General features: G+C 44.1%; 2 protein-coding genes and 1 long non-coding RNA gene across 7 annotated transcripts; 1 reads left to right on the top strand and 2 right to left on the bottom strand.

Annotated features, from left to right (window-relative positions):
* The first annotated feature begins 5,285 nt into the window (after window positions 1-5,285).
* Window positions 5,286-12,163, top strand: LOC120933547. Of its 5 annotated transcripts, none has more exons than XR_005748107.1 (6): window positions 5,287-5,670; window positions 5,760-5,867; window positions 6,262-6,419; window positions 9,204-9,326; window positions 9,776-10,079; window positions 11,839-12,163. It is a non-coding gene; the product is annotated as an uncharacterized LOC120933547 (long non-coding RNA). The 5 variants fall into 5 exon arrangements; XR_005748106.1 differs by having other exon boundaries at window positions 5,287-5,867; window positions 9,776-9,847; window positions 9,973-10,079; XR_005748105.1 differs by having other exon boundaries at window positions 5,287-5,867.
* On the bottom strand, window positions 8,199-12,621 carry LOC120933545. Its single transcript, XM_040346805.1, has 5 exons — window positions 12,235-12,621; window positions 11,833-12,002; window positions 11,630-11,698; window positions 9,986-10,045; window positions 8,199-8,867 (listed from the first exon to the last, which is right to left on the bottom strand). The coding sequence occupies exons 1-5, from the start codon at window positions 12,474-12,476 to the stop codon at window positions 8,491-8,493; spliced, it is 918 nt and encodes a 305-aa protein (XP_040202739.1). The 5' UTR covers window positions 12,477-12,621; the 3' UTR covers window positions 8,199-8,490.
* A 21,483-nt stretch (window positions 12,622-34,104) lies between these two features.
* On the bottom strand, window positions 34,105-61,186 carry LOC120933546. The gene is made up of 3 exons (XM_040346806.1): window positions 60,797-61,186; window positions 48,572-48,961; window positions 34,105-34,447 (listed from the first exon to the last, which is right to left on the bottom strand). The coding sequence occupies exons 1-3, from the start codon at window positions 61,161-61,163 to the stop codon at window positions 34,341-34,343; spliced, it is 864 nt and encodes a 287-aa protein (XP_040202740.1). The 5' UTR covers window positions 61,164-61,186; the 3' UTR covers window positions 34,105-34,340.
* Window positions 61,187-72,089: the final 10,903 nt, after the last annotated feature.

The following is a 72,089-nucleotide window of genomic DNA, read 5'->3' as shown; positions in this document are numbered from 1 at the left end:
TGGCCCTTAATTTGCATAGTTTTTCTCTCACTTTCTGTTTGGCTATGGGGCAGGAAGTGAAGGCAAATCTCCCCAATTGGACAGGGATGGTACAAAATAAACTGACAGGTAGACATGTGCAGTTTTTTAAGTTACGAATACGTTTTCCGTTATTTTTCGTTGATTCGGTAACCAACGAATGAACGAACGGCTTAGCTAAAATTATAACGAATAACGATATTTCCCTAGTTAACGAATATGGAAAACAACGAATATACGAAACTGTTAAATGTAAAAAAGCAGAAACAACGAAAGAAAAAATGAACGAAAACACAGAATTAACGAAAACACCGAACACCCCCCATAAAATCATAATTACGAAAAAATAAACGAAAATGCAAACTTACTATTACTAATAGTCGAATAACGAAATGAAAACAACTAAAATGCCGAACAAAGAATAAAATACGAAAATCGAATCTAACGAAAAATAACTTACGAATCTTCGTAAAACGTAAATGAAAACAACGAATTTTAATAAATAAGGTAATTTCAGTTTCGTTTCTCCTAAAATACTTCTGGACATTGACCAATAGCCACTAAGCCCTGTCCCTTCCCCTGAAGAGGTTTGTTCCTTCCCCCAATGAGCTTCTTTCTCATTATCTAGTGGCTCCTTGACCTTGTGTCTTTTTCTAGGCTAGACTGCATTTCATTCCATCCAGAGTCCAGATAGGGTGTCTTTGGGTAGGTTGCACCGGTTTTGTGGATCTTAGAGCTAATTTGTAGTTGTTATAGAGAACTTCTTAAGCATACTCTAGATTCTCATTCCTAGATTTGTAATTGTAAATATCTCTGACATATTTTAGTTTTCTCCTACGTCAGACTGCATTCTAGACAGGGTGTGTGTGGTGTTGGATTTGTGACTCAGTGACTCACTCATTGGTGACACTTAGAAATTATACATTTATACTTATTATGCAGTGCTCACTGATTACTATTCATTTTTTCTCATATTTTCTGCAGTTATTTTTTCCCCTTTTGTGAGACAGTGTAGGACTGTGTTTTATTATCTTGCCTATATATTTTTTTTACTTTAGCATAGCCACCAGTGCCATTATAGTCTAGTACTAGGCCAGCCCAGGCAGCAGCCAGTACTCTACTAAGATATAAATGGTGGTGGTAGAAGTTGATTAGTAGAGCTTTGTTGCATTTTAATCCTGACCAATTGTGTAAGGCCTGATAAATCAACAATCATACTCCGTCCTCAATACCTTTATTTTTCAGAATACATTATCATTTGTATTTTTTTCTGAAAAAAAACACAATAATAATATTTCTAATATAAAAAATTTTTGTACTTTTCCCACTTATTCTCACATTCTCACCATGAGGAAAGCAACAGAGGAAAAAGTTGAGTGTGACACAGCAACAACAACTTCTGAATATAGGCCAACTGTAACCCCAGATGTTTTTTACAAGACATGCCGGTCACGGGCAGTTCCTGCAAAGGTTGTTGCTAGTGTCCATAATTTTAGGCAGCCAAAACTTGAAATTTTACAGCTTGAGGAGGAGCAAATTGCTCAGCCTCCAGATGTAAAAACAGCACACAATATATTGGAAACAGATAATAGCAGCATCTTTTTTCATTCTCATAGTTCAGTATCTAATCCTAATCCAAGTAGGCACCTGGCAGAACAGGATGCTGCTAAAGTAGAATTACCTGAGAGTCTGACCCTTGAAGGCCTTGACCTTGAAGGAATTGATTTAGATTTTAATATAGAGGATAATGCACAACTTGTAAACCAAATTCATGAGGATATTATATCTATGAGTCCTTACTCCTCTGCCCCTGAGTCCCCTCTGTTATTTCCCGACTCCTCACCTTCAAAAAAAAAATTGCCTGCACCATTACAAACCTCTTCAGGCTTAGTTGTTTTGCCTAAATGTCTTTCATATCCAAGTAGTGCAACTGCCACCATTGTTAGTCCACCAAATTCCTCCAAAGACACGGAAGCTGCACATACCCATCAGCCAGAGGCAATTGTAAAACAATCCTCACCGGCCACTGGGAACCGCAGATCAAAAATATGGGAACATTTTGTTACTGTTGGTGACGGGCGCATGGTGAAATGCAAATTATGTGGCAGGGAAGTGAGCCGTGGGAGAGACATAGCCCATTTAACCAATGCCGGGATGAATTACCATTTCCGTGCACACCATACACCGGTGCTGCTGAGAGAAGAAAGTGGAGTTGCAGCTCCACCTAGTAAAAAGAGAGGAAGCAGCAACACTACTGCTGCCATTAACCCCAAAAGGCTCAACAAGGGGCAGGAAGATGAAGGGACTTCTTGTGTAGTTGACACATGTCGCCCCATTCCTTTACAGCAGCCCACGCTGCAACAATTTCCCAGTTTCCAATCAAGGGGTATGTCTCGTCAACAGTCCCTTAAAATCACCCGTCTGATAGGGGAACTTATAGCAGTTGGGGGAGCACCCTTTAATATAGTTGAAGGACATACATTTAAAAACCTCATGAAGGTGGTTGCACCTCACTATGTTCTCCCCTGCCGTACTACCTTTAGTAGGAAAATTGTACCCTCTTTATATAATTCCTGTGTTGGATTACTGAAAGAGGAGCTGGGCAGAGCAGCTGGCCAGTCTGTCCATTTTACTACAGACTTGTGGAGCGCTCCCAGTGGGCAACATGCCTTTTTGTCATTGACGGCTCACTGGTGGCAGCCCAAGGAGTCACAACCAAACAAACCAAAAGCAGGAATGAGAAGCACAGGTGCTAAGGCAGCAGAACCTCCTGAGCATGGGCAACGCACATTCTTGTTGCATGCTGAAGTCATGGACGACCAGCACACTGCTGTAAATATTTTACGTGCACTTCAGAAAATGGTGGCGCAGTGGCTTGGGGAGGAGTCAGGCACACGGGCAAAGATGGGCTTTATAGTCACTGATGCTGCAGCAAACATGCTCAAGGCAGTGCGAGATGGCAGATTTGTTGGCATTCGTTGCTCTGCACACGCCCTGCATCTCGTTGTGAAGTCTGCTTTGGACGATGAAAGTGAAACATCAAAATTGTCTGCTATCTTAGACAGTTGTAGAAAAATAGCAGCCCATTTTCATCGTAGTGTGAAAGACAGTCACATACTCAGACTTGAGCAGAGTAAGGCTTGCGTTCCACAGCACCGCTTGAAGGTAGATGTAGCCACCCGTTGGAACTCCACTTTGGAGATGCTCGAACGTATCATGGAACAGCAAAAGCCAATACACGCCATGTCAAATGAACATGTTATTGGTGTAGCAAGGCCAATAAGCAGGTAGGAGTGGAAAATAATTAGTCAGGTGGTGGCTGTGCTTAGCCACTTCCGAGATGTAACAGAAAAATTGAGCCTAGAGAATGCAAGTCTGGCTCAAGTAATCCCTCTCTACATCTATCTTATCACTAAGATGGATGGCTTTCTAAACAAAAGCGAGCCCTTGCCTGGCGGCATAGTTCAAGATGTAGCTGCAATTATAAAGAGACTGAGGGGACAATTGAATAGAAGGATGAACGAGCTCATAGAGGCATGCCCTGAGCTAATGCTTGCCTCTATGTGCGATCCACGCATTAAAGGAAAAATGGCAATAATTCAGAGTTCCCTTACCACCTATAGGGATCTATTAATTCAGAGGGTTTTTGACAGTCACCGAAAATTGTTTAGGCCGGCAGAGGGTGAAGAGGAAGAAGATCAGGAGGAGCCTGATAGTGACATTGTGCCACCATCACCTACTGTTATTAGTACAACCACTGCTGAGCATTCCACTAGAAGACCTGACGTTTGGAGTTTGGCATTACATACTTTAGTTGGACCCACAAAAATGCCCACCATGAAAAGAAGCATTGTGTCAGATCATGTTAAATTATACTTGTCTGAACCCCATTTGGCCTCCACTACAGATCCATTAGAGTATTGGGATGAGAAAAGGGGTATTTGGCCTGCTCTTTCTGTGGTGGCACAAGAGCTACTTTCTTGCCCCCCGACCTCTGTGCAAAGTGAGCGTGTATTTTCTATCACAGGAAATATTCTGTGCCCACAGAGGTCCCAGCTGGCCCCACAGCTGATGGAGCAGATGGCATTTCTGAAAGTCAATCTTCCAAAGCTGGGCTACCCAGAACTAAGCTTTACAACAGAATAATTCTAATTATACTACTTCTTAAGTTCTTATGTTTATCAAATCGATAAAGATATTGTTAATAATTTACCTGTTCCAAGTATAGATGGCGATGCCAAAAAATAAATACAACAAAACCAAATATAGTGCATGTCATGATATACTGTATGTACCAAAAGTAATGTTACATGAATACAATATACGATAAAGTATCAATCACAATGTAGATACAGCAAGCATGAGAAGCTGTGATCAGCCACAGTCTATATAATTCAAAGATTTATTTTTTGTTGGGTGGGCAACATTGATTACCTCAACATTTTATTTACTATTTTTTTTTATAATTTCCTGACCCCAGGCCCCCCCCCAAATAATTCAGAGGTTGTAAACATGAAAAAAGAGTTTATACTGTAAGGGTGATCCTAGCTTGTTAGGCTCTCAATCTCTAACTTTGAGATTTTAGCTTTTGAAATACAAATATTTAATAATGTGGTTGCAAGCCCACTTTAAATAAAATACAAAAATAAAATACGTGCAAGACAAAGGCAAATACCTGCATACTATATCATAATGAGCTAGTATGCATAGCATACTAGCTCATTATGTAATACCACTGATCGGCGAAAACCTCGCTGCGGTGGCCGACACAACGGCTGGCGACATGTAATCCCGCTGTTAAACGTGCAGGTTTAGCGTCTCTGGGCAATCACAGCGCAAAACCCGGAAGTAACTCCGGGCCTACATGCTGCTGCCCGATGATGTGTCGGCCACTGCAGCGGGGGCTTTGATCGCAGGTGAGTATTACATAATCAGCTTCTATGCTATGCACGCAGGTCTGCCAGTCCTGGCATGACCACCTTAAGAAAATGCACGATCGTTCTAAATTATCCCCTAAACCATGAATGGAGGTATTTCAAGCACCTACATACAGGTAAGCATTAATATAGTCTTCCAGGTAGCTAAAAGTACTATATATTTATTCATTTCTGTTGATATATCTATTTTGAATCCTGACATGCACTATGTTTGTTTTTGTTGATTTTATTATTTCCCATCACATCTTACAACTTGCAAACGTTTGAATTGAAGTAGATCTATGCATAAGGGTAATAATAATAATAATAATAATAATAATAATAATAATAATAATTAATAAATAATAATAGTTTTTGTTTACATTCACAAATCCAATATCTACTACCACCGTTTGCAAGAATGTTATCAACCCAAGCTGGGGTTAGTTTGTTTATTTTTCATTCGTTTTTGGAGTAATGTTTTGACTCCTTGGCTCTGAAATTAAGCCACAAAAAAAAAAAGCTACCATTCCATAAAGAAACCTACTCCACAATTCCACGGCTCGCAATACTCCCACAAACACTGGGGCTCTCCTCCTACTGTGCTCTTGCTGCAGTGCAGACTGCTGCCACCTGCCCTCAAAGAAGAAATATTACAGTTCACGTTTGGAAGACATCTCACCACACTATGGATTTAATCCTGGTTAAGTATGTTGCCTGTGGCACCCTTAAACACGTGAGTGGCTTATCAATTTTCCCCTACTCACCTTCCATCATTCCATTAATTATTTCTTCTAATTTATATCCCTCTCTCTTTTTTTGCAGTTGCAATTTACTGACGTCATGTCTCACATGCATGCCTAACATTGGACCTGGATGTGGATGAGGAGGAAGCAAATAGAAAAACACATGAGGTTTTTTCAGCACTTCATAGTAAATATTAAGACTAAGAGTAAACCCCACTTAGGATGTTATAATGATATACTTGTATGACTTTTTTTTTTAAATAAATCACATTTATTTGTCATTGTGTGTGAGTGAGTATGGGGTTAGTCTGTGTGTTTAAGGGTCAATGTGAGTATGTCTGTGTTTTTCTGTGATTAAGTGTCTGGGTCAGTCTGGCTTTGTTTACAAGGCACTTCATTTATTGGCCAGTGTGTCTGTCAGTTAAAGTGTGTGTCGTCTTTATGGGTCAGTGTGTGTCACTGTGTATATGTATATTTTAAGTGGGTGTGAGTAAGTATATTGGTGTGTGTCATGGAATGCATAATGTGCAAAAATGTTATTTTGATGTATATATGGAATACAGTTGTGTTACTTATTTTAGGTTTTTTGACATCGAAATAATTTCTTCTATGCCATTGTCAGTGTATCACCTCCACACTTCCCAGAGCTACAAATCTAAACTCATGCTTTATCTTGGCCCTGGTATTTTGATTCCATTCTGACCACCAGGGATCTGAATGCTGCTCAGCTCCATGCAAGGTAAGAACAGGGAGACTGGGAACTGTATTATCTTTTGGAATAGTGATTAAAATTCCATTGCAGCGAAAGCAGATATTTTCTCATTAGTTTACCGATCGGCAGGGATGGACTGGCCATTGGGACTACAGGGAGTTTCCCGGTGGACCGATGGCTCAGTGGGCCGGCTTCAGTGACAGCAGACCGCCGCCCCCCTCAGCTCCTCTGTCTCTCCCTACCCACAGCGCTCACCTGGGGGGGAACAAAGAAGCAGAGGGAGGACCAGAGGAGCAAGGGGGGACGACAGAGGAGCATGGGGGAGGGGACGGACAGCTGATTTAACAGCTATGGCCTGGGAGTTTCTCACTTCTGCCTAATCTTGTCCCATAAGGGGGGGGGCACCAAACTGATTCTTTGCCCCGGGTGAAATAATGTCTAGCTTCCCCAGTGGTACTGCCTAATAAAGTAGAACGGCTAGGGGCTAGTGAAGGGGGAGAGGGGGCTTGGGTGGCCGGGGGGGGGGGGGTTGCGGGAGTTGTCCTGTCAAAGTGGGCCAGTCTGGATGAAGTCCAGGGCCAAATTTTTGTCCCAGTCCATCCCTGCCGATCGGGTACATTCTCTGCCTAACTCAGCTCTGCTGCATACCATTTGAAGATACAAAATTGCAAAATGCCTCCACGTGTCTTTACAAGATGTGATAGTGGGATACATGTTTTTCCCTAATGTCTACTTATATTGTCCTCCGCTACCTCCCTAGCCCCTCGGTCTATAATTTTTCACCCTGGCTATCTTATTCCAGTATCCACACTCCCACTGCTGTTAGTATCCCCCCCCCCCTGCTTCCTGTGTTGTTTTACTGTCCAGTGTCCACTAACAGTGGGGAAACATTAAAATATAAATGAATAGTTTAAGGTAGACTGTGTGGGCCAGATTCACATAGAAGAGCGGCGGCGTAACGTATCATAGATACGTTACACCGCCGCAATTTTTCATCGCAAGTACTTGCACTTGCGATGCAAACCTACGCCGGCGGCCTCCGGCGCAAGGCGGGACAATTTAAATGGGCGTGTGCCATTTAAATTAGGCGCGCTCCCGCGCCGGACCTACCGCGCATGCTCCGTTTCCGAACTCCCGTCGTGCATTGCGCGCCGTGACGTAATTTTTTCGAACGGCGACGCGCGTAGCGTAATTCCGTATTACTGGACGGCTTACGCAAACGACGTTATTTTTAAAATTTCAACTCGGGAACGACGGCCATACTTTTAGACAGCAATACGCTTGCTGACTAAAGTTAGGGCACCAAAAAAAAAAGACTAACTTTGCGACGTGAAACTGTGGGAATGGAGTTGGGTGTATAGGATTTTACTGTGTTTTTTATTTTTGTTTTTTTATTTTTTGTGGTTGAACTGGATGGACTTGTGTCTTTTTTCAACCTGACTAACTATGTAACTATGTAACTATGTAACGCGAAAAACCGCCGTCGATCGCCGTAACTCCTAATTTGCATACCCGGCGCTGGTTTACGACGCAAACTCCCCCCCAGCGGCGGCCGCGGTATTGCATCTTAAGATCCGACAGTGTAAAACAATTACAGCTGTCGGATCTTATGGCTATCTATAGCATAGATAGAACAACAGATACAACGGCGAATCAGCAGATACGCCGTCGTATCTACTCTGTGAATCTGGCCCTTAGAGTTTGAAGTTCGGAATAAAATACTATTGTGTGTGGGAAATGAATACATAATAATTTAGCAGATAATGTGATGATGTATATAAATAAATAATAATAATAATAATAATATTAGACCAAAAATAGTTTTATATTCACAAAAAAAAAAATATTTTCATAGAAATTACAAACACACATGCTGGGTAGGTGTAACTTGGCAGCATAAGAAAACGTTTCTACCAAAATCAAGGAACAGTAAAAAGATCGATTCTGCATAATAATTTGCGATGAGATGGGCAGAGGAAGGTCTAGCCTTCATTTTTCAAAACGTCTTTGTTGGTTATATGTTCATCGTAGCTCCCAGGCATTGGAGCAATGTGTCTGGAAATATCTTCAAGTAAACAAAATATACTCTGTCCAATGCCTAATTGTGTTGTTGGCTTGCCCGGGCCAAAATTATTTCAAAACTCTCAGTTTGCTGCCTGCTCAACTGATGGGTAAGCCGGGTAAGCCTTTTGACCTTTCGTTGTAGTTTTCGGTTGTCACACCTTAATTCTATAAGCTCCCTCAGAATGATCTCCTGCACAGTTGGGAAAGGCGGTACAGCAGTAGGTGGCATCAGGGCATGGGGTGGCTGAATGAATGAACCTTGTCCTCTGTGCTCCTCCTCTGGGCCGGGGGAGAAATCAGGAGTCTGGGGAATGATAGGGGTAATCTCTGGCTGAATCTCCAGCCTCTCCAAAAGAAGAACAGGAGAGTGCGGGCTGCACTGTACTCTCCTCTCAGGGTGGTATTGCTGATCTGAAATAGATAAGATAGGCAAAGTTTGATGAATGATGAAAGCGTTCATAGTAATGAATTTATTCAGATTAGACTTTTATGTAGTAGTAATATTGAATAATGGAGCAAATGAAAGATTGAGTTGGGGAGGGGGGATAAGTTGTATTAATGATTGAGAGAAAACAAAAAATCAATTTAAACTTATTTAGGTAAATCTACACATTGCATTTATATCCTAAAGTTAAAAAAATTTAAAAGGTTATTTAATAAAATAACCTTTATAGAAGTAAATAAATACAATATAAAAATTGCAGAAACAGAAAATGCCTTAAACAGAAAATCTTTTTTCTTTATTAGATAACATATTTATCAGCATATGACACGCACATTTAACTCCTGAAAAGCTTTCTGTTAAAGACGGAAGAAAGAGTGAAGATAATGTTGAAGATAAAGTTCTTAAAGGGTCCCAGTAGGTTGCAGGTAAAAAGGGCATATGTCTTCTAAATTTATTATCGTAGTATTTTTGATATCCTACTGCAAAAACCTTTGTAGCGCTTTTATACCCACTAAAAGATAAAAAAATACCTGTAAAGCAAAGGCATAATGAGCTAGTATGCACAGCATACTAGCTCATTATGAGCTAATAACCTTGTAAGTAATTTAGTGTGCCGTGCTAGGTTTGCAGGGCGAATATCTTCTAAACCATACAGGTTATAGAGATATTATGTATAGATATTATAGGCTTAACGGTAGTTTAAAAAAAAAGCGCAAAAGAGCTGTTGAACACCTTTCAATAAGGGCTACTAAATTCAAAATCATTAAAAGAACCAAAGGCAGAAAAAAAATTTCAACACGGTGGAGTTCAGCAAAAAATCTTTGTGATAGGAATGAATCTCTGACATCACAGCCACTCTCATTTATTTCCACAGTTTGCGCAGTCCTCCTTGATATATCAATCCCCCTTCAAATCACAGTGTCCCTTTCACTTTCACGTTCTAAAGGTATGAGGTGTCATTTTTGTACGAATTTTTAAATTGAACTTTTAGGTGTATTACATGAAAATGCCTATGTGTAAATAGGGTACATGATGATAATGGAGTTAGTGCTGTGTCCTGTTTCTTCCCAGATCATGCACTTACCCTGAGGAGGAGCAATGGTCCTGCCAGAAGCCGATGCTGGAGGGTCTTGAATGCAGCTTTCTGTTAAAGACGGAAGAAAGAGTGAAGAGTCAAGGTAATGTTCATGAAAAAGTCAACAGCTGTATTTACAATTTTTGCCTGAGATATGTCGTATAACTACAATATTTTCTACTATGAAATCAAATATTCAACCAAAAATGGACTGAGGAAATGTAAAATATAATCAGAAGTTGCTGATGTGTTAAAACAGATGTTACATTTCTGGCAATTTTTAAGATTAACAAAATATATGTAAAATATGCTATCAAGTATCTACATATCATTTACTACAACCCCCATATACATAGTACCAGGGCTAAATTAGCTACTAGCCAGGCCTCAAGGGTTACTAGCCAACAGTTAGTTGCCACACCCAACCCTTAGCTTGCCCCACCCCTAATTCAACCCCTAAACACGCCCTCATAAATTATCTCATTAAATGACACAAAATTGTTTTATGCAGAATAAAATATTAAAAAAAAATATTAACACCAACTTTATCCAAAACCACCAATGAAGCCTGCCTGTGCCCACCTATGTAGCCTGTGCCCACCAATGCACCCTGTGCCCACCATGCAGCCTACATGTGCTGCAGGTAAAGAGCGATAAACGCTTTCATTTCAATTGATGTTTTCCCGCTACTAAACAGCCCTGCCCCATGGCCAGGAAACTTTAATTTACAGATCGCCCGTCCTGGGATTGGACAGGATAAAAGTCCCGGAGGAGGGGATGTATGTGGCAGCAAGCGGCGGGGAACACGGCAATGTCAAATCAAAGCTGTTATCGATGTGTTCTCCTCTCTCTTCCCCCCCTGTGATCGATGAGAGAAGGACTCCCTTTCAAACTATGCTGTTGGCGGAGCTCTCACCCCTTTCTCGGCATCCCTCAAAATCTAGTCACAAAATGAAAGCAGGCAAGTTTGAATTTGGAAGGGTGCATACATACTACTACTATACCCACCTTTTGATTTAAAAATCACATTTCTTACATCAGCTTCCTCAGAAGCTGATGTAACCTTCAGAACCTTCAGAACCTGATCAGAACCTTCACATGACAGTTTCCCCTTCACAATTATGTTCTGATCTGAACCCCCTTCACAGTGGTAAATTTCACCCACCTTCACAGCACATGTGAACAGCTGTGTTCTCTGTCCCACCCTGCAACTTGACCCACCTTCACCTAACAGCCCCACGCAGCTCTGCCCCCGTCACAATTCAGCATCCACAGCTCTGACCTTGCTACCTTGCTTGGGCACACAGAACCGTAGACACAATAAATACTATAGTGGGTGGAGCAGAAGTTGCTGAAGTTATCCAGCATAATGTTGTTTGTTAGGGCCGCATAGCAACCAACCAATCACCTGCTGGTTAATTTTAAAAAGTTCTCTTCAGCTGCTCTATTGCTGCCCACTATTTTGCATTGCTATTTTTTCGGCTCACTGTGCATAACGAGCCTTCTGCTCTCGACTGTGATAGTGAAAGCTGAGTAGCCAGGGAGACAGAAACGGCACCTAATTGTCTCAACTGTGACGGTCTGCATGGCACAGTGACTTGGTCCAAGTAGTAAATAGCAGTTCATTAGATATCCTTTGTGTTGGGTACTCACCACCAGAATGTTGTTGATAGGATGTACTTGGAGTTGGAGCTGATCCTTCCAAGGATGATGTTTCTTGATCTGGAAAACATGAATGTAAAAAAATAAAAATAAAAGTCATACATGTGTAGTCATCATAAACAATAAGATAGCTTTACAAATATATTATAACTGCAATATATATAAATTATAATGATATATTTAATTTTCCTCACCACCAGCTCTATGATTTTGACCCCTGCTGCTGAATCCAGGGACATCCTCTGCCAGAAGGACATCTCTTAGCTCCGCCTCCCACTCTCGCAACTTGATAGGCTTTCCTCGGTTTTGTCCTAGTCGAAGCCTCTGCATCTTCTTTGTAACCGTTGCCCGACAATCATAGAACCTGCAAATGTACATAAACATTACAATTACATTAATAAAAAAACAAATACTTAGATTAATGTTTTTTGAAAACCACATTTCTTTTCACATTGTGATGGTTATATGTATACTGTTCAGCATGTGGCTGTGACAAATAAATTTTTTGGTTACGTTGAACTGTTACTTTTTTGTTATTGACTACAAAACTGTGTATTTTTTACACAAGAGTGAAAGAATATTTTAATATTAATTACCTGTGTCTGACGCCATTGGTGGGCCTGTGAAACTTGGAGACCGCATTCACGGAGTCCCGGACTCGTTCCCAGGCTGCTGACTTCTCAGATGCTGGCACGGATTGGCAGAAGAGTGTCACTTTTTCTTTTGATACTGCAGCAACCAATGCAGCATTCTCCTCTTTGGTATATATGGGTCCCCTTGATTTCTGTCTCTTGGTTCGCTTGTTCTGCTGCACATCTGAGTCCGCACTATCTGACATAGGAGGGGCCACATGTCTCCTTTCTTTGCCATGCTCCCGCTCCACTACACCTCCACATTCCCTTCCATGCCTCGGCTTCACTCCACACCAATCCTCCCCTCCCCGCCTCCTCTCCCCTCCATGCCTTTCCTCCACTACCCTCCTCTCCTCCCTTTCACGCCTCTTCTCTCCTCCACGCCTTTCCTCCACTACCCTCCTCTCCTCCCTTTCACGCCTCCTCTCTCCTCCACGCCTTTCCTCCACTACGCTCCTCTCCTCCACTCCACTACTCTCCTCCACGCCACTCCTCTCTTCCCCTCCATGCCTCCTCTTCTCTCCATGCCTCCTCTTCTCTCCATGCCTCCTCTTCCCTCCATGCCTACTCTCCCCTCCATGCCTCTCCTCGACTCTACTCCTCTCCTCTCCTCCACACCTGTCCTCCACTCCACTCCTCTCTTCCCCTCCACGCCTCCTCTTCCCTCCATGCCTCTTCTCCCCTCCATGCCTCTCCTCCACCACACTCATCTCATCTGCTCCACACCTCTCCTCCACTTCACTCTCAGTCACACCAACAAGTCTCACATCAACACACTGACTAACACCAACATTCTCACTCTCAGTCTCAACACTCACATGTCCATTCTCACTCCTATACATGATTTTAATTGCCCAAAAGATAGCAAACCAGTGAAACCACCACACAAAAACAAGTCGAAATTCGACAAGCCCACCTCTGCCCTGCTCTCTGTTCCTCCCTCGCCAAACCACGCACTCATACACCGTCTCAAAATGGAGTCCAGGGGCGGAGGCTATAAGCCGCGCATCGAAAACGAAAGTAAAGTATGACATTTTCGAATGGTTAAGATTTGCTGCGATGTACTTACGAAAGTACGAATGATTTACAACACACATTAGCAGCGTTAGCGGAGCAATTCTGACACATTGCGTAAAATAACGAATTAAGGCCCGATTACAAATTTACTAAAACAATCTTACGAAAGTAATAATCAGTCAGTATCAGTAAGACCGTCAAGTAGTCTATCGCAGCCAAGTTAGATTTACAAAATTACAATGAGTAGTGTGTTGAATCAACGTAAAATGTATTTTAACTGAATTACGAATGCACTAAGATCTACTAAAGCACGTTTTTACAATCGAATGAAACAAGACACGAAAATACGAATGATGATAAAACAACGAAGATCTATTTCCTACGAAAATACGAATGCGGCACGATGGTAAATATAATGTAAATACGAATCTAAAAAAACGAAAAATATACCAACGTAAAAACGAATAAACAAATAAATTCATTCAAAAAATACGAACGAAGCAGAATACAAAACATAACGAAAATACGAATCTCGATTCAACGAAAAATAAACTAACAAAAAAAAACGGAAACGGAAAAAAGAGTGTTACGAAAATACTAAAGAGTACGAATACGATAACTAACGTCTTACGAAATTACGACTCGTTACGAATCACGATAAACGAACAGAAACGAAACAGAAATAAACGAAAATTTTTGCTGTGCACATGTCTACTGACAGGGGCTATAACCCTCCCTCCAAAATGAAAGAAAAAAAGTATTGATTATAGTTCTACTTTAAGCACAAATTTCTGATAATTGTATTGACAGGACTAATGCCGCGTACACACGGTCGTTTTCTGCGATGTAAAAAAACGACGTTTTTAAAAACGTCAATTTAATTGACCGTGTGTGGGAGAAAACGACGTTTTATGTCTTCTGAAAAACGACCAAAAAAAATTGAAGCATGCTTCAATTTTATGTGTCGTTTTTCAAAACGTCGTTTTTGACTTCACAGAAATTGACCGTGTGTAGCAAAAAACGACGTTTCAAACGACGTTTTTACACCCGCGCATGCCCAGAAGCTAGTTATGAAGCGAGCTTCAATGGAAAAACGTGGTGAACGTAACCTCGCTTTGCTAGAGCACTGTGAAAAAACGATGGTGTGTAGGCAACATCGTTTTTGAAAATTGAAGTTTCAAAAACGTCGTTTTTTACTTCACAGAAAACGTTGTTTTTTAACATCGCAGAAAACGACCGTGTGTACGCGGCATAAGAAAATATAACCATGCCAATAGGCCAGGATACAGCGTTGCTAATATGTATGAATGTGTGTTAGGGCCCCCCACAAAAATATTTATTTGCAAATAAGTATCATCTGCTCATTTTTTGGGATGTCTGCACCCTTGATAGGGTGAAGACACCTCACAAATGTTGTCACTTTCTAATTCAAATTCATTCACTTCCTGTCACACAGCCAAACAGGAAGTGAGGGTAAAACCTTACTAATGTCTTTTCTTGGGGACACAGATCAATTTAAATAGTTTCCAATTATGTAAATTGCACTCTAGCATTTTGCTGTATACACCCCAAATTATTAGGGATCTTGGACTTTGGGGTCCATTTACTAAAGGCAAATCCACTCTGCACTACAAGTGGACAAGCAAGAAAACAAAACAAAAAAACTTTGCTTCTACAGGACTGGATGTTAAAACCATCAGTGCTTCCCTTCTGATTTTCAGCGACTACGCTTGTACTGCAGAGTGGCTTTGCCTTTACTAAACCCCAAACTAACTAATCATTTGGGGTGTACACAGCAGTGCTGGAGTGCAATTTGCTTAATGGGGACACTAGTTAGATTGACCTGTGTCCCCAAGAAAATACATTGGTAGGGTTTTAACCTCACTTCCTGTTCAGCTGTGTGACAGGAAGTGAAGCCAATTTTAATAAAAGGGACACAAAGCTCAACCCAAAAAAAACACTCACTTGGCTTCCCTCAAACACCCACAATTAGAATAGGATTGCCTTGCACTAGATTTAAGCACAGTGCTGTAAATCAGCACTTCAAGCCTGTCCGCCAACACCCCCCCCCCCCCAACAGGCCATGTTTGCAGGTTTTCCTTCATCTTGCACATGTGCTTTAAAAGACAGTCTGGACAGCCATCCTTGATAAGATAAATCCACAAAACATGTCCTGTCGGGGGTACTTGAGGACCACTGCAGTAAAAAGGAACAAATACTTACCGCTCTGTCTTTTTCATTTCCTGGTGATTAAACATGGAAGCAAACATTTCATGCATACACACCAGGAAAGAAGCTTACAGACAAAAATCACACCTGATTGTTTAGGCCAAAACTATTTCAGCTGCAGCTGTCAAAATCTGTAGCAAAAAAAAGTAACAAAAAACAAACAAACTTCAAAATTTGAAAGTAATTTTATTGGTCAACAAAACAAGAAAAGCAAAAAAAAAATATAAACATTAAAACACAAACAAACAAATATAAAAACTAAAAATATACATTTGAGACAGTAAACAGCATATGGTTTATGCTTTGGAAATAACAGGATAGACCCACAGACGGGATTGAAACATTCGTCAAAACATCTTGAGAAAAATTTAGCAAAATAATGCACCATAGACAAATAAATCAAAGTGAACATCATTAACCACTTAAGCTCCGGACCAATACGCTGTCTAAAGACCAGAGGTGTTTTTACAATTTGGCAATGCGCTGCTTTAACTGGTAATTGCGCGGTCATGCAATGTTGTACCGAAACGAAACTTGCGTCCTTTTCTTCCCACAAATAGAGCTTTATTTTGATGGTATTTGATCGCCTCTGCGATTTTTATTTTTTGCGATATAAACGCAAAAAGACCGTAAATTTTGAAAAAAAATGATTTTTCTTATAACAAAAAGTAAAAAAAATCGAATAAACTAAATTTTAGTCAAACATTTAGGCCAAAATGTATTCAGCCACATGTCTTTAGTAAAAAAAATCGCAATAAGCGTATATTTATTGGTTTTCGCAAAAGTTATAGCGTCTACAAACTAGGGTACATTTTCTGGAATTTACACAGCTTTTATTTTATGACTGCCTATCTCATTTCTTGAGGTGCTAAAATGGCAAGGCAGTACAAAACCCCCCCAAATGACCCCATTTTGGAAAGTAGACACCCCAAGGAAACTGCTGAGAGGCATGTTGAGTCCATTGAATATTTAATTTTTTTGTCCCAAGTGATTGAATAATGACGAAAAAAAAAAAAAAAAAAATGTTTACAAAAAGTTGTCACTAAATGATATATTTCTCACACATGCCATGGTTATATGTGGAATTGCACCCCAAAATACATTCTGCTACTTCTCCTGAGTACGGGGATACCACATGTGTGGGACTTTTTGGGAGCCTAGCCGCATACGGGGCCCCAAAACCCAAGCACCGCCTTCAGCATTTCTAAGGGCACAAATTTTTGATTTCACTCCTCACTACCTATCAAGGTTTCGAAGGCCATAAAATGCCAAAATAGCAAAAAAAAAAAACCAAATGACCCCATTTTGGAAAGTAGACACCCTAAGCTATTTGCTGAGAGGCATGTCGAGTCCATGGAATATTTTATATTTTGACACAAGTTGCGGGAATATGACAAACTGATTTTTTTTTGCACAAAGTTGTCACTAAATGATATATTGCTCACACATGCCATAGTTATATGTGGAATTGCACCCCAAAAGACATTCTGCTGCTTCTCCCGAGTACGGGGATACCACATATGTGGGACTTTTTGTGAGCCTAGCCACGTACGGGGCCCCGAAAACAAAGCACCGCCTTCAAGATTTCTAAGGGCATAAATTTTTGATTTCACTCCTCACTACCTATCACAGTTTCGAAGGCAATAAAATGCCAAAACAGCACAAAACCCCCCCAAATGACCCCATTTTGGAAAGTAGACACCCCAAGCTATTTGCTGAGAGGCATGTTGAGTCCATGGAATATTTAATTTTTTTGCCCCAAGTCACTGAATAATGACCAAAAAAAAAAAAATACAAAACGTTGTCACTAAATGATATATTTCTCACACATGCCACGGTTATATGTGGAATTGCACCCCAAAATACATTCTGCTGCTTCTCCTGAGTACGGGGATACCACATGTGTGGGACTTTTTGGGAGCCTAGCCGCGTACGGGACCCCGAAAACCAATCACCGCCTTCAGGATTTCTAAGGGCATAAATTTTTGATTTCACTCCTCACTACCTATCACAGTTTCGAAGGCAATAAAATGCCAAAACAGCACAAAACCCCCCCAAATGACCCCATTTTGGAAAGTAGACACCCCAAGCTATTTGCTGAGAGGCATGTTGAGTCCATGGAATATTTAATTTTTTTGCCCCAAGTCACTGAATAATGACCAAAAAAAAAAAAATACAAAACGTTGTCACTAAATGATATATTTCTCACACATGCCACGGTTATATGTGGAATTGCACCCCAAAATACATTCTGCTGCTTCTCCTGAGTACGGGGATACCACATGTGTGGGACTTTTTGGGAGCCTAGCCGCGTACGGGGCCCCGAAAACCAAGCACTGCCTTCAAGATTTGTGTGAGTGAAATCAAAAATTTATGTCCTTAGAAATCTTGAAGGCGGTGCTTGGTTTTCGGGGTCTCATACGCGGCTAGGCTCCCAAAAAGTCCCACACATGTGGTATCCCCGTACTCAGGAGAAGTAGCAGAATGTATTTTGGGGTGCAATTCCACATATAACCATGGCATGTGTGAGAAATATATCATTTAGTGACAATGTTTTGTACATTTTTTTATTTTAATTTTTTTTGGTCATGATTCAATCACTTGGGGCAAAAAAATTAAATATTCCATGGACTCAACATGCCTCTCAGCAAATAGCTTGGGGTGTCTACTTTCCAAAATGGGGTCATTTGGGGTTTTTTTGTGCTATTTTGGCATTTTATGGCCTTCGAAACTGTGATAGGTAGTGAGGAGTGAAATCAAAAATTTGCGCCCTTAGAAATGCTGAAGGCGGTGCTTGGTTTTCGGGGTCCCGTACGCGGCTAGGCTCCCAAAAAGTCCCAAACATGTGGTATCCCCGTACTCAGGAGAAGCAGCAGAATGTATTTTAGGGTGCAACTCCACATATAACCATGGCATGTGTGAGCAATATATCATTTAGTGACACATTTTTCTTTTTTTTTTTTTTTTCTCATTATTCAATCACTTTGGACAAAAAAAAAAAAAATCAATGGACTCAACATGCCTCTCAGCAGTTTCCTTGGGGTGTCTTCTTTCCAAAATGGGGTCATTTGGGTTTTTTTTGTGCTATTTTGGCATTTTATGGCCTTCGAAACTGTGATAGGTAGTGAGGAGTGAAATCAAAAATTTACACCCTTAGAAAGCCTGAAGGCGGTGATTGGTTTTTGGGGTCCCGTACGCGGCTAGGCTCCCAAAAAGTCTCACACATGTGGTATCCCCGTACTCAGGAGAAGCAGCAGAATGCATTTTGGGGTGTAATTCCACATATGCCCATGGCATGTTTGAGCAATATATCATTTAGTGACAACTTTGCGCAAAAAAAAATATATATATATATATATATTTATATTTCCCGCAACTTGGGTCAAAATCTAAAATATTCCATGGACTTAAGATGCCTCTCAGCAAATAGCTTGGGGTGTCTACTTTCCAAAATGGGGTCATTTGGGGGGGTTTTCAATTGTCCTGGCATTTTATGCACAACAATTAGAAGCTTATGTCACACATCACCCACTCTTCTAACCACTTGAAGAAAAAGCCCTTTCTGACACTGTTTGTTTACATAAAAACATATTATTTTTTTGCAAGAAAGTAAAGTTGAACCCCCAAACATTATATATTTTTTTAAAGCAAAGGCCCTACAGATTAAAATGGTAGGTGTTGCAAAAAAAATTTCCACACAGTATTTGCGCAGCGTTTTTTCAAACGCATTTTTTGGGGAAAAAATACACTTTTTTTTATTTTAAAGCACTAAAACACACTATATTGCCCAAATTATTGATGAAATAAAAATTATGATCTTAGGCCGAGTACATGGATACCAAACACGACATACTTTAAAATTGCGCACAAACGCGCAGTGGCGACAAACTACATACATTTTTAAAAGCCTTTAAAAGCCTTTACAGGTTACCACATTAGATTTACAGAGTAGGTCTACTGCTAAAATGACTGCCCTCAATCTGCCCTTCGCGGTGATACCTCACATGCATGGTGCAATTGCTGTTTACATATGACTCCAGACCGACGCTTGCGTTCGTCTTTGCGCAAGAGCAGGGGGGGACAGGGATGCTTTTTTTTATTTTTTTATTTTTTTATATATTTATTTCGCTTTTTTTATTTTATTTGTTAACTGTTCCTTCCATTTATTTATTTTTTTACCATTTTTATTGTTATCTCAGGGAATGTAAATATCCCTTATGATAGCAATAGTTAGTGACAGGTACTCTTTTTTTTTTTTAAATGGGGTCTATTAGACCCTAGATCTTTCCTCTGCCCTCAAAGCATCTGACCACACCAAGATCGATGTGATAAAATGCTTTCCCATATTCTCAATGGCGCCGTTTATATCTGGGGGGGGGGACATTCCCTCCCACTGAATGTAAAAGCAGTCTAGAGGCTAATTAGCCGCTAGGACTGCTTTTACATGAAAGCCGACCGCTGGCTGAAAAGAATGATACCAAGATGATGCCTAAACCCGCAGGCATCATTCTGGTATAACCATTCAAAGTCCTGCAACATACCAGTACGTTGATGGTTCTTGTTGGACATGTATTGTAATCTTTTTTTTTTTCATGCAGTCTGTTGGCTGAACAAAAAAAAGATTGATCGGTGGGTATGCCCACCATTAGAATACCTCCCTTCATCCACCCACTTCTAATGATGGGCATACATGCACCATTTATATATGCCGAAGCATGGGGGCATCCTCCCGCAAAAAAGTTATGCCGCGTACGGTCGGACTTTTCTATGCCGCGTACACACGGTCGGACTTTTCTATGCCGTGTACACATGGTCAGACTTTTCCACAGGAAAGCCTCCGTAGGAATGTCAACCGTATGTACGCGGCATTAGGAGCAAAATCGCTCCTCCGCCCCTAATGCCCCCATGCTCCGGCATATATGCTCTTTTTTGAACTGTAGTGGTGAAATCACCTCCTACAGCATTGGAGTCGCGGCTTTATATATCGTGGGAGCAAACGCTGTTGCTGTCACGCTAAATAAATCCGCACTGCAACTGAATGGCGTACCTGCTAAGCAAATGATGGTTAACATTAAAACAAAGTAACATTCCAGTATAACAGTAAGATCATACCATACCTGCAAAGCAAATACCTATAAAAAAACATAGTAAAAAATAAAACATTTTTTAACGCAACCTGTGCCTAAAATATATATATATGCCAAAGCATGGGGGCATCCTCCCGCAAAAAAGTTATGCCGCGTACGGTCGGACTTTTCTATGCCGCGTACACACGGTCGGACTTTTCTATGCCGTGTACACATGGTCAGACTTTTCCACGGGAAAGCCTCCGTAGGAATGTCAACCGTATGTACGCGGCATTAGGAGCAAAATCGCTCCTCCGCCCCTGCTGCCCGCATGCTTCGGCATATATGCTCTTTTTTTTAACTGTGGTGGTGAAATCACCTCCTACAGCACTGGAGTCGCGGCTTTATATATCGTGGGAGCAAACGCTGTTGCTGTCAAGATAAATAAGTCCGCGCAACAGCTGAATGGCGTACCTGAAAACAGTAAAATAAATTACATACCTGAAAAGCAAGCATGAAAAAACATAACAACAATAAAACTTTGCAGAATAGAATACAGTAAAAAAGAGCAGAACAATAGAGAGAGAATAGAGAGGGAGAGAACAATAAAACGACAACTATTTTTGGTTTTTTTATTTTATATTTTTTTGTGTGTTTTTATTTTTTACTTTTTTTTTTTTAACACTTTTTTTTGTAACTGTGAACTGTAACTTCAACTTTTCGGTTCCAGGTTTGGGTCTCTCAAAATGCGATGGCATCTTGGGAGACCCTGTGTAAGTGAGCCTAGCCTGTGAAATGTTTCACCCTACACTAATAATTAACGTGTGTGTGGAAGCGTTCAAAACATTCACCAATACAAAGACCAGGATTGCCAGGACATTTGGGACAAAAATAACGGGTGTCACGCCTAAATCCGCGCTTGGTACAGACACGACATTTTCTTTGGGGGGCTCGTTGGGTAGGGGTACTCGGGAGGACATAAGAAAAATGCCTCTCATGCAGTCGGCTTACTGCATTTGGTAGGAGATGGTGAGGTACAATACCGCCTGGATACAGGAGTTCTGTGATGATATCCCTCTGGAATTGAAGGAAGGATTCATTCCGTCCTGAAGCTCTGTATACGACATGAGCATTCAGTAGAGCCAATTGAAATAAATGTAGAGACACTTTTTTGTACCAGCGTCTCGTCTTACGGGCAATATGATACGGCGCCATCAACTGGTCGTTGAGGTCCACCCCTCCCATATTAAGGTTATATTCGTGGACACAGAGGGGTTTCTCCACAACACCATGTGGAGGGTCTGCGTGAAGGGTGGTAAGAACGAAAACATTCCTATTGTCCCGCCACTTCACAGCGAGCAAATTTTTACATCTGCAGCAGGCTCTCGCCCCCGGCCTAACACGGGCATCTACAAGCCGCTGGGGGAAGCCCCGGCGATTAGGTCGCACGGTGCCACATGCTCCAATCTGTTGATCAAATAAGTGGCTAAAAAGTGGCACGCTGCTGTAAAAATTGTCCACATACAAATGGTACCCCTTTCCGAATAAGGGTGACACCAAGTCCCAAACAATCTTGCCAGCGCTCCCCATGTAATCTGGGCATCCTTCCGGCTCTACCTGACTATCTTTTCCCTCGTAAACCCTAAAGCTCCATGTGTAGCCTGTGGCCCTGTCACAGAGCTTATAGAGCTTGACCCCGTATCTGACACGCTTGCTGGGAAGGAACTGTTTGAAAGACAAGCGGCCAGCAAATTTAATCAGGGACTCATCAACGCATACAACCTGCTGGGGATTAAACAAGGCTGCAAAACGTTCGTTGAAATGGTTTACGAGGGGCCGAATTTTGTAGAGCCGGTCAAATTCAGGGTCTCCACGTGGACGACAAAGTGCATTGTCACTGAAATGCAGGAACCGCAGGATCGCCTCGTATCGTCTCCTGGCCATGTGAGCAGAGAAAATGTACATATGGTCAATGGGATGTGTGGACCAATACATCCGCAATGACGGAAATTTGTGTATGCCCATGTTGAGGGTAAGGCCCAGAAAGGTCTTAAATTCGGAAACCTCGAGAGGTTTCCATTCTTTGGCAAGGCGAGACTGGGGGTTAGCGGCGATGTAAGTACCAGCATATAAATTAGTCTGGTCCACAATAGATCTATAGAGATCTTCCGTGAAATACAGCGAATAAAAATCAAGTGACATAAAGTTCGCTGTATCCACCTGAATACCGGGTTGGCCAGTGAATGGGGGAAGTACAGGTGCTGTAGAAGTGGTGGGGACCCAATCAGGATAGGCAAATTCTACAGGAAGGGCACTATGGGCACGACGGGCCTGTCTCTGTCTTTTTCTTGGTGGCAGCGGGACACTACTTGTGCTTGCCACATCGCCAGCTTCAACTGCACTTATGGGACTCGCCACGTCACCAAGTGTTACTGCAGTGCTGGATAAACGACCAGGGTGTACTAGGCCGCTGGTGCTTGCCAATTCACCAGAAGGAATAGCGGCGCTAGTACTGGATCTCTGCTCCATACGAGGGTCCTGCGGTTCTTGCTGCTCAACAACATCAGAATGGGATCGGGTACGCCTGGCCTTAGCAGGGACCTCAACTTCGTCGTGCGAGCTATCTGACATGGAGCCGCTGTCGTAAATGGGTTCATATTCTGAGCCAGAATCTGTCAGATGCGTGACCTCCTCCTCTTCACTATCTGACATGCACATGAACTCCAATGCCTGCTTATCATTGTACCTTCGGTTTGCCATTTTGGACTCTAAATTTAGTGGTACAATGGTAAGGATTCACAGGTAAAAAAAGCACCTGACTATAGAAAAGCAAATGTAGAAAACGCTTCAAAAAAAACTGTAAGCGATCGCAGGGATCAGGCCTGTCTCTGCGAACGCTGCAGTTATGTGTCTTGTGTTTTGTAAGTGACAGTGATCGATCGATACTGCACTTGGGTGGGTTGGGCTGGGCAGAGGGGGAAAACGCAGGTGCTAGCGGGTATCTGGGCTGATTCCGCTAACAATGCGTTTTTGGGTACCCTAAACTGCTGGGTACGCTAGTATAGATCTGATCAGATCAGGTATCGATCCGTTCAGATCCTATACCACTAAGGGGGGTGTATGCTTAGCGAGTGGGTGTAAGCGGTACTGGCTCTAACCTAACGCTGCCTGGGGTGAGGCAGACCCTGACTGGCGCTAAAATTAAATTTATATCACCCGCCGGGTGATCAGGGGGTTAAACCTATTGGGTTATATACGGCGGGTGCTCTGATGCTATAAACAGCAAACTAACCAACCAGCGTCAACCGTAACACTTATACGGTGATCACTGGTGAAAGGGTTAACTAGGGGGCAATCAGGGGGTTAAAACCTTTATTCGGTAATATATGGGGGTACCTAACGCTTTCTAAAAACCTGGTGGCGAACCTAAAATAACTAAATAACTAACTGGCTAACCACGTCACCAGTGACACTTATACAGTGATCAGTGGTGAAAGGGTTAACTCTAGGGGCAATCAGGGGTTAAAACCTTTATTTATGGGGGTACCTAACGCTATATAAACCTGGCGGCGAACCTCAAAAAAAACTAACTGCCTAGCGGCAACAGTGACACTAATACAGCGATCAGAAACCGATCGCTTAGTGACACTGGCAATAGGGGTGAAAGGGTTAACTCTAGGGGCAATCAGGGGTTAAAACCTTTATTTATGGGGGTACCTAACGCTATATAAACCTGGCGGCGAACCTCAAAAAAAACTAACTGCCTAGCGGCAACAGTGACACTAATACAGCGATCAGAAACCGATCGCTTAGTGACACTGGCAATAGGGGTGAAAGGGTTAACTCTAGGGGCAATCAGGGGTTAAAACCTTTATTTATGGGGGTACCTAACGCTATATAAACCTGGCGGCGAACCTCAAAAAAAACTAACTGCCTAGCGGCAACAGTGACACTAATACAGCGATCAGAAACCGATCGCTTAGTGACACTGGCAATAGGGGTGAAAGGGTTAACTTTAGGGGCAATCAGGGGTTAAACCTTTTTTGGGGGGGGGGGGTAGGGGGCTACCCTGGACCTAAAGGGGCCTAAACCTAACTGCCCTGACACTTTTTTCTGTCACACTGACACTAAAAGCAGTGATCAGAAAATAAATGATCACTGCAATCAGTGACACTGTGACAGGGGGTGATCTGGGGGTGCTGGGGGGGTGATCGGGGGGGGTTATGTGCCTATGTGTGCTGTGTCAGTGTGCTGTTGGTGCAACTCACAGTACTGACGTCTTCTCTCCTCTGGAATCAAACGAAAAGACCGCCAGAGGGGAGAAAACGTCACTTCCTCCCTGCCTGTGTTTACAGTTACACAGGCAGGGAGGGCTCTGCTGCAATCCGATTCGCCGAGGGAGATCGAGAGGGGACGGCTGGAAACCAATAGCCGCCCCCTCCTCCCGGACCTCCCGTACACCGTTCCCGGCCGCCGCATGTACCGGAGGGGGTCCCGATCGGACCCCCGAACCGAGGTAAGGCGGGGACGTACCTATACGCCCATGTGCCTGTACGTGCCATATTGTGGACGTATATGTACATGCGGTGGTCGGGAACTGGTTAAAAAAACATACATTGCCAAAAAAAAAACTTGCTCAAAAACATATCTGTTTAGCAAAGACATTCTTGCCAGCCGTCCCCCCCCCCCCCCACACACACACACACACACACACACAGCAATTGAAAACACATGGACAAAGTTCAGTCTCTCTCTTCATTGGGTGCATGCTCAGAGACATCCAAGTGATTTTCACCCACAAAAAGCAACATCAAAATTTCTAAGTCCCTGAGCATGCTCAGTTCAGCAGACATGCAGAAACATAAGCAAAGCTGCAATCGCGGCTGAAAGGATGAGATCTGTGTTTTTTTCCCCTGAACTCATGCTTTCCAGCCTGAAGGGGAGGTCTTATTGAATTATTACGTAAAAAATAAAAATAAATAATAATAATTAAAACCCCCTGTCCCTAGTAGCTCGCACTCAGAACTGAACACGCATGTAAGTCCCGCCCACATATATAAACACCGTTCAAACCACACATGTGAGGTATTGATGCGTGCGTTAGAGCAAGAGCAATACTTTTAGCACTAGACCTCCTCTGTAACTCGGAAGAAGACACCGGAGAGAAGCCCTGGCCCCGGAGGAGACAGGCAGAAGAGGGAACAGAGAAGAAAGTGGAAAGAAAGCACTGGGCTCCGCGGAGAAGACAGGCAGAAGAGGGAACAGAGAAGAATGCCCTGGCCCCCGCGGAGGAGCCAGGCAGAAGAGGCAACAACAAGACAGCAGAGAAAAGACCGGGGGGGTTGGCGCACCCCCGGCAAAAAACGAGGAATACCGGGGCCCCAGCGGAACACACCGGAGAAGACCGGGGGATGGCGCCCTCCCCCGGCAGAACACGGCCAAGCCCGCTGCCCCTCCTCCTAATGTAAAAGAGCTTAAAGGTGTGGGGGGGACCCGGCGGAAGGCACCGGAGAAGACCGGGGGTGTGGCGCCCCCCTCCCGGCAGAAAACGACGAAGCCCAGGGCCCCGGCGGAAGAGAGAAGACTGGGCCTACACCCCCCTTGTAAAAGAGCTTAAAGAAGAAAGGGGGGCCCTGAAGAAGACACCCAGAGCTGACTAATAAATTATTTAAAAAACCTGTGTGGTGTGTTTTTTTACTTTACATTTTTCCCCCAGGTGAATGGGTAGGGGTACGATGTACCCCATACTCATTCACATAGGGTGGGGGGCCGGCATCTGGGGGCCCCCTTATTAAAGGGGGCTCCCAGATTCCGATAAGCCCCCGCCCGCATACCCCGACAACCAACGGCTAGGGTTGTCGGGAAGAGGCTCTTGTCCCTATCGACATGGGGACAGGAGTGCTTTGGGGTGGGGATGCCCCCTCCCCCAAAGCACACACTCCCCCATGTTGAGGGCATGCGGTCTGGTATGGCTCAGGAGGGGGGGGCGCTCGCTCGTCCCCACCCCCATTCCTGTCCGGCCAGACTGCGTGCTTGAGATAAGGGCTTGGTCTGGATCTGGGGGGAACCCCACGCTGTTTTTCGGCGTGGGTTTAACCCCTTACGTTCCAGACCAAGCCTAAGAGCCTGGTATGCACCTGGAAGGGAACTCGCGCCGGTTTTTGGTTTGAAATTCGGCGCGGAGTTCCCCCTGATGGTCAGCGTAAGCTGAAAACAGTTCGGGATTGACGTGCGCCGCGTCAACCCGCGCAATTACAGCTTGCAATTTACCAAGATTTTCCCGGCGTACTGACGAGGCGTTCATGAATCTCCGAAATTGCCGTGTACGCATGCCCAGTATGCAAATGAACCTCCCGAGGTTCAGGCGTACTGTGCAGGCGTATGGCGATCGGGTCCCATAAATCACTTTCACTTTCAATTCGGCCCGCAACACTCAAACAAACACATGTCACTACACTTCATAACATCAGATTTTTATCTCCAAAATATTTCCCTAATGCCCCAACTAAACTCTTGGATAATTAGAACATTCAAAATAGGCTAAAAAAAATTATGTTTCATGATATTTTCCACAGTGGTATAGTCTGATGTAGGTTGTGAGATTAATGAGATAGCTGGTCCTCATTGCTATTATGTATATACCGTATATACTCGAGTATAAGCCAATCCTAGTATAAGCCGAGGTACCTAATTTTACCCAAAAAAACTGGGAAAACGTATTGACTCGAGTATAAGCCTAGGGTGAGAATGCAGCAGCTACTGTAAGCGGAAAAGAGGGTCAACAGATCCCATTTGCATGCCTCAATGTGCCCATTGCAACCTCACTGTGCCCAACCTCACTGTGCCCATTGCCACCTCACTGTGCCCAACCTCACTGTGCCCATTGCAATCTCACTGTGCCCAACCTCACTGTGCCCATTGCCACCTTACTGTGCCCATTGCCACCTCCCTGTGCCCATTGCAACCTCACTGTGGCCGAATCAGTGTACCTGAAATTCTTGACAGGCTGCGGGTGTCCATTCATTGTTTAAAAGTCACGGTCTCCTCCTGGTCCCGTTCTGTGATAGGCATTTCCCAGCAGCCTATCACGAAAGTCTTCTCATCCTCAGACTCAGTTTCCCAGCATACACTGTGTTCAGTGGTCCGCCAATCACGGACGTCTTTTCATCCTCGGACAAGAGAACGTCTGTGATAAAAAAAAAATTTAGCCCTAAAAAAGGGCTGAAAAACTCGGCATATACTCAAGTATATACGGTACTCAGAATATATGGTGACCCAGAAAGGTTTGCAATTTCTTTTGTAGCGCCTGGTTACTTCCAAGTACCGATGCTATTGAAATTTAGAGGGTGATCAGAGTGCTAATGACTCTGATTCCAATTACAATGTTTGAGTAGGGTCTCTGTTTCGGCTTGGTTGTACTGTGGGCTCATTCTGTTGTTGCTGGGGTGTTATCCCACCCCGGGGTGACAGGTGGCAGCAGTGGAGTTAAGGCTTGGGTGTCCTTTACCAGCAGCCAATCAGGAGGGAGTGTCCTCGCTGGGCATGCTGGGAGAGGGTACTTATGGAACAGACACCATTGATTCTGGGTCTTCTTCCCACTTTTGAGGATCCCAAGCGGTATAGCTGTTCGGTGGGGAGTCCGTCTTAGGAGCGGCAATGAGAGGCTGGCGATCCAAAAGGATTTCGACAAACCACCGGGGATCAAGGTAGCCGGACACTGAACGATAAATCACCTGTCAGTCCGTACCTGGGCGACCTTAAGAAGGAGATCCAGGCGTAATTAATCTAAGGAGGACTTACTACTGCTATACGCACCATTTACCCCTAGAGATTCGGAAGAGCCACAAGGTAAATGTGCCACCCAACACAAACCAGCAGGTCCTCCGGGGGTAGTGCTACACTTTTGTGTGAGGCTTTTTGCTACACACCTATATGTTTTCTTACATAACCTCAACCTTAGATAAGTAACTTAAACGGATGATATCCTTGCAATAATGGTGATATCCACAATTCCAAAAAACCCAATTGCTAGTATATATAGCCTAATGTGATAATATAACATGTCAAGACAAATAACAGTGAATACCATACATACATACATATATTACATTTTCTATATAAGGTAGATCAAAATGCTTTATTGTTGAAACAATTTCAGAGGAGCACTCAAGACAAGAGGAATTCAACTAAACAGCTGCTGGCAGAGCTATACGTATCAGCTACCATCCTGCGACTCGTCCCTCTGTCCATCCATTTAAAAGAAAAAGAGGAATGTAGATTTTGGCACTGTTCCTCTAAGCCAGGGGTCTCCAAACTTTCTAAGCAAAGGGCCAGTTTACTGTCCTTCAGGCTTTGTGGGGGTGGACTGTGGAAGTAGAAAATGCCCTGGCGTCAGGAGACATAAACAATACCCTATTATTAGTTATAGTAGGAGGAAGAAGGCCCCATTGTTGTTGGTACCAATGATAAAAATAGTGCCATTGATGGTGTCTGTGGGAGGAATAGTGTCCCATTATTGGAGTCAGTTGATAGAATAGTGCCCCATGATTGGTGTCAGTTGATAGACCAGTTCCCCAAGGGCCAGATAAAGGCAAGCAAAGGGCCACATCTGCCCCCCGGGCCGCAGTTTAGAGGCCACTGCGCTATGCGACTGTACCTGTTGTAATAGGTGCTAGAAAATAAAGTGACAAGTGCTCTGAACCACTAATAAGTATAAATAAAGTTAATTTGAAATTGGCTTTAAAGTGGTGTGTGTTAGACCCTCTGTGGATTTAGATCAGTTGAATGGAACTAGGTAACCAGTGTTAGCTGGTGCTAATCAATACTGGGACCACAATTGTAGAGTAATACAATTATAGGTGTTATGGAGAGGGTTTGACCCCCTGTGACAAAGGTGTACTGAATAAAATAATAAATTGATGGTGCCAAACAATAGTAATAATTGAAAGTTTATTATTTTATTCAGTGCACCTTTGTCACAGGGGGTCACACCCTCTCCATAACACCTATAAGTGGATTACACCACAATGGTGCTCAATTTTTTTGGGGGGAGCGCAAACAAACTGAAAAAAAAAATCATTAATTGCCGCCACTGTGCCCCTCAAATGTAGCCGGTTTGTCCCCAAATGCAGCCAGTTTCTCCCCTCAAATGCAGCCAGTTTGCCCCCAAATGCTGCCAATTTCCCCCAAATGCTGCCAGTTTATCCCCTCAAATGCAGCCAGTTTGTCCCCAAATGCTGCCAGTTTCCCTTAAATGCTGCCAGTTGACCCCTCAAATGCAGCCAGTTTCCCCCCAAAAGCAGCCAGTTTGTCCCCTCAAATGCAGCCAGTTTGTGCTCCCAATTTCCACCAGTTTGTGCCCCCAATGTGGCAGCTGGTGCCTTAAAATTTTTGGGGGGCGCAAACAAACAGAAAAAAAAAAAACATCAATTGCTGCCACTGTACCCATTAAACGCATCCAGTTTGCCCCCTCAAATGTAGCCAGTTTGTCCCCAAATGCTGCCAGTTTGTCCCCTCAAATGCAGCCAGTTTGTCCCCAAATGCAGCCAGTTTGTCACCAAATGCAGCCAGTTGTCCCCTCAAATGCAGCCAGTTGTCCCCTCAATTGCCGCCAGTTTGTGCCCCCAATTTCCTCCAGTTTGTGCCTCCAATTTCCGCCAGTTCGTGTCCCCCAAACGTAGCCAGTTTCCCCTCAGCCCAGCACTTCACGCTCCCTCAATCTCTTCTCCGCCCTCAATGTCACTTCAGCCAATCAGGTGACCGGTAACCAGACTCAGAGCACCTGATTGGCTGAGAGGCTGGGCAGTGTTAGGGAAGCGATTCCCTAACAGAGCACTGTTTAACCAGAGAACGCACAGCCCGTTAGCCCTCTGGTTAACAATTTGGAAACCGATTAGAGCCTGCATGTTCTAATCGGGAAGCCTATTAGAGCCTCTGGCTCTAATCAGGCACTTCCAAAACACACCCACTGCTGTTATTCAGATGGCCGGCGCTCAACAGGGGGCCAGACACCTGAATAGTGGGCGACAGTGGCAACAATACATAGATGTAACAATGTATTGTTGATTGATGGGTGCAGAGGAGAGAGGGGGCGGCACTCCTGCACCAACTATGGATGCATACTGGTCCCAGTATTGATTAGCACCTGCTAACACTGGTTACCTAGTTCCTTTCAACTGGTCCTAAATCCACAGAGGGTCTAATATACAATACCACTTTAAAGCCAATTTCAAATTAACTTTATTTATACTTATCATTAGTGGTTCACAGCACTTGTCACTTTATTTTCTAGCACTTATTACGACAGGTACAGTCGCTTAGAGGAACAGAGCCAAAATCTACATTCCTCTTTTTCTCTTAAACTATCTATACTCCACTTAGGTGGTAGTATTTTGCAGAGGCAGCAGTTTCTCTCCTTTTTTCACATAATTATATCTTTTCCTCTGCCTTAAATATTTCCTTGCGCGGAATCCCACACCCACTCTCTGTCCATCCATGTCTGTTCTCCCCGATTCCTAATGGCGGGAAGAAGATCACAGGACACAGTATCTGAGCCTCTCACCATTCTAGTGGCCATTACTCACCACCAGCCACCTCAAAAAGTCAAAAGTCCGACCGTGTGTACGAGGCATAAGAAGATGAGGCATAAGTACGACCCCCCCTAATCTCTGTGCACCGGCCCCAACACCCATGCGGGGCACCGGCCGCAAAGAGCTCTAAGGGCTTTTTTATTTTGTGAAGCATGTGATTAGAGCTGGAGGCTTCAAAAAGGTTGGGCTTGGGGCGCTGAGGACTCTCGCCCTGAGCCCACCCACTTGTGACAATAGCGAATCAACATTCGCTATTGTCATTCTGCTTCTCCTCCTAGCCAATCAGGACAGGAAGCGTGTCCCGAGACCGGATTGGCCAAGAGGAGAAGCCAGGGAAGCTACCTGCAACCTGGATGGGGTAAGTGTGGGGCTCGCGGCCTTGCGATCGGGGCTGGCGAGCAGGCAGAGGGATGGGTTTGTTTGCTACACCCCCCCACACACACAAAAAAATGGAGCACCGCTGGAGCCACCGCTGATAGAGGGGTTATTTGCAAATCTTTTCTCTATATTGGAGATAACTAGTCAAATGTGTAGTGATCTCAAAATATAGTGTAGTCCGATTAGATAATTGATATTTAGATGTTAGTATGATGACTATAAATTTGTTGTTCCGCAGCAACACACCAGGCTCTCCAGAGAAAGCATTTTATTTAACTTCCAATAACGAACAAAGTCCAAAGTCCACAGACGATACAAAATCCAACAGAGCATATAATTCAAATCTCTTCCTAGACCCGTGCCTTCATATCAGCGAATACATAGAGAATATATTCTCAGTGACAAGACTGACTGAATGCCAGCTTGAATGTCTCAAATACTGGTCTCACACTGGAGGGAGGGGTTCTTCCAGGTCAACCAAATGTTTCCCTGAATGAATACCCCCTCAAGTCTAATTACCATCAATAAATACTTCCTTATGTATGTAAGCAATTTACCCTTTGAGGCAGGCCATACCTCACACACCTAGGTAGTCTCGGACAAGATTAACACATCTAAGGGTCTTCAGCTGTCCCTTTGATATGTGTTTGGCCACTAACCCCTTGGTCAGCAAACACCCTTTGATGTGTAATCTTGAATGCCTGTATGTAACACATATATATATTAGTGCTGTCAAGCGATTAAAATTTCTAATCGCGATTAATCGCATTAATGTCATAGTTAACTCACGATTTATCGCGCGATTAAGGAGGTTCACCCTTTAAAACATTTTTTTTTGTTTTCTTATTTTTTTTTTTTTTTTTTATAATATTAAATTGTGTTTTTTTATTTTTTTACATTTTGATCACTTTTATTGCTGTCACAAGGAATGTAAACATCCCTTGTGACAGCAATAGGTGGTGACAGGTACTCTTTATGGAGGGATCGGGGTCTAAAAGACCTCCGAGCCCTCCTTTGCACTTCAAAGTATTCAGATTGCCGAAAACGGCGATTCTGAATACTGTGTACTTTTTTAAATCCGGCGCCATTGGCAGCCGAGAAACCCGGAAGTGACGTCATGACGCCGCTTCCGTGGTTTCAATGCGGAGACTGAATCAAAGCCGTTTACGGCTTAGTGTCAGTCTCCGCCTGAACACAGAACGCGGCGGATGGAGGATCGGGTCTCCCGGTGGGACGGGAGGCCCGGTCAGAGCGGCGAAAGGCGGCGGGAGGGGGGGATGTCCCCTCCCGCTCCTCCGGCATAACAACCGAGCGGCTTTTAGCCGCATTGGTTGTTATGTTTGGATAGCCGATCGCCCGCTCTAAACAACGGTACCGGAATGATGCCTGCGGCTGCAGGCATCATCCCGGTATAACCCCCGAACGCCGAGGACGCATATATGCATCCCGTCGGCGTGAAAGGGTTAAGAGGTACGTGCTGACAAAAAAAAAAAATGTTTTAAAGGGTGAACCTCGTTAATCGCGCGATAAAAAAATTTACGGTGTTAAAATGGGTTTGTGTTAACGCCGTTAATAACGCGTTTAACTGACAGCACTAATATATATATATATATATATATATATATATATATATATATATATATATATATATATATATATCATTCCATACATATAAAACAATATTTTAAATACCTGATATGATAACCCTATCATATCAGATACTTTTAGATTTCTTCTCAGCCACCAAGGTGCTACTGTTTCTATATGAAAGGCCCAGGGGAGTACCAACCAGGACACAGGGGACCTCAGACACCACGCAAATCCGCTGAGCGGGGCCGCCATCAGGGGGGTACAGGCAGTACACCTGTAAGGGGTCCGGAGGTTCCCAGGGGACCGGAGGCCTACAGGGCCCTGGATGGCAACCCCCCCTTTTTTTTATTTATATTTTATTAAAAAAAAATTCTAATATAAAGATCCCCAGGGCCCCGGATGACAACCCCCCTTTTTTTATAAAAAAAATATATATTTATATATATATATATATATATATATATAATTAAAGGGCTCAGAGGTCCCCAGGGCCCCATGTGGCAAACCCCTTTTTTTTTTTTATAAAAGTTTATTTTTTTCTTTTTGTTTATATATATTTATTTTTTATTTTTTTATTGAAGGGCCCAGATGGCCCTGGATGGCAACCACCCCCCTTTTTTTTTTTTACAAATGTTTATTTTTTATATATATTTATTTATTTTTATTAAAGGGCCCAGAGGTTTATTTTTTTATTATTATTATTAAAGGGCCCAAAGGTCCCGGATGACAACCCCCCTTTTTTGTAATTTCTTTTTATAAAAAAAATAATAATTTGTATACAATATATATATATATATATATATATATATCTATATATATTTTTTATTAAAGGGCCCAGAGGTCCCCAGGGCCCCGGATGGCTACCCCCCATTTCTTATATATATTTTTCTTTATTTCTTTTTTTTTTGTAAAGGCCCCCCCCCCCGCTTCTCAAGTCACGGCAGCCCCCCCCCCCCCCCCCCGGTTCTCTGATCCAGAGGGCCCATGCCCGAAGCTGTGTAAGGGGCCCAATAATTCCTGATGGCTGCCCTGCCGCTGAGCCACTAACAAAGGGCGCTTCACATTGTTGTCCTTTAAACAAATTTCCCAGAAACAGAATAGAGACCCCATAACCCCAAATGTACAATTTACAGCTGTTTTTTCAGGTGTCCCGAGTCCAAGCTGCTCTCCTCGGATTCATTCAATTTGGACTTTGGTGTGGTCACTTTCTTTTCACATAGATGGCACACAGTATTATACTCAGTACAAGTAAAAAGAGTTTGATCCCAAAATAAGCTGCAAGTATTACAGTTTGCTGACCTGTGAAATCTAAGAGAGGCAGAAAATAAATATTAGAACTTAATAATTTTGTGTTTTTATATTTTTATTTATTATTAATTTATATTTACTGTATATTTGCATTGCTTTCTTTTGTGATTGTATATATATTTTTTTGTATATGTGACTCCTATATTTTGTTGTTGGATTGAGAACAACTGCAACTTAAAAATGTCCCTGTGGGATCAATAACGTCTTCTATTTCTGAAAAACGGGGGGGGGAACTAATGCGCAAATCAACCTACCCAAGGGCAATTAAGCTAAAATAAATAAACCTAACCAGCAGCAGCCACGACTAATAGTGCTCACACACTGACAGCAGATATAATACAGGGGGGTGTAGTGGCGCTTGCAATGCATAAAAGTAATAATACACTAAATAACCGTGTAAAGTCTGATCTCACAAATAATCAGAAAAAACTGTGAAAACAACCACATTGGCTGCATAAATGTGTTCCACTCCAGGTGTAAGGTAACCACCCAACATCAATGAATGAAAGTGGGGGGTGAGAAGAGTGAAGTAATAATGAAATTACCTATAATCAGGTAATCAATAAGTGCCAATAAAAGCAATCAAAATAAACCTGGTGAAATCCATAACATAATAACTAAATATATTGATCCGTAAATGCTGGCAAATAAATCACTAAAATTGCATACAAATCAAAAATTAATAAAATTGAAGTGTATATGCTCCAATAAATGAAAAAATAAATGTGTCCTTCAGGATAAAATGTCCACAAACATGCATAAGTGATTAATAGCCAATCAGTATCAGATGCCGTGAAAAAATGTGAAAAAAACGAAATAAAAATAATCATAATGATTATGAATAAAAATCCAAAAACGTGTCCAGTGCACAGAACCGTGCAAAATAAAATAAAAATAAAATGTAGATAGTCTTAAATATCAGAAAGAAAAAACTCTGATCATAAGTGTGATAAGGTGCATAAGTGCTCACAAACAGTCCATAGGCAATGCTTCAGTGCAAGAATGTATGACATGCACAAGTGATTAGAACCACCAAACGCCAGCCTTTCCTCAGTGTGGAGATGAGTGTAATCACCAGCCCCTTACCTTCAAAGGGCTTAAATAAAGCCTGTACAATGCTGTAATTTTGCGTGTCCAACCACCTCTCAGTAGATCCAGTCCCACGATGAAAGCCTCACAAGGTCCCAGCTTAGGTACTCAAATGGGGAACAAAAGAAGCCTCCATGGTGTAATATCAAACGGATAAGTTTATTAAAAAAATATAGTAACACTCACAGACAACGAGCTGTTACAAACAGCATGCAAAGCTTCAGCGTGTGTCCCCCGCTCTGCGGCCGCGAGCGGGATGACGTCACCAGCAGCCTCCAAGTCCTCACGCGTATCATGACAGCCAAACGTCACTTAATCATAGGATGGAGGGCTGCTGGTACGGAGGTGACTTTTGTAGTGCCGTAGCGGCAGCAAGATAAGGCAAATAGCGGTAATATTCTCATTTAACAATAGCACCGCTTTTACCTAATGGAAAACCAGTATTCCAATGCATAATAATGATAAAATTAAATATAAACAAATACATTAAAACCTTCGATCACAGTGCTCCCTCCAGTGGTGGTTAAGAAGTATTGCGGGATAAAATCCACCAATGGTAAGTAATAACACCACCCCCTGCTGATTCACTATGGGAAAGAAACCCCAAAGGGGAGGATGAATTCCTAGTAATTATTTAAAGTTGTGAATGAGCTGGGGTGGAACAAAAATTGACAACAAAGGGGAGGACACTTTCCTAATTACTTGTTTTAAAAGTGTACATAAGCTGGAATGGAATAAAACCAACGATAGACCTACCGGTAACGGTATTTCTATGAACCTTCCAGGACGGCACCCGAGAGATGATGGCTCCTCCTGCAGGAAACACAATCACATGACAGTTTAAAAGGCCCCGCCCTTCCCCTTGCTCCTCAGTATGCAATAGAGTAATCCTGAACTGGTTTACAAGGGACGTAGTCCTTATAGGTACTTACCTTTTTTCCCCTCCACATAGGGTGGGAAGTAGGCCTGCCGTCCTGGAAGGTTCATAGAAATACCGTTACCGGTAGGTCTAACGTTGGTTTTCTCTTACCACCTTCCAGGACGGCACCCGAGAGGATAATTGAGTAATAAACACAGGCCTACCTTCAGGGTGGGACCACAGCTTGTAGCACCTTTCGACCAAAGGCTAAGTCTTGCTGTGACAACATTTCCACACGGTAGTGCTTCAGGAATGTATGATGGCTGGACCAGGTGGCCGCACTGCGGATTTGTTCCCAGGAGGCCCCTGCTTTCTCAGCCCAGGAAGTTGCTATGGCTCTGGTAGAGTGAGCCTTGATCATTTTGGGAGCTGTTGCTCCAGTACATACATAGGCTTTGGATATTGCTTCTCTAATCCATCTTGAGACTGAGGCTTTTGATGCCTGCAGTCCCTTCCTGGGCCCAGCGTGTAGAACTAGTAGGTGGTTAGATCTTCTAAAACTTTTAGTTCTCTCTAGATAAATGAGAAGACACCTTCTCACGTCTAACAAATGAAATTTCTTTTCTTTTTTGTTCTTTGGTTCAGAACAAAAGGACGGCAATATTATGTCTTGCGTCCTATGAAATAGGGATGCCACCTTCGGCAGGTACAGGGGGTCTGCTCTGAGGGTGATCCTATCTGGCTGTACCCTCAGGAAGGGTTCTTTCATGGATAGCGCCTGCAAATCCCCTACCCTCCTGGCCGAAGTAATGGCTAACAAAAAAGTCAACTTTAAGGTTAGAAACTTAAGGGGAACCTCTTCCAGAGGTTCGAATGGGTGTATAGATAACACCTCTAACACCCTAGTTAAGTCCCAAGGCGGACAATTATATTTTTGGACTGGAGAAATTCTTTCTCTAGCTAACAAAAAACGTTTTATAAGGTCCTCTTTCGCCAATCTTTTATCCAGATAGACTGAAAGAGCCGTTATTTGGACCCGAAGGGTACTAACTTTTAATCCTAAATCTACCCCATCCTGGAGGAAGTCCAGGATAACCGGGATAGAAGTTGAAGCTACCTGTCTTTCCTTACGCCAGGAACAGAAGGTCTTCCATACCTTTTGGTAAATCTTTTGAGTTACTGGTTTTCTGCTCATGAGAAGGGTATCTATGACCCTCTCTGAGCAGCCTTTGTGTTCTAGAATCTGGCGCTCACTAACCAGGCTGCTAGCTGGAAGAATTCCGGCTTTGGATGGAGTACTGGGCCCTGCCTGAGGAGATCTGCCCTGTACGGGAGCTTCAGAGGCTCCACCATTGCCATGGCTCTTAGGTTTGCGAACCAAGTTCTTTTTGGCCACCATGGTGCTATCAGAAGAATCTGGCCTGGGGACCTGCTGAGTTTCTGAAGAACTTGCGGAATGAGCGCTACCGGCGGGAAGGCATAGGCCAGCCCGAAGCGCCAGGTCTGGGATAGCGCATCCAGACCTTCCGACTGTAGTTCCCAGGAAATCGAGAAATACCTTTCTACCTTCCTGTTTAGTCTGTTGGCAAACAAGTCTATTTCCGGTTCCCCGAAATACTGGACTAGGTGTTGAAACACCTCTGGGTTCAGTTCCCATTCCTCCTCCCTCCACTTGTGACGGCTGAGGAAGTCTGCTTCTATATTGCTCGTCCCCTTTATGTATATGGCTGAGATAGAGAGTACTCTTTCTTCTGCCCAGGTTAGGATTTCCCTGGAAAGTTCTAGTAGGGGACTGGACCTGGTCCCTCCCTGGTGACCTAGGTACGCTACTACTGTAGAGTTGTCTGAGCTTACTTGGACTTCTCTGCCTCTGATGTCTTCCTGGAAGGCTATTAAGGCTTCCCCCACTGCTCTGAGTTCTCTGTAATTGGATGACCTGCGAGCTAGTGAGCTGTCCCATTGCCCCTGCGCTTTTTTCCCCTCCAGGTGGGCGCCCCACCCCCAGGAACTGGCATCCGTGGTAACCTTCACTGGGTTCCACTGAGCCCACGGTCGCCCTCCCCTCAGGTTTTGGGGAGATGTCCACCACTCCAGGGAGGACAGAACCTGGGGGGTGAGTAGAATATCCTGATCTAAGGACTCTTTCCTTTTGTCCCATGAGGACAGGAAGAAGAAGTGTAATGCCCTTGCATGAAGCTGAGCCCAAACCACCACTGGGATGCTTGCTGACATCAGGCCTAGAACTCTCAGAACATTCCGTCTGGAGAGTTTGGGGTTTTTGATAAGGTTCCCGACTGCTGAGGCTAGTTTTAAAACTTTTTCTTCTGGTAAGAAGAGTCTCTGCTGCCTGGTGTCCACTACGTATCCCAGGAAGGTCTTGACCTGTTCTGGGTTGAGGGAGGATTTTTCTATGTTGATTATCCACCCTAGGCTCTCTAGGAGTGCCATTGCTTTGTTGGCATCCAGCGTGACTTGGGCGGCTGATTTTCCTGAAATCAGCAAGTCGTCTAAATAAGGTATAAGGGATATGCCCTGAAGGTGTAGGTATGCCACCGCTTCTGCTAGGACTTTTGTAAAAATCCTTGGGCTGGAGGTTAGCCCGAATGGTAGTGCTCTGAACTGCCAGTGGAAGGTTTCTCCTTCCACAACGACCACAAACCTCAGATATACCTGGTGATCCACGTGGATTGGCACGTGGAGATAGGCATCTTTGAGATCTAGGGTCACCAAGAAGGCCTCCTTCATGAGGTTCTTTCTTACCGAATAAATACTTTCCATAGCAAACTTTTTGTATTCCAGAAACTTGTTCAGGTTTCTCAAGTTTACTATTAGACGGTATTTCCCGGAGGGTTTCCGTACTACGAAAATATGGGAATAAAATCCCTGGTACTGCTGAGCTTTTGGTACTGGTACTACCACTAGTTGTTTGGCTAAGTCCTGTATGCCCTCCAAGAGGGCAGACCTTTTCAGGGTATCCCTGGGAAGGTGAGTAATGGTGATCATGGTGGGGGGTGTAGCCAGAAATTCTAGGCGATAGCCTTTTTGAATTATTTGGCAGATGTAATGACTGTTCGAAATTTTTTCCCATAGGGGAAGGAATTGAGATAGTCGACCCCCCACTCTGACTACGTCGTCACTTGGACGGTTTGTCGCTGGGTTTTGGAGGAGGGAAAAGGAGGTTGTTCTTCCTGTTCCCTTTGCCAAAGTTCCAACGCCTAAAAGGTTCCTTTTTGGCTACCCTGCCCCTGGGGGCCTCGAAAAGTTTTCTTGAAACCTTCTTTTTTGGGTTTAACTGGGAATTTTTTACCTTTTTCTGATGACCTAGCCAGGACATCATCCAGGTCTTTCCCAAACAACAGGGAACCTTGAAAGGGGATGCCACAGAGTTTTCCCTTGGATGTAGCATCTCCTTCCCAGGCCTTGATCCAAACTGCCCTCCTAGTAGAGTTAATGAGGGCTGCTGTCTTGGCTGCTGCCCTTGCAGATTCCGTAGCTGCATCTGCTAGGTAAGCAATCGCCTTCCTTACCACTGTAAGTGACTCAACTACCTCCTCCGCCTCCGAATTCTGGGCGAGGTGGTCGGTGAGTGTCTCTACCCAAACATCTGTATTCCTAGCTACACATGCTGCTGCTAAGGCTGGGCTTAGTGCTGCCGCATTGGCCTCCCAGGCTTTCCTAAGGAGAGACTCTGCTCTACGGTCCATCACATCCTTGATGTTACCTGTATCCTCAAAGGAGAGATCAGACAATTTAGTGACTTGCGACAAAGCCGCATCAAGTCTAGGAAGCTTAAAAAAGACTTCCTCATCTTCCTGGGAGAAGGGGAACCTTCTTTTCCAGGTTTTTTGTTTGATTATTCTCCTTTCAGGGTCTCTCCACTCCTGAAGGACTAACTCCTTGAGGGATTTGTGCAGGGGGAATACTTTAGATTGAGCGTCACTCAGGCCCCTATAAACTTTATCCTGTGCTGAGGTAGGTTTGGGGGTCTCAGGAATTTCCTCTGTGGCGTAGATAGCCTGGAGGAGACTCTCTAGATCTTCTACAGCAAAGAGGTGTTTTCTTGGACGTGTGTCCTCCTGAGACTGACTAATGGAGTCTCCATCTACCTCCCCTGAGCTGTGCCTAGACCTAGGTAGACTGGCTACCTCACTCTCTTCACCATCTGCTTCCCCCAAAGGGGGATTTTGTGAAGGTGTAAAGAAAACACTTGGGCCCTTAGAAAAGGGGGTCTCCTGAGAGGAAGTGCCTTCCTTAGGGGTAAGTTCCTCTGTTTCAGTCTGTGCCGACTGCCCGGCTGCCTCCCGAAAGGCTTTAACTGTTGCTAACATTTCTGTTTGCATGGATGAGAGAAAACTCTTCATCATGGCAGCAGCCTCCTTTCCCGCCAGTATATTAATACATTTGTAGCAGAAAGGTTTTGTGTAGGACTTGGGGAGCTTCTCTCTACAATTCCCACATTTTTTAGAGGAACTATGCCCTGTAGCGGAGGGAGACTGAGCTGAGGCCTCCTGGGGTCCGCTGGGGGGTTTCTGCAAGACATGAAATATACATTTAAAATGTCTTTTTTCCCCCAAGACTGTTGGCTGTACTGGGGAGGGGAGGAAGTGGACGAGAAGGGACCAGATCCTGCTCCGGTCGTTCCCTAAAAGTTTGGGAACTCTCACCACTTCCCCCCTCCCTTTCCAGGGGGATTGGTACTTACCGCCCCCCGACCTGGATCTGCCAGCGGTCGTGTCGGTCTTTCCGTCCTCTTCCATGAGGAGGGTGACTCGGTCCTGGCTGTCGGTACTCCTGTACTGGTCACCGCAAGCCGACCCGTCCACCACCCACGCTGTCTCCTCGCTCCACTGGGAACTTCCGGGTTACGCCGTCCGGAACCGCCCACTTCCTGTGATGCAGTTCCTGTCTCAGAATGAGGCCTGGAGCGCGGCGTTTTTACGTCTGGAGACCCGGGAAAACGGCGATTCGGATGGTGGTGGATTCGATAGCACGCAGTGATGGCTCACCTCCCCACAGCTCAGAGCACTGGTGCTTCCATAGGGCGACCTGTGAGTTTGGACCGAAGTCTACAGGTAAGTTCAGCCCTCCCCGGCCTCCCTTAAACCTGTCTCACAGGGGTACCTTCGACCCTCCCCGGTCTCTAGGTTTCCATAAACAAAACAAACGTGTCGCTGTGTTGGAGAAACACAATCAATACTGAGGAGCAAGGGGAAGGGCGGGGCCTTTTAAACTGTCATGTGATTGTGTTTCCTGCAGGAGGAGCCATCATCTCTCGGGTGCCGTCCTGGAAGGTGGTAAGAGAAAAAAATATAATAAATAGAACATCCCAGATGAGGAGAGGGAATAGATCAAGTGATCCAATCTAATTGGGAATACACAAGGATGCTCAAAGGATGTAAGAAAGCTAACCATGTCGGTAATGAATCCTACATATATGACAAAACATCCGAATATAAGCAAACAGTAGAACCGCATAGATAAATATATCAGATATTAAATAGATAATTTATGATAAAAGCCACATCAATACATCTAAAAAATATCTAAAAAATATATTAAAATGGTCATAAAAAGGGAGAGTGGATAAAAGACTAAAAATTGGATATAAAACAGTTAAGATCAAACTCAACGTTGTGCCCATTTGGCGTTAAAGTGCACAATTTGTGTATCCAACGGGATTCCCCCTGGCTGATCTTTTGCACTTTATTGTCTCCTCTCCAATGTGGTTTATATTTCTCTATGCCCCAAACCATTAATGAGGAGGGGGTCTCTATTATGGCAGCGGTCATAGTGATGCGACAAGCTATGTTTTGGGAACCCATTTTTAATGTTTTGTGTATGCTCGCGTAGTCTTTTCCACAATTTCCTTTTTGTCCTGCCAACATACTGGATTTTGCATGGGCATTCTAAAAGGTAGACAACACCTTTCTGATTTCAGAATGCTATGGGCTGAAATGAATAGGACTGCCTGTCTAGGGTCTAGGGATGCATGGAGCACCATTTATCCTCATGCAGGACAACATGGCCCCTGCACTGTTATAGAATGCCCAATTATTTTTCCAGACTTAGCATACATTTTGTTTTGATAGACCTAGATTGTACAGTTGTGCTCATAAGTTTACATACCCTTGAAGAATTTATGATTTCTTGGCCATTTTTCAGAGAATATGAATAATAACACACAAACTTTTCTTTCACTCATGGTTAGTTTTTAGCTGAAGCCATCTATAATCAATCAACTGTTTTACTCTTTTTAAATCATAATGACAACAGAAACTACCCAAATGACCCTAATCAAAAGTTTACATACCCCAGTTCTAAATAAAGTGTATTGCCCCCTTTAACATCAATGACAGCTTGAAGTCTTTTGTGGTATTTGTGGATGAGTCTCTTTATCTTCTCTGATGGTAAAGCTGCCCATTCCTCCTGGCAAAAAGCCTCCAGTTCCTGTAAATTCTTGGGCTGTCTTGCATGAATGGCACGTTTGAGATGTCCCCAGAGGGGCTCAATGATATTAAGTGCAAGGAGACTGAGATGGCCACTCCAGAACCTTCACTTTATTCTGCTGTAGCCAATGACAGGAGAACTTGGCCTTGTGTTTTGGATCATTGTCATGTTAAAATGTCCAAGTACGTGCCATATGCACAGCTTCCTGGCTGATGAATGAAAATATTCCTCCAGTATTTTTTGATAACATACTGCATTCATCTTTTCATCAATTTTGACCAAATTTCCTGTGCCTTTGTAGCTCACACATCCCCAAAACATCAGCGACCCACCTCCGTGTTTCACAGTAGGAATGGTGGACCTTTCCTCAAAGGCCTTGTTGACTCCTCTCCAAATGTAGTGTTTATGGTTGTGGCCAAAGAGCTAAATGTTGGTCTCATTACTCCAAATGACTTTGTGTCAGAAGGTTTGAGGTTTGTCTCTGTGCTGTTTGGCATATTGTAAGCAGGATACTTTGTGGCATTTGCGTAGTAATGGCTTTCTTCTGGCGACTCGACCATGCAGCCCATCTTTCTAAGTGCCTCCTTAGGCCTCTTTCACACAAGGCGGACTCTGTCGCTATGGAGTATGCCAGCTCAGCGGGAGATCTCTCCGCTGATCTCCGCTGAGCCAGCAGATGACAAGTCCCACTCTGCTCACTGATCAGGGAGGGGCTTGTGCAGCACCGCTGTCTCCTATGGAGAGATCTGATGAAAACGGACAGCATGTCCTTTTCATCAGCTCTCACCCGATCCGATCCGCCATAGACGAATGGGGACGTATGGCCATACGTCTGATTTTGGTGGATCGAATCGTATGTCAGCGGACATGTCTTCGCTGACATCCAACGCTCCATAGGATTACATGGCGCGGTCGTTCAGGTCCGCTGGCAAAAACTGACAGGCGGACCTGAACGGTCTGACCGTGTGAAAGGGGCATTATTGTGCATCTTGAAACTGCTGCACCACATGTTTTCAGAGAGTCTTGTATTTCACCTGAAGTTATTTGTGGGTTTTTCTTTGCACCCCGAACAATTTTCCTGGCAGTTGTGGCTGAAATTTTAGTTGGTCTACCTGACCGTGGTTTGGTTTCAACAGAACCCCTCATTTTCCACTTCTTGATTAGAGTTTGAACACTGCTAATTGGCATTCTCTATTTCTTGGATATCTTTTTATATTCATTTCCTGTTTTATAGAGTTCAACTACCTTTTCCAGCAGATACTTTGACAATTCTTTTGCTTTCCCCATGACTCAGAATTCAGAAACGTCAGTGCAGCACTGGATGAAAGATGCAAGGGTCTGTCAGGAGTCCAGAAACCTATTGACCTTTTATACACACACACTAATTACAAGCAAACATATCAGAGGTGAGGATGGTTATCTTTAATAGCCATTCAAACCACTTTGTGTCAACTTGTGTGCATGTTATCAGGCCAAAATCACCAGGGTATGTAAACTTTTTATCTGGGTCATTTGGGTAGTTTCTGTTGCCATAATGATTTAAAAAGAGTAAACACAGTTGATTGATAATAAAAGGCTTCAGCCAAACACTGACCATGAGTGAAAGAAAAGTTTTTGTGTTATCATTCATATTCTTGGAAAAATGGCCAAGAAATCATAAATTCTGCCAGGGTATGTAAACTTTTAGCACAACTGTATTTAGCGGATTCCTCCTGTATTGAATTGTATTATAACTGTACTGTCTGCCCTTGTGTTATAAAGTCCTGCGCAATAATTTTAGTACTGTTCATAATAAAATAAAATAAAATAACATTTGTTCAGAGGAGAATAAAGGGTACTCAACATTTGTGTTTCCCAATTTCCAAAGAACAAATGCACATACAGATTCACTGGATGAATAGCTAAGCAATCCTGATACCTGCAATGCATAAAAATGCTATTAAATGAAAACTATGGCCAACGTTCTTTGGTCCTACTTCTCTTGTACACTAATGCGCGTACACACGCTCGGAATTTCCGACCGTGTGTAGGCCCCATCGGACATTTTCTGTCGGAATTTCTGACAACAAAAATTTGAGAGCTGGTTCTCAAACCTCGGTACAGGCCCAAGCTGGAGGAAGAGCCTGCAGGAGGCAGAGCACTGCACCAATGATCCAGAAATTTGTTAGGCCCCGTACACACGACCAAACATGTCTGCTGTACGTCCGACCGGACAGGTTTCCAGCAGACATTTGTCCAGCCGACCGTTTTCCAGCGGACAAATGTTTCTTAGCATGCTAAGAAACATGTCCGCTGGAAGCCTGTCCGTCGGACATGTTTGGTCGTCTGCAGGGCCGCTGATAGAAATCATGGGGCCCCGTACAGCCTACCTGACGGGGCCCCCTTCAGCTCCACCCCTGGTCCTGCCTCCCCCCGCCTTGAAACTGTCTCTGCAGCACGTTACGGGATTGGTGGCATTGGTAGGCACCTGGAGCAGAGAACCCGGGGGGGGGGGGGCTGCCGTCTGTAATTGAAATTGAGAAGCAGGAGGGGGGGCTGCCGCGAATTAAGAAGAGGAGCCCTTTACAAATTATTAATAAAAATGAAAAAATAAAAATAAAAAAAGAAAAAAAATGAAATAAAATCTGGAAAAAAAAAGAATTTATAAAAAAAGGGGGATTGCCATCCGGGGCCCTGGGGACCTTTAATTATATATATATATATGAAATAAAAAAATATATAAAAATGTATTTATTTTTTTATAAAAAAAAGGGGTGTTTTCATACCGGGCCCTGGGGATCTCCGGGCCCCTGGGGACCCCCGTACCCCTAAGAAAAAAAAATTGTCCCTTTAATAAAAAATAAAAAAATATATATATTAGAAAAAATATATATATTTTTATAAAAAAAAAACAAAAAAAAAGGGGGGTTGCCACCCGGGGCCCTTCGGACCCCTGGGGACCCCCGGACCTCTAAAAAAAAAAAAATAAAAATGGCCCTTTAATAAAAATTAAAATAAAAATATATTAAAAAAATATATATATTTTTTATAAAAAATAAATAAAAAAAAGGGGAGTTGTCATCTGGGACCCTGTGGGCCTCCGGGCCCCTGGGGACCTCCGGACCCCTACAACAGGGCCAGTTGTACTGGCTTATCAGCGGCCCTGGTCGTCTGTACAGACTCACCGGACATGTCCGATCGGCCGCCATCCCTCGCATGCGTCAAAGTGATTCGACGCATGCGCGGAAGCATTGAACTTCCAGGGCCACGCACGTTGCCGCGTCATTGTCGTGGCGACGGCGCGGCCACGTCACCGTGTATCGTGTACGAGCGGATTTCTGTCTGATGGTGTGTACAACCATCAGACAGAAATCTCCGGGCGGACATGTCCGCTGAAAACGGCCTGGCGGACCGTTTTCAGCGGACTGTCCCCTCGTGCGTACGAGGCCTTAGACTCATGCAGGTTGGCGTGTAAATTGCCATCATCACTATATACAGTATATTGAAGATATGAATACCTCTTATGCCGCGTACACACGATCAGAAATTCCGACAACAAAACCGTGGATTTTTTCTGATGGAATGTTGGCTCAAACTTGTGTTGCATACATACAGTCACACAAATCTTGTCGGAAATTTCAACCGTCAAGGACGCGGTTACATACAAGACATACAAAACGTACGATGAGCCAAGATCAATGAAGTTCAATAGGCAGTTCGGCTCTTCTGCTTGATTCTGAGCATGTGTGTTTTTTCGTGCGTTGGAATTGCATACAGACAAGCGGATTTTCCGATAGGAATAGAGAACCTGCTCTCAATCTTTTGTTGGCGGAAATTCTGACAGCAAAAGTCCGATGGAGCCTACACACGGTTGGAAATTTCCGACCAAAAGCTCACATTGGACTTTTCTTGCTGGAATTTCCGATTGCGTGTACGCGGCATTAGTGGGATTTTTAAGGCAATTTGAAAAAATGAAAAACATATATATTATAGATAAAAAGTGAAATTTATCCACGTGGGAGTCTTTTAAATTATGTGTTAATAAATTTCATTTTTTATATGCACCGATGATCCATTGATCACAATTGCAATACTTTTCAGGCTCAAATGTGAAAGATTATTAACCACTTCCCGACCCCCGCATGTACATATTCGTCCACAATATGGCACGTACAGGCACATGGGCGTACACGTACGTCCTTGCCTATTAGCGGGTGGGGGGTCTGATCGGGACCCCCCCGCTACATGCGGAGGTCGGGTCCGCTCGGGGAGCGATCCGGGACCACGGCGCGGCTATTTGTTTATAGCCGCTCCGTCGCGATCGCTCCCCGGAGCTGAAGAACGGGGAGAGCCGTATGTAAACACGGCTTCCCCGTGCTTCACTATGGCGGCGCATCGATCGTGTCATCCCCTTTATAGGGAGACACAATCGATGACGTCATTCCTACAGCCACACCCCCCTAAAGTTGTAAACACACACTAGGTGCACCCTAACTCCTACAGCGCCACCTGCGGTTAACTCCCAAACTGCAACTGTCATTTTCACAATAAAGAATGCAATTTAAATGCATTTTTTGCTGTGAAAATGACAATGGTCCCAAAAATGTGTCAAAATTGTTCGAAGTGTCGCAGTCACGAAAAAAATTGCTGATCGCCGCCATTAGTAGTAAAAAAAAAAAAATTAATAAAAATGCAATAAAACTATCCCCTATTTTGTAAACGCTATAAATTTTGCGCAAACCAATCGATAAACGCTTATTGCGATTTTTTTTTACTAAAAATAGGTAGAAGAATACGTATCGGCCTAAACTGAGGAAAAAAAATGTTTTTATATATGTTTTTGGGGGATATTTATTACAGCAAAAAGTAAAAAATATTGCATTTTTTTCAAAATTGTCGCTCTATTTTTGTTTATAGCGCAAAAACTAAAAACCGCAGATGTGATCAAATACCACCAAAAGAAAGCTCTATTTGTGGGGAAAAAAGGACGCCAATTTTGTTTGGGAGCCACGTCGCACGACCGCGCAATTGTCTGTTAAAGCGACGCAGTCCCCGAACTGTAAAAACACCTTGGGTCTTAAGGCTGCATATTGGTCCGGGGCTTAACTGGTTAAAGGAACACTAAAGGTTAGTTTTTTATTAGATCAATTGATTGCTGTAAGCTAGAGCATTTAAATATCACTTACCTCGGTTTTCCTTTTGACCTCCAAAATACAGTAATCCAGGTTTGAAAATGCCATTTCCTGTCACTCCTCTTCTTGCTTTCCACCAGCATCTGAGCCGTTCTGCATGGTGGAAAGCAGAATGTGCTCACCCCCTCCATATGACTACAGCCCTGTGTGAAGATGCTCTCTTATCCCTCACAGGCATGGAGGCTAAGCCTAATGGGAACTGTAGTTCCCATTAGGCCATGATGTAGCAAGAATGAATGCGCACCGCAAACCAGGAAGTCAGTGAGAATAACGATTCAGGAGTGACGGAATGTGAATAAAACAGCTCGATTTCAACAGGTATCAAACTAGTTATAATGCAAAACATTACTTTTTACTTTATCAGCTACTGTCAGACTTTAATTTAAGAGGAAAATATTTTTGTCTTTACAACCCCTTTAGGAGCACATTTTGGCTTTTTGCAATATGGGTGTATTTATTCTTCTTTTTTTTAAAAAGGTGTAGGTCTCTTTTAAGCCCTGTAATGCATACAAATGTTTGCACATTTAATGAAAATGGAAAAAATAAAGTCATTTATACCTGTGGAGGTCAGATTTTTCACATTTATATTTAATTGCGTCCCACTCCCGTATTTCAGCACTGAGTTGGTCTTGATGGTTCCAATACAAAATTTCAGCATCACAAAGCAGTAATAGGTGGTGGTATCTGGATCTTGGACCCCGTTAATTTGGAGATCAGCCAATCCACTCAGCTGAGTTCTTCCTCTGTAATTGGGATGAACCATCAGATCAGAGGGGTGATAGGCGTAGGGTCCTGTTGGGCTGCCCACTCTCCAGAAAACTCCACTCCACAGAAGGTTTCGGTTTGGTGGGACGGTGTATGAGCAGCCGATGGTGACAGAGTCTCCTTCATTAGCCAATATATTTTCAGACTGAGTGACTGTGAACTCGGGATCATTCTGATTAGGATCTGGGAAGAGAAAGTGTTCTACATTGAAAGAAAATATTTAGTAAGCAAATGCAGATTTTATACTGTACATGCTTCAATGGAGCCTCCAAGACATTGGTGGGAACCATACAAAACTGGCAAACTTACCACAGTGTTATGTACAATTTAGTGCACTTGGAGTTGCAGTCGCTGTAAATCTGAGGGGGGTAGATCTGAAATGAGGGGAAGTTCTGCTGACTTTATCATCCAATCCTGTGCAAGCTAAAATGCTGTTTTTTATTTTCCTTGTGTAGCGCCCATGTACTTTACAGTACCGGTGCTAGTTAAATTTATGTGTAGATCAGAGTGTAGTTAAACTCTGATCCTGATTGTAAGTAGCTAAATGCGGTCTCTGTCTCAGCTTGGCTGTGCTGTGGGCCCATTCTGCTGTGCTGGGGTGTTCTTCCAGCCCCGGTGCTGCAGGTGGCAGCAGTGGAGTCAAGGTTTGGGTGCTCTTTCCCAGCAGCCAATCAGGAGGGTTTGTCCCCGCTGTGCATGCTGGGGAGGGGTATTTATGGGGCAGCCGCCATTGGTTCTGGGTCCTCTTCGTCCAGTGTGGCACCCACATTCAGGGTGGCCACATCACGGTGCCCCGGCGTTATGGCCTACCTGGCCGGGGCGTGCGTGCCACGTGGTGTTCCTGGTTCTGGGGCCATGCTGACCCGGAGCATCTGAACAGCGACAGGGACCCAGTGAGTGACTGGGTTCCCACCTTTGAGGATCCCAAGCTGTACTGCTGTTTGGTGGGGAGTCAGTCTGAGGAGCGCCATTGAGAGGCTGGCGGTCCAAAAGAGCCTGGACAATCCACCAGGGATCGAGGTAGCCGGAACACTGAAGGATTGATCACCTGTCAGTCGGTACATGGGCGACAAGCTGAAGGAGATCCAGACGTAACTCATCCAAGGAGGCATATCTCCAAGAATTCAACCCAGAGGGGACCTGTGGCAGAGGTATCTTCTGAGGCTCATTGAGGAGGGTCTGTGGCAGAGACTTTCTCCCAAGTTCAAGTTCACCAAGGAGGGTCTGTGGCAGAGACTTCATCCTACAATTGCCCGAGTGATACTCCGGCTGCCAGGTCAGTGAGAGAGGCCTGTCCGGGTACACTAAACCCACTCTGGTGGGAGTGGAGCAAAGAAGTGTTACGTTTGGGAGCAGGACTGTTTCCCTATCATTTCGCCTGAATCTGCTGTTCTCCCTTCTTCCTTCAACTTTACTTTCCTCACCACAAGTTTACGGTTTTTACCCGGTTGGGTAATAAAGAGCACAGCAAAGAGCACCTGTCTGGGCATTCCTTTACTTTTACTACATGTAATACGCAACATTCACCCCTAGGGATTTCGGAGGAGCCACGAGGTAACACACCGCCCAAAAATCCAGCAGCTCCTCCGGGGGTAGTGCTACAATTGCATGTCCCCCCTCGGATCTACAGAGACTGCACCTCCAAGTGCACTTGTAGTGCAAAGTGGATTTTCCTTTAATAAATCACCCCATTGTAAAAATATTAATTTCTACTCCTAAAGCAGAAATTTGCAAACAAAATACATATAAATGAATGTGAGTTGTTGTACCTACCATAGGATCTTTACTTCTGGCCATCCAATGCCAAGATATACCCAGCTTTGCCACACAGCAAAACCTGGTCTGGCAGAAGGGGAGATCGAATTTTCAACTTGATAAAAAATAATGTTCTTTAGCATGGAACACACATTCCACATTAATAATTATGCTACCAACTTTAGTGTGTGCCCCCAGCATTGCTCCTGTTTCTTCTTCCATTTTGTTAAAGCAGATAGACATATATACAGTGAGGAAAATAAGTATTTGAACACCCTGCTATTTTGCAAGTTCTCCCACTTGGAAATAATGGAGGGGTCTGAAATTGTTATCGTAGGTGCATGTCCACTGTGAGAGACATAATCAAAAAAAAAAAAATCCAGAAATCACAATGTATGATTTTTTAAACTATTTATTTGTATGATACAGCTGCAAATAAGTATTTGAACACCTGAGAAAATCAATGTTAATATTTGGTACAGTAGCCTTTGTTTGCAATTACAGAGGTCAAACGTTTCTTGTAGTTTTTCACCAGGTTTGCACACACTGGAGGAGGGATTTTGGCCCACTCCTCCACACAGATCTTCTCTAGATCAGTCAGGTTTCTGGGCTGTCGCTAAGAAACACAGAGTTTGAGCTCCCTCCAAAGATTCTCTATTGGGTTTAGGTATGGAGACTGGCTAGGCCACGCCAAAACCTTGATATGCTTCTTACAGAGCCACTCCTTGGTTATCCTGGCTGTGTGCTTTGGGTCATTGTCATGTTGGAAGACCCATCCTCGACCCATCTTCAAAGCTCTAACTGAGGGAAGGAGGTTGTTGCCCAAAATCTCGCAATACATGGCCCCGGTCATCCTCTCCTTAATACAGTGCAGTCGCCCTGTCCCATGTGCAGAAAAACACCCCCAAAGCATGATGCTACCACCCCCATGCTTCACAGTAGGGATGGTGTTCTTGGGATGGTACTCATCATTCTTCTTCCTCCAAACACGGTTAGTGGAATTATGACCAAAAAGTTCTATTTTGGTCTCATCTGACCACATGACTTTCTCCCATGACTCCTCTGGATCATCCAAATGGTCATTGGCAAACTTAAGACGGGCCTTGACATGTGCTGGTTTAAGCAGGGGAACCTTCCGTGCCATGCATGATTTCAAACCATGACGTCTTAGTGTATTACCAACAGTAACCTTGGAAACGGTGGTCCCAGCTCTTTTCAGGTCATTGACCAGCTCCTCCCGTGTAGTCCTGGGCTGATTTCTCACCTTTCTTAGGATCATTGAGACCCCACGAGGTGAGATTTTGCATGGAGCCCCAGTCCGAGGGAGATTGACAGTCATGTTTAGCTTCTTCCATTTTCTAATGATTGCTCCAACAGTGGACCTTTTTTCACCAAGCTGCTTGGCAATTTCCCCGTAGCCCTTTCCAGCCTTGTGGAGGTGTACAATTTTGTCTCTAGTGTCTTTGGACAGCTCTTTGGTCTTGGCCATGTTAGTAGTTCGATTCTTACTGATTGTATGGGGTGGACAGGTGTCTTTATGCAGCTAATGACCTCAAACAGGTGCATCTAATTTAGGATAATAAATGGAGTGGAGGTGGACATTTTAAAGGCAGACTAACAGGTCTTTGAGGGTCAGAATTCTAGCTGATAGACAGGTGTTCAAATACTTATTTGCAGCTGTATCATACAAATAAATAGTTAAAAAATCATAAATTGTGATTTCTGGAATTTTTTTTTTTGATTATGTCTCTCACAGTGGACATGCACCTACGATGACAATTTCAGACCCCTCCATGATTTCCAAGTGGGAGAACTTGCAAAATAGCAGGGTGTTCAAATACTTATTTTCCTCACTGTATATATTTTTTTTTAAAATGAAATTCGGGGGCACATTTTTTTTTTCTATTGACAAATGGTAAATCTTATAAGCATATTTTCCTCAAATTATATATGCAGTGTATGTGTTTATGGAATGATTGTATGATATATACATGCGCCGACTAAACCGGGGGGGGGGGGGGTGCAGGTTGGGTTACCTGCCCAGGGGGGGAATAGGCTGTGGGTGCACTATTTGCTGCCCCCCACACTCAGACACACACACACACAAAATTGACCACCAGCCGCCACTAGTGCTGCATAAAGAATGCAGGGCTCAGCTGTGCCCATCTATGCAGCCTTACCAGTGCCCATCAATGCAGCCTCACCAGTGCCCATCAATGCAGCCTTACCAGTGCCCATCAATGCAGCCTGACCAGTGCCGATCCATGCAGCCTGACCAGTGCCTATCAATGCCTGTGCCAATATAGCAGCAAGACAGTGTTCCTGCGTGCCCGCCTATCACACAGGAAGAGGAGGAGGAGGATTGTGTCAGCATGGAGGTGGAGCCTAGCACTCAGCATCAGCAGCAGTCTTCAAGGGATCAATTACAGTCCCAAGGAACCCATGGACTTGTACATGGCTGGGATGAGGTGGCTCCTCAGTGACCCAGAGGACTCCGCACCGAATGCATCAGCAAACCTACATTATATGGCCTTCCTGATCCTGCAAAGCCTGCGTAAGGATCCTCGTATTCGTGGCATCAAGGAGAGGGATCATTACTGGCTGGCAACCCTAATTGATCCACATTACAAGAGTAAGGTTGCGGACCTTATCTTGCCGGCACAGAGGGAGCAGAAGATGAAACATCTTTGGGAGGCCTTGCAGAAAGGTCCGTGCAACGCGTTCCCAGATACTGGGAGCTTACAAAATCCTGGTCCTGGACAACATGTTGCTGAGGCTTCGGTCAGTCACAGAAGGAGCGTTGGAGAAGGTGGCCGTCTGAGCTATGCGTTCAGACAATTTTTTAGTCCGCAGCCCCAAGGTATGACCGGTTCCAGCAACCATCGCCAGCGTCTGTTTTACATGGTGCGGGAATACCTAGGGGCAAGATCAGACTTGGACACCTTTCCCACCGAAAATCCTCTGGCTTACTGGGTCTTGAGGATGGATCACTGGCCAGAGCTTGCACAGTATGCAATTGAGATACTGGCTTGCCCTGCATCCAGTGTTCTTTCAGAATGCACATTCAGTGCTGCTGGAGGCTTTGTAACTGATCACAGGGTGCGCTTCTCCACCGACTCGGTCGATCGACTGACCTTCATAAAAATGAATCCGGCGTCCTTCTGCGGCGTCCTCTCCGCTCGTTTTCCGCGCCGAGTTTGAATACTGCGCCGACATATACTGAGCGCAGTACACTCGTGTATCTTCGGGCAGTCTCGTCGCCTCTCGCACTGACGTCCTGAGCGTACAGGACGTCAGCGCGAGAGTTGCCGAGCCTGCCCGACGATACACGAGTGTACTGCGCTCGGTATATGTCGGCGCAGTATTCAAACTCGGCGCGGGAAACGAGCGGGGAGGACGCGAGGACGCCGCAGAAGGACGCCGGACCCGACGAAGAGGACACCCGAAGCCGCAGATGCACGCCGGACCCGACGAGGCCGCCGATGGACGCCGCGCAAGACACCAAAACTGTAAGTACAAAACATCTTTTTTCCACAGGAATTCGGGCAACTTTAGGGGTGCGCGCTATACGCGGGAGCGCGCTATACCTCGATAAATACGGTAATTGTTATCTGTTGATTTGAAGCCAGCCTTGTGTTGGAGTGAAGGTAACTCTGTCATCTCCCTCTTCTGGCAGCAGGAAAAGTTCTTTAGCTATAAGATCATTCCCAGCAAGAGCATTGATTGGTTACTGCCCAGTGAAACATTCAAATATTGAACATCTGCCAACCTAGAAGTGACCCGATCTCTGAGTAAAGACAGCAAAGGAAGAAGAGCACTAAACAATACTCTTCCATTACATTCTTTACTTGGGATATTTTTAACCACTTGCTTCCCGGGCACTTTTACCCCCTTCCTGCCCAGGCCAATTTTCAACTTTCATCGCTGTCACAATTTGAATGACAATTGCGCGGTCATGCTACACTGTACCCATATAAAAATGTTATTTTTTTTTTTTACATAAACAGAGCTTTCTTTTGGTGATATTTAATCACTGCTGGGATTTTTTTTCTTAGTTTCTGTCAGTAAAATTTGTAAATAAGTAATTGTAGCGCCTGTGTACTTTTCAGTACAGGTGTTATGTCAAATTTAGTTGGGGGATGAGAGAGTTACCTTGCTCTCATCCGTGTTGTTTTGCTAAATTGGGTTCTGGGCTGTCCTGTGGTGTCAGCTTGTGCTCCAGAGATGTAAGGCCCAGATTCACAGCGGAGATACGCCGTATCTCTCAGAGTATCTATGCGACTGATTCATAGAATCAGTTACGCATAGATAGCCCTAAGATCCGACAGGTGTAATTGTTTTACACTGTCGGATCTTAGGATGCAGTACCGCGGCCGCCGCTGGGGGGAGTTTGCGTCGTAAACCAGCGTCGGGTATGCAAATTAGGAGTTACGGCGATCCGCGGCGGTTTTTCGCGTTCGCTATGTCGCCGCTAGTCTAGTTTCCCGTCGCAAAAGTTAGTCGTCGTTTTGGGTCGAAATTTAAAAATTCACGTCGTTTGCGTAAGTCGTCGTTCCCGCGTCGAAATTTAAAAATTCACGTCATTTGCGTAAGACGTCCGGGAATACGTAAGTACGCTACGCACGTCGCCGTTCGAAAAAATTACGTCACTTTGCACAAAGCACGGCGGGAATTTCAAAACGGAGCATGCGTAGTAGGTCCGGCGCGGGAGCGCGCATAATTTAAATGGCACACGCCCATTTAAATTACGCGGGCTTACGCTGGCGTAGGTTTTCATTGCAAGTGCTCTGTGAATCAGGCACTTGCAATGAAAACTTACGCCGCCACACTTCTACGTGAATCTGGCCCGTAGTTCCATCTCTGGATGGCAGGTGGCGCCAGAGGGGTCCAGGCGGAGGTTGAGGAATATGTAAATCAGCGAGATACGCCAATTCACGAACGTACGCGTGCCCGACGCAGTGTTGTTACAACGTTTACGTAGCGGTTTTCCCGGCGTATACTTACCCCTGCTTCTATGAGGCACAGCCAATGTTAAGCATAGCCGTCGTTCCCTGGTCGATTTTTTTTTACGTCGTTTGCGTACGCCGATTCTCAAATGCGCTGGACGCGAGTTACGCTCACGCAGAAACCAATGACGTTCTAGCGACGTCATTGGGAGCAATGCACGCCGGGAAAATTCGCGGACAGCGCATGCGCATTTAAATCGGCGCGGGGACGCGCCTGATTTAAATGCTACACTCCCCCTAGCCGCGGAATTTGAATTCCCCCGGGGGATTTACGATCCGCCGCCACAAGTTTGGAGGTAAGTGTGTTGTGAATTACCCACTTGCCTCTCAAACTTGCGGAAGCGGATCTTAAATCACATAGATCACGCGGATCTAAAGATCCGCTGATCTATGTGAATCTAGCCCTATGTTTTTATTTTTTTCTGTAATTTTGTTTTGGAGATAAGTACGTTTTCTCCTTCAATTACGGTCACAGATGAGGTGGCACTGATGAGCACCGATGAGGTGGCACTGATGGGCACCGATGAGGTGGCACTGATGGGCACCGATGAGGTGGCACTGATGGGCACCGATGAGCACTGATAGGCAGTGCTGGTATGCGGCACTGATGGTCACTCATAGGCTGCACTGATGGGTACTTATGAGTGGCACAGATGGGCAATGATAGGTGGGCACTGGGCATGGATGGGCACTGAGGGGTGGCACTGATAGCATTGCTGGGCATCACTTCAGTCAGTGCCCATGTTGCCAGTCAGTGCCCATTTGTGGGCACTGATTGGCATCTATTGTGCAATTTTTATTTTTATTTTTACCTATTGTTATATTGGGTCCTGGTGGTCCATTGTGGGCATCAGAGCGGGGGGGGGGGGGGCTGCGCTGATAAACAATCAGCGCAAACCCCCCCTGTCAGGAGAGCCGCCGTTCAGCTCTCTTCTACTCGCGTCTGTCAGACGCAAGTGAGGAAGAGCCGATCAATGGCTCTTCCTGTTTACATCGTGATCAGCCGTGATTGGACGTGATTGGCTGATCCGCCGGAGGCTCTTTACCGAGATCAGAGATGCAGGGTGTCAGACTGACACCCACGGGCGCGCGCCGGCATGTTATCCTGCTGGGCGTCAATAGACGTCCAGTCAGGATTACAGAACCACTTCCCGGACGTCAATATACTATTGCCCGGGCGGGAAGTGATTAAAACAGGGCTAATTCACACAGCTTCTCTGTTATCTGTGTGTCCGCTAAGAATGATTTTATTATATTGTGATTTTTTATATATATATATATATATATATATATATATATATATATATATATATATATATATATATATATATTTGAAGGGGGGCCCTGCCAGGTAGGCTGTACGGGGCCCCGTGATTTCTAACAGAAGCCCTGGTGATGGATGGCACTGATAGGTGGCACCTATGGGCATTAATAGGTGGCACTGATGGGCACAGATAGGCGGCAGTGGCACTGGTGGCCACTGATAGGCAGCACAGATAGATGGCCACTAATGGGTGGCATTGATGAGCAGCACTGTTGGACGGCACTGATGGGCAGCACTGGTGATCATTGATGGGCAGCACTGAAAGTCAGCACTGACTAGCAGCATTAATGGACACTTATTGGTGTCACTGATGGGCACTGATTGGTGGCACTGATGGGCAGCAATGATGGGCGGCACTGATGATCATTGATGGGCAGCACTGATGAGCAGGCACTGAAAGGCAGCACTGACTAGCAGAACTAATGGACACTGATTGGTGTCACTGATGGGCACTGATTGGTGGCACTGATGGGCATACCTCCCAACATTTTGAGATGGGAATGAGGGAAACCTACTAGCAAACGTATGTAGGCATAGGACACGCCCCCTTAAAGGGGAAATACAATTTTAAAAAAGGTTAATTAAATCCACAAGTGCTTTTTTTACCGCTACTATCCCTTAAAGTGGAGTTTCCATCCCAATTTTTTTTTCATTATTGTGCTTATTAGACCAAAAAAAAAAAAAACTCACCTGGAAATGCCTGTTGCTATGCGGTCCCACGAAATCTGCCTTCGGAATCACCTAGGATTCTGACATCATCTCTCTTGGCTCCTCAGCACGCTAATGCTCCTGGGAAATGTGTGTCATCATTTCCCAGAATGCAGTGCACTTCCCCATTATAACTCCCCATCCAAGACTTCCAGGAAGTAAGGGCCAGATTCACGTACCTGCGGCGCAGCGTAACGTAACCCGTTTACGATACACCGCCGCAAGTTTTCAGTCTAAGTGCCCGATCCACAAAGCACTTACCTGGAAACTTGCGGCGGTGTATCGTAAACACGTCCGGCGCAAGGCGGCCCAATTCAAATGGGGCGGGTACCATTTAAATTAGGCGCGCTCCAGCGCCGGACGTACTGCGCATGCTCCGGTCGCAAGTTTCCTGACGTGCTTTGCGCTAAATTACAACGCACCGACGTGTTGAGAATCGCGACGTGCGTAACGTACTTACGCCGTGAAAACAAAAAAAATTCAAAAGCGACGCGGGAAAGACGGGCATACTTTAACATGGTGGAGTAATTTTACACCATGTTAATAGCAGCCCTATCTTTGCGACGGGAATCTAAAACTTGCGACGACGTAACGACGGGAAAAACCTTTGTGGATCGCCGTAACTGCTAATTCGCATACCCGACGCTGGTTTACGAAGCGAACTCCCCCCAGCGGCGGCCGCGGTACTGCATCCTAAGATCCGACAGTGTAAAACAATTACACCTGTCGGATCTTAGGGATATCTATGCGTAACTGATTCTATGAATCAGCCGCATAGATACTCTGAGAGATACGACGGAGTATCTGAGATACGACGGAGTATCTGAGATACTCCGTCGTATCTCCTTTGTGAATCTGGCCCTAAGTGCTTGTGGGCTTCACAATGCCCACAAGCAAAATGACAACGGTGTGGACATAGTTTTATAAACTATGGCCCGGATTCAGATACAATTGCGTATCTATCGGCGGGCGTAACGTATCTCAGATACGTTACGCCGCCGTAACTTAGGGCGCAAGTTCCGTATTCAGAAAGAACTTGCGCCCTAAGTTAAGGCGGCGTAGCGTATGTGGTCCGCGTAAGCCCGCGGAATTCAAATTCTCCATGAAGTGGGCGTGTTGTATGGCAATGAAGGCTGACCCCACGTAAATTAAGTTTTTGGCTAACGGCGCATGCGTCGTCCGTGAACGTATCCCAGTGCGCATGCTCCAAATTAACCTGCAAAAAGCCAATGCTTTCGACGTGAACGTAAATCACGCACAGCCCTATTCGCGAACGACTTACGCAAACGACGGAAAATTCAACGCTGGCCCGACGTCCATACTTAACATAGGATACGCCTCATATAGCAGGGGTAACTTTACGCCGGAAAAAGCCTAACGTAAACAACGTAAAAAAATGCGCCGGGCGGACGTACGTTTCTGAATCGGCGTATCTACCTAATTTGCATATTCATCGCGTAAATCTACGGAAGCGACACCTAGTGGCCAGCGTAAATATGCAGCCTAAGATATGACGGTGTAAAAGACTTACGCCAGTCGGATCTTAGCCTAATTTCGGCGTATTTTGCTTTCTGAATACAGAAAGAAGATACGCTGGCGCAGCTTTGAATTTACGCGGCGTATCAGTAGATACGCCAACGTAAATTCTTGCTGAATCTAGCCCTATCTTTTTTTAATAACTATGCGGGGCGGGGCGGATTGTAAAATAGTAAGTGACCGGATTTATATTATAAAATCGCATGATGAAAGGACACACATTTAAAAAATGCCAATTGTGGTTGGAACCCCGCTTTAATATTAGTTTTTAAAATTGACAAATGCAGCAATTTAGAATTTAAATAAAAGGATTAGCTCTGGGAAACCCCTTTTTTTAAAAAAGATAAAAAGTGCATTTTATGTACATCTATATGGATCAGACCAAAATGAGGGACAAATGAGGAGGAAAGAGGGACAGAGGGACATTGCTCCAAATCAGGGACAGTTGCGAGGTGTGCTGATGGCAGTGATGGGCCCTGCTGGGGCTTTACCTAATCAGGGCACTGATGATCACTGTGCCCTAATTACCTGTACAGGTCTCCCCCCAGCGAGGAGATGCCTCTGATTGTCTCTCCTCACCACACACTCTGCCAGTGTGAGCCGAGGAGAGACAATAAGGCTACTTTCACGCCTAAGCGTTGGGGGCATCGGAGGTAAAGCGGTAAAGCTTTTTTTGCAAAGCTTTTCGGTGCTTTTAACTCCCGCTAGTGTCCGAAAAAGGATTCAAATCGTGCCGCTACTAGGGTGACCACGTGTCCCGGATTGCCCAGGACAGTCACGCATTTTGCAGGTCTGTCCCGGGCACACTCATTCCAGGACAATACAGTGTCCCGGAATGAAATTGACACAGCCACCCCCCCCCCCCGGACAATCTGACTGACAGTACTTGTCCTGGCCGGGAATGCCTAGAGGAGCACAATCCCCGCCCCCTGCTTGTGATTGGAGAAATCATAAATCCTGCCTCTTGTGTCCAATCACTGTACTGTGATTCGTTACAGCACAAGCTGATTTTTGGGAAGGGAGGGTGTCCCTGAATGGTAGTTTGGAAACGTGGTCACCCTAGCCGCTACAGTGGCGCTCTGCCAACGGTTTGGCGGCGCTGCCCATTGATTTCAATAGGCAGGGGCGATTTAGGAGCCGTATATACACCGCTCCTACCGCGCCTCAAAGATGCTGCTTGCAGAACTTTTTTTTCCCATCCTGCCAGCGCACCGCTCCAGTGTGAAAGCACTCAGGCTTACACATTGGTGTGAGAGGAGAGGCTCCTTCAAGGCGCTTTACAGGTGCTATTTTTAGCGCTATGGCACCTGCAAAGCGCCTCAGTGTGAAAGTAGCCTAAAAGGCACTTCCTTGTTTACATGTGACCGGCTGTGATTGGACGCAGCCGACCACATGGTTAAAGAGCCACATCATTGGCTCTCTACAGAGATCCGAGTCGCACCGTGTCCTAGGAACACGGCGCAGTCATGATATCCGCACGGCGCAGTCATGATATCCGCACGGCGCAGCTCTGTGCATGAGCAGCCGTTCTTGGGCGTGATCATATGATGTTGTCCCAGAACGAGAGCGCATCCCGCATGCCGTCATGTTACTATACCGTGGGCGGGAAGAGGTTAAAGCACCCAGAAAGTTCCTTAGGATTTCTATGATCAATCTATCATTTGATGTTAAAAACGGAAAATATCTTACCTGCTATCACTAGCTGGGTGCCGTGGTTAGATGACCGTCCATCTGATCCTGTTTTTGTGACTACTTCACAGCAGTATTGCTGAATGTCAGAATGTTTAACACTCTCTATGTGTAATAGGAAGATATTCTCAGATTTCTGTAATCTCCATCGTCCAACCCTTTGTGTTATATTTTCTGTATTCCATATTAAAAATTCATAATTTTCTAAACACAGATCTCTTCTTCCTACCCTCCAGGTAATCTCCTCTATAGCACCAGATAATTTATTATGAAGAGCACACAGTATGGAGATATCTTCTCCAATCACAGCAGGGACAACATCCGGCTGTTCTACATAAAACTGGCCTGTAGAACAAAAAAAAACCATTATCTATTGAAGCTGAACTCCAAGCCAACAGCTAAGAACACAGATTATATATATATATATATATATATATATATATACGGTTTTGCCTGCCGACTCCGAGTAATTTATATTTCTGGTTATCCAGTTCCGAGACTTGCACAGTTCTTCCACACCGTACAGTCCTGTCTGACAGAGCGGAAAATTCAATTTTCCTTTGCTTACGCTTAGAAAATCGCACCTCCGCATTGTGACAGTATAGTGAAAGGAGAAGCAGCAGCCTGATAAATTTATCTCCCACTCTGCTCTCTTCTCCTGTCAGCATTTACCTTGTTGATATGTAAGGACTGCAGTACAACTGGGTGGCTCCTTGTGCTGCATCTCCCTCATGCAATCTGAGCTCTGCTGTACAGGTGATTGCAATTGCAAAAATACAAATCTTACTTCCTTGCTACTTGTATGTACTTACACTGTTTGTGTTTTTAAACAAAAAAAACATCTGATGGTGTATTAAAGTTATTACATAAACCTTACGGGCCAGATTCAGATACATATACGTATCTATCGGCGGGCGTAGCGTATCTCAGATACACCACCCCGCCGTAACTTAGGGCGCAAGTTCCATATTCAGAAAGAACTTGCGCCCTAAGTTACGGCGGCGTAGCGTATGTGGTCCGGCGTAAGCCTGCGGAATACAAATTTTCCATGCAGTGGGCGTGTTGTATGGTAATGAAGGCTGACCCCACGTAAATTACGTTTTTGACTAACGGCGCATTCGCCGTCCGTGAACGTATCCCAGTGCGCATGCTCCCAATTACGCCGCAAATAGTCAATGCTTTTGACTTGAACGCAACTTACGCAAAGCCCTATTCCTGAACGTTTAACGCAAACGACGGAAAATTTGACACCAATACTAAACATTGCGTACGCCTCATATAGCAGGGGTAACTTTACGCCGGTCCGACGACTTACGTAAATGACGCATATAGATACGCCGGGCGCAACTACGTTCATGAATCGGCGTATCTACCTAATTTGCATATTCTACGCGGAAATCTACGGAAGCGCCACCTAGCGGCCAGCGTAAATATGCAACTAAGATACGACGGCGTAAGAGGCTTACGCCAGTCGGATCTTAGCAAAATTCCGGTGTATCTTGTTTTCTGAATACAGAAAAAAGATACGCCGGCGCATCCTAGAAGTTACGCGGCGTATCAATAGATACGCCAGCGTAACTTCTTTCTGAATCTGGCCCTACCTCTTTATCTGCAGACCTCTCTTCTCCAGGGCCCTTCAAAGTACACATATCAAAGGGGTTTTCTGAGCTTTCAGGACTTAAGGGGAGGGGATCTGATGTCATACACTGCACAGTATAGAGAGGAGAGCTGAGTGTAATCTGAGACTTGAGAGGAGGTAATGGACACATTGGGCCAGATTCAGAAAGCACTTACGCCGGCGTATCTCGAGATGCGCGGCGTAAGTGTAAATTTGCGCCGTCGTATCTATGCGCCGTACCCACAGAACCAGATACGCCTGAAAATAGGCTTCTTCCGACCGACGTAACTTTCCTACACTGGCGTATCGTGGGCGCATATTTACGCTGGACGCATCTGGCGCTCCCATTGATTTCCTATTCAAATATGCAAATGAGGGAGATACGCCGATTCAGAAACGTACGTTTGGCCGGCGCGGGCTACGCGCGGTGCGCGTAAGCTGTACGTCCGGCCTAAAGTTACCCCTCATAAAGCAGGGGTAACTTTGCACCAGACGTGCACAGGTCAGCTGGAGAGCAGCTCCAGCAGCACCGTAACGGACAAGCTGAGCAACCACACTTGCAGGACAATACATCTGTATGCCAACATGCCAGGCAGGGCCGCCATCAGGAATTATGCAGCCCCTTACACAGCTTCAGGCATTTGCCTGGGGGGTACTGCCGCGAATTGAGCAAGACGAACTAAATAAAAATATATTTTAAAAAAGGAACTAAAAAGATTAAAAAAAGAAATAAAAATATATCATTTTTTTTTTATATTTTCTCTAAAAAAAAATAAAAAAAGGGGGCTTGCCATCTTGGGACCCTACCTCACACACACCACATCCACTTCACATTCACACACCAGTCACACTGTAGCCTGCACTCCTGACCGTGTGCATACTTTTCAAAAATCAAAAAACTCATATCCTGAGTTTAAACAAATAAAAATAAAACTCATCACCTGATTGTAAAAGAAAAAGAAAAAAATGCTTGTGTACTTTTGCACTTGACGGGCATGCGCCGTTCGTTCGGCACTTCATTTGCATGGGGTCACGCTTCATTTAAATGGATCACGCCCACTTCCTTCCTACTTTGAATTACGCCGGCTTACGCCGACGAATTTATGTTACGCCGGCGCAACGTTGGACACCCAGGACTTGCACAAAATGAGACTACTATATAAAAAAAAAAGTAATTTAAAACTGCTTGCGGCTTTAATGTAATGTCTGGTCCCTGCCATATGGATGAAAATCATCGAGAAAAATAGCAGACACAGACAGTACACACCACGTAGCTTTAGGTGCACACTGCAGAGGACACGGGCAGTACACACCACGTTGGAAAAAATGTGTGTGTTACTGGCGCCAAGATGGCATCAAGATTCTTATTAAGTCTTGCTGCAATACAAAGTGCAACCTTAAAGATTGGGTTTAGATTTGTGTATTTGTGAAGTAAATTGCGCTAACTTATATAAACATTTTACCACGACTGATCCTGTGAACTTGTTACTCAAAAAACAAAAAGTGTATACATGTGTCTATGGTTGTTAATTAATGTGCAAACTATCAACAAATAATGTGCAATAAATACCAATACAGTGCCCTGTGCCAAACTATAACATATGGATTTCTCAATCCATCAAAAAAAAAAAAAAAGTGAAATAAATCCCCCCCAAAAAATATACTACTATTACAATCCACAGATTGAATGTGCTCCAAAAAAGCAAGAAAAATGTATTGTATACGAAAAAAATATATATATGTGCTAAGAAAGTCCTTGATAGATAATTTCTTGCAATGATGCCCAGCTATGTTTCCACCTTCACCGCAAATAGTGTTTACACCGTCACCGGATAAAATGGCCACTCACCAGATGGACCCAGAAATCTGCCTTTGGTTCATATGGATAACCACTCCCTCTCTCAGGTGTATCAGCAATCACTCCCAATGCTTTGGCTGTAGTCTTGTTCTATATCCACTCATGTGACATATAAAAGACTATCATGGCTCAATAGAGTGAGAGAGACTGGAGCTATAGAAGACCTGATCCTCTCAGCCCGGAACAAAAGGGAACAGTATGTAGAAACTTGGACAGGTTGGAATCAGTTTATGAGTACGGAAGAGGGGAAGAGATTACTGGTGGAATAGATAGGGGAGAGAAGATTCCTTTTTGGGTAGAAGTGAAAAGGGAGAGGCCGAAGGGTTGAAGTAAGGGAGGATCCGTCCGTCTCCGGCGAGGTAGGGGAGGGAGAGGAGGGGAGGGGGTTGGCGGGGTTTTCTCTTTTTTTTTTTTTTTTGGTTGTTGTTTTGTTGAGGATTATGTTGATTCTAGGTTTAAGGGGGGGTTAGGTGGGGTATAGGAATGGACAAGGGAACAGAGGGGAGGAAGAAGTGTGAGGTCAATACAGTGGTATTAGGAAACGGGAAAAGAAGTTACTGATAAAAGGCAGGCGGGCTTGGGAATAGAGCAAGAGGACCGGGGAGGTACTGCTTTTGGTTTATTCTTCTTAAGTTTCTGAATCCCCACCTGTTTATTTGCTAGCCCATCATAAGTGTGTAGTGATAAGAACTATATGATTATGTATCCATTGTATAAGATATGTTAACCTTCTGTGAACCTTACCATAAAATAAAAATAAAATAAAAGATTTAAATATGAACAAAAAAAAAAAAGACTATCATGGTGTAGTATATCAAATAATTTATTATGATTAAAACACATAGTTTTTCCACTCACATATAAAAGTGCCTTGGAGCCGGCACTGAGCTGATCCAGCTGTAAATAGGAGTATATAAATGTACGAGTATGTCCTGGTCCGTACGTGTGATGCCTCACTTTGTCGCTTGCGTTCCCAGCCTCGGTATACTAGGGTTGCCACCTCATCCCTTTAAAACAGAACACATATGAATTACACAGGTTCTGAGGCTAATTTAATGCAAATAAGGCACCAAGTGAGTTTAATTACCTCCTTAATCAGCCACAGAACCTGTGTAATTAATATGTGTTCTGTTTTAAAGGGATGAGTTGGCAACCCTACAGTATACTCAGACTGGACATGATGAGCTGGCACTGGTCCTGCCGCCTCTATGCATTTCGCAACGTAATGCATCATCAGGAAGATGCCTCATTGGTGCTCGTCAATCTTTTTATACCCCCCTGTGCTACTTGTTATCCTATCATATGCTTCATACAACAGGAAGCACCAAATCCGCCATTTTGACTACTGGTAATTCCCTGACTACTGCAACTTCCGGCAGGAAGTCCAAACTCCATTTTACAGGAAGTGGACTGGCCGCCATTTTAGTTACTGGCTATTGTTCACTGCAGCTGGTGCAAACCTGCTGGCAACATTTTATTTCGTTTTTTTTTTGTACATTTTACATAGCTCCCCCTCCCCCACTTTAGTTCCATTCGTTTCTTATTCTCATTATACTTAGAAGGCTGCAATCCCCATTCCTGGAAGTAATGCAACCTCTATTTTTAACAACTGGTGGGTGTGTATTGCCCCAAGTGCAAACCTGCTGGCAACCCCCACTTCTTTTTATGGAGACTTAGCACAATCATTCTAATGCATTAACCCCTTCATTTATCCTTAAACGTGTACCGAGTTCCCCCTTTGTACAGCTGGATCACTCTCACAATTACTTGTTAAAAGTCTATTAAAAAACAATATTAAAAACATTGTAAAACATATAAGTTTGGCCCTAAGGTATTCACATTTTTTTGGGATAACCACTCCCTCTCTTAGGTGTGTCAGCAATCACTCCCAATGCTTTGGCTGTGATCTCATTCACATGGACCCAGAAATCTATTAAAAACATTGTCATGATGTCTCACCACGCTCTTATTTATCCATAGCATTTTTTTGGTTCTTAAACCCTTGCTCTAAGTTCACTGCTGTGGTGTTATCAAAATTCTCAAAAAAAGGTCCCCCCAAATCCAGCCTGCAATTGGCCAAAAATGAAAAAAACCTCCATTCTCTGCTGCGCGTAAAAGTGTTCTACTTAAAAAAGTAAAAGATGGATTTGGAAAAAAATTGTGTGTTACCGGCGCCAAGATGGCATCAAGATTCCTATTAAGTCTTGCTGCAATACAAAGTGCAACCTTAAAGGTTGGGTTTAGATTTGTGTATTTGTGGGCATCATTGCAAGAAATTATCTATCAAGGACTTTCTTAGCACATATATATATATTTTTCGTATACAATACATTTTTCTTGCTTTTTTGGAGCACATTCAATCTGTGGATTGTAATAGTAGTATATTTTTTTGGGGGGATTTATTTCACTTTTTTTTTTTTGATGGATTGAGAAATCCATATGTTATAGTTTGGCACAGGGCAATGTATTGGTATTTATTGCACATTATTTGTTGATTGTTTGCACATTAATTAACAACCATAGACACATGTATACACCTTTTGTTTTTTGAGTAACAAGTTCACAGGATCAGTCGTGGTAAAATGTTTATATAAATATAAGTTAGCGCAATCCACTTCACAAATACACAAATCTAAACCCAACCTTTAAGGTTGCACTTTGTATTGCAGCAAGACTTAATAGGAATCTTGATGCCATCTTGGCGCCGGTAACACACACATTTTTTCCAAATCCATCTTTTACTTTTTTAAGTAGAACACTTTTACGGGCAGCAGAGAATGGAGGTTTTTTTCATTTTTGGCCAATTGCAGGCTGGATTTGGGGGGACCTTTTTTTGAGAATTTTGATAACACCACAGCAGTGAACTTAGAGCAAGGGTTTGAGAACCAAAAAAATGCTATGGATAAATAAGAGCGTGGTGAGACATCATGACAATGTTTTTAATAGATTTCTGGGTCCATGTGAATGAGATCACAGCCAAAGCATTGGGAGTGATTGCTGACACACCTAAGAGAGGGAGTGGTTATCCAAAAAAAAATTGAATACCTTAGGGCCAAACTTATATGTTTTACAATATTTTTAATATTGTTTTTTAATAGACTTTTAACAAGTAATTGTGAGAGTGATCCAGCTGTACAAAGGGGGAACTCGGTACACGTTTAATTCTAAATGAAGGGGTTAATGCATTAGAATGATTGTGGTAAGTCTCCATAACAAGAAGGGGGGGGGGGGGTTGCCAGCAGGTTTGCACTTGGGGCAATACACACCCACCAGTTGTTAAAATAGAGGTTGCATTACTTCCAGGAATGGGGAGTGCAGCCTTCTAAGTATAATGAGAATAAGAAACGAATGGAACTAAAGTGGGGGAGGGGGAGCTATGTAAAATGTACAAAAAAAAAAAACGAAATAAAATGTTGCCAGCAGGTTTTCACCAGCTGCAGTGAACAATAGCCAGTAACTAAAATGGCGGCCAGTCCACTTCCTGTAAAATGGAGTTTGGACTTCCTGCCGGAAGTTGCAGTAGTCAGGGAATTACCAGTAGTCAAAATGGCGGATTTGGTGCTTCCTGTTGTATGAAGCATATGATAGGATAACAAGTAGCACAGGGGGGTATAAAAAGATTGACGAGCACCAATGAGGCAGCTTCCTGACGACGCATTAAGTTGCGAAATGCATAGAGGCGGCAGGACCATTGCCAGCTCGTCATGTCCAGTCTGAGTATACCGAGGCTGGGAACGCAAGCGACAAAGTGAGGCATCACACGTGCGGACCAGGACATACTCGTACATTTATATACTCCTATTTACGGCTGGATCAGCTCAGTGCCGGCTCCGAGGCACTTTTATATGTGAGTGGAATAACTATATGTTTTAATCATAATAAATTATTTGATATACTACACCATGATAGTCTTTTATATGTCACATGAGTGGATATAGAACAAGACTACAGCCAAAGCATTGGGAGTGATTGCTGATACACCTGAAAGAGGGAGTGGTTATCCATATGAACCAAAGGCAGATTTCTGGGTCCATCTGGTGAGTGGCCATTTTATCCGGTGACGGTGTAAAACACTATTTGCGGTGAAGGTGGAAACATAGCTGGGCATCATTGCAAGAAATTATCTATCAAGGACTTTCTTAGCGCATATATTTTTTTTTTTTTCGTATACAATACATTTTTCTTGCTTTTTTGGAGCACATTCAATCTGTGGATTGTAATAGTAGTATATTTTTTGGGGGGGATTTATTTCACATTTTTTTTTTTTTATGGATTGAGAAATCCATATGTTATAGTTTGGCACAGGGCACTGTATTAGTATTTATTGCACATTATTTGTTGATTGTTTGCACATTAATTAAAGTGGAGTTCCACCCATAAATATAACATTACATCAGTAGTTTTAAAAAAATGTCATTAGTCCTTTACAAGAAAAAAAAACATTTTTAGATGCCTTCAAAGTGTTGTTGCTAGGCAGAATAGTTAATCTTCCCACTTCCTGCACCTAGGTGCTTAATGCTTCCTAACCTACACCGCACAGACTCCTGGGAATGTAGTGGGTGTAACTTTCCAGGAGTCTGTGCACTCCCCAGTCTCAAAGAATCATGTGACTTGGACAGCACAGGTGCTGAAACCTGATCTGACACTGCTTGTGCAGCACTGAGCATGTGCAAGGCTGAAAGCCAGGAAGTCATACAGTCTGGCTTCATGATGCCCACACTTAAGATGGCCCCAGTCAATTTCTATTTTATAAAGTGTCTAAATGCTGTAACAACCTAACAAAACAGACCTTAGTTTACAGACTAACTTTACTAGAATACATTAAGCTTGTGTATTACAGGGGTATTTATATTTAAAAAGTGAAATTGTGGCCGGAACTCCGCTTTAACAACCATAGACACATGTATACACTTTTTTTTTTTTGAGTAACAAGTTCACAGGATCATTCGTGGCAAAATGTTTATATAAATATAAGTTAGCGCAATCCACTTCACAAGTACACACCACGTAGCTTTAGGTGCAAACCGTTTTTTGCAAGCTGTGATTGGCCAATCATTAGCCAGCAATGCACTGCGATGCCGCAGTGAAGTATGGGCCGTGAAACGCAACTCGAGTTTGGCGCGAATGGCCCAAAACTTTCGTAATTTGACGAACGATCGAACATACGATGTTCGAGTCGAATACGAAGCTCATCCCTAGCAGACATGTGCAGAATGGAAAAATCTGTTTTACTTCGGACAGATTTGTTGTGTTAATAATTTTGTTTCGTTCTGGAATTCAGTTAGTTTAGTTTTGTTTAGTTTTCTTAACGATTGCAAGATGATACAAATAAAAATGGGGCTATGAGTCTGGGGTGACATAAACAATATACTTAATTAAGCATTGTACCTTTAAACCTTATATAGGTTCCTTGCCGATTCTGCCATGATTCTTTTGGTGTTCTGTTATAGTAGAGTTCGATCCTACAGCAGAACATGGGTCCATCCGTTTCCTTCAGTTCCTTGATTCTGATTGTTGCTGTTCTCTCCTCCTGAGGGTTTCCCTCCATACTGATCCGTCCTCTATAGTCTGCATGTGTCTTCTTCTCATTATTACTGTAAATTATTTCATTCATTCCACATCTACCTCCTGTTGCCTGTCTCCAGTACACTCTCACCTCTTCTGGTTTATAATTCTTAGGAAAGGAGAAGTTGCAAGGAATGGTCACCGATCCTCCCACATCTACCGATATGGAGTCAGGTTGCTCTGTACAGTAGGGCTCACCTTCTTCACTGTAGACATCTCCTAAGGAGAAATCAATTATATTCATAATTTCTGTGTAATGTATTATTGTAACAATACTTCAAGAGAACCATTCATTTTTAAAAACATTATTCCTTAATGAATTTAAATGATCTTCAAATTGCAAGGAGCTTGGACAAAAACGTGTTTTTTCAAATTTATGTATTTCAAAAATAATTAATTAGTTTGTAGTCTGTGGGTCGGATGAACAGTACACATCTCCGGATCCCCTGTACATTTTCTCTCTTTCAGTAAGAAGTAGGGATGAGCCGAACACCCCCCGTTCGGTTCGCACCAGAACCTTCGAACGGACCGACCGTTCGCGCGAACATTTAGAACTCCATTGACGTCTATGGGACTAGAACGTTCAAATTCAAAAGTGCTCATTTTAAAGCCTAATATGCAAGTTATTGTCGTAAAATGTCTTTGAGAACCCGGGTCTTGCCCCAGGGAACATGTATCAATGGAAAAAAAGTTTTAAAAACTGTAGTTTTTTTTCTGGAGCAGTGATTTTGATGATGCTTAAATAAAAAATAAAAAAAAAATGAAAAATCCCTTTAAATGTTGTACCTGCTGGGTGTCTATAGTATGCCTGTGAAGTGGCACATGTTTAGAACTGTCCATGCAAAAATTAGATTACTATAAGAAAAAAGTAATTTAAAACTGCTTGCGGCTTTAATGTAATGTCTGGTCCCTGCAATATGGATGAAAATCATTGAGAAAAATAGCACAGACACAGACAGTACACATCACGTAGGTTTAGGTGCACACTGAAGAGGACACGGGCAGTACACACCAAGTAGCTTTAGGTACAAACTGCAGAGGACAAAGGCAGTACACACACTACAATACCTGTCGCTGAGAATGTGTTTCCAGCACGACGGCACCGTGCTGATTCTCGGCGACATGGTGCAGACATCTCGCACTCGCTGGAATAGAAAAAACAGATTCCAGCGAGCGCGTCATAGAATCAACGGGGATCCGACTTGGATTCCCGCCAATTCTAGCCACTGCGTTTGGTATGAATCATGAGGGGGAACTCCACGCCAAATTTTAAATAAAAAAACAGCATGGGTCCCCCCCCAGGGGCATACCAGGCCCTTAGGTCTGGTATGGGCTGTAAGGAGAACCCCCTATGCCGAAAAAACAGCGTGGGGGTCCCCCTACAATCCATACCAGACCCGTATCCAAAGCACGCCGCCCAGCCGGTCAGGAAAGGAGTGGGGATGAGCGAGCGCCCCCCCCTCCTGAGCCGTACCAGGCCGCATGCCTTCAACATGGGGGGGTGGGTGCTTTGGGGTGGGGGGGGGCCGCAGCCCCAGAGCACCCACCCCCCCCATGTTGAGGGCATGCGACCTGGTACGGCTCAGGAGGGGGGGGGCGCTCGCTCATCCCCACTCCTTTCCTGACCGGCTGGGCGGCGTGCTTTGGATACGGGTCTGGTATGGATTGTAGGGGGACCCCCAAGCCGTTTTTTCAGCGTAGGGGGGTTCTCCTTACAACCCATACCAGACCTAAGAGCCTGGTATGCCCCTGGGGGGGAAGCAATGCTATTTTTTTATTTAAAATTTGGTGTGGAGTTCCCCCTCATGATTCATACCAAACGCCGAGGCTAGAATTGGCGGGAATCCAAGTCGGATCCGCGTTGCTTCTATGACGGCTTTTTCCCCATCGCAGCAAGCCGCCTCGGCGCTGGCTCCCGCAAGGGGGCTCATAGGTGGTCAATCTCGCAGAGAAAGGGAGCGAGATTGACACAATCTTTAGGTGCAAACTGCAGAGGAGAAAGGCAGTAAACACACTACATAGCTTTAGGTGCAAACTGCAGAGGACACGGGCAGTACACACCACGTAGCTTTATGGTGCACACTGCAGAGGACACAGGCAGTACACACTACGTAGCTTTATGGTGCACACTGCAGAGGACACAGGGAATACACCACGTGAGAATACTGCAGCCAGCACAATCACCATCCTGCCAGTAAATTAGGAAGAGCTGATCTAGCTAAACTATACAGTGTATAAATATATATACAACA

This window comes from Rana temporaria, chromosome 3 (assembly GCF_905171775.1).
Source record: "Rana temporaria chromosome 3, aRanTem1.1, whole genome shotgun sequence".
Taxonomy (NCBI): Eukaryota; Metazoa; Chordata; class Amphibia; order Anura; family Ranidae; genus Rana; species Rana temporaria.
This window is presented reverse-complemented; position numbering and strand designations above follow the sequence as displayed.

Coding starts and splice junctions, on each gene's coding strand:
- LOC120933546 (XM_040346806.1), bottom strand. CDS start 61,163: ATGGTTTTTTTTTGTTCTACAGGCCAGTTTTATGTAGAACAGCCGGAT. Junction 48,962..60,796: donor CACCCAGCTAGTGATAGCAG/GTAAGATATTTT, acceptor TTCTCTTCCCAG/ATCCTAATCAGAATGATCCC. Junction 34,448..48,571: donor GAAAAATCTGACCTCCACAG/GTATAAATGACT, acceptor TGCCTCTCTTAG/ATTTCACAGGTCAGCAAACT.
- LOC120933545 (XM_040346805.1), bottom strand. CDS start 12,476: ATGTCAGATAGTGCGGACTCAGATGTGCAGCAGAACAAGCGAACCAAG. Junction 12,003..12,234: donor ACCAATGGCGTCAGACACAG/GTAATTAATATT, acceptor GTACATTTGCAG/GTTCTATGATTGTCGGGCAA. Junction 8,868..9,985: donor GACCATTGCTCCTCCTCAGG/GTAAGTGCATGA, acceptor TATCTATTTCAG/ATCAGCAATACCACCCTGAG.